This window comes from Podarcis vaucheri (assembly GCF_965113315.1).
Source record: "Podarcis vaucheri genome assembly, chromosome: 4".
Taxonomy (NCBI): domain Eukaryota; kingdom Metazoa; phylum Chordata; class Lepidosauria; order Squamata; family Lacertidae; genus Podarcis; species Podarcis vaucheri.
The window spans coordinates 79,787,795-79,859,450 of record NC_138762.1 but is presented as its reverse complement, the minus strand read 5'-3'; the positions used below and the strand labels follow the sequence as shown (position 1 = coordinate 79,859,450).

At 44.5% G+C, this 71,656-nt stretch overlaps 2 protein-coding genes across 5 annotated transcripts; one reads left to right on the top strand and one right to left on the bottom strand.

Annotated features, from left to right (window-relative positions):
- The first annotated feature begins 25,808 nt into the window (after window positions 1-25,808).
- On the top strand, window positions 25,809-58,298 carry FHL2 (four and a half LIM domains 2). Of its 3 annotated transcripts, none has more exons than XM_082218840.1 (6): window positions 25,809-25,965; window positions 43,101-43,280; window positions 50,413-50,587; window positions 55,756-55,925; window positions 56,338-56,524; window positions 56,873-58,298. In XM_082218840.1, the coding sequence occupies exons 2-6, from the start codon at window positions 43,125-43,127 to the stop codon at window positions 57,022-57,024; spliced, it is 840 nt and encodes a 279-aa protein (XP_082074966.1). In that variant the 5' UTR covers window positions 25,809-25,965; window positions 43,101-43,124; the 3' UTR covers window positions 57,025-58,298. The 3 variants fall into 3 exon arrangements, with proteins under 3 accessions (XP_082074966.1, XP_082074967.1, XP_082074968.1); XM_082218841.1 differs by lacking the exon at window positions 25,809-25,965 and adding an exon at window positions 34,957-35,133; XM_082218842.1 differs by lacking the exon at window positions 25,809-25,965 and adding an exon at window positions 41,012-41,111.
- A 4,714-nt stretch (window positions 58,299-63,012) lies between these two features.
- LOC309531884 (ashwin) lies at window positions 63,013-69,930 on the bottom strand. 2 transcript variants are annotated; one of them, XM_082221647.1, is made up of 4 exons: window positions 69,751-69,930; window positions 67,415-67,581; window positions 65,130-65,499; window positions 63,013-64,399 (listed from the first exon to the last, which is right to left on the bottom strand). In XM_082221647.1, exons 1-4 carry the CDS (start codon window positions 69,877-69,879, stop codon window positions 64,343-64,345), a joined length of 723 nt encoding a protein of 240 aa, XP_082077773.1. In that variant the 5' UTR covers window positions 69,880-69,930; the 3' UTR covers window positions 63,013-64,342. The 2 variants fall into 2 exon arrangements, with proteins under 2 accessions (XP_082077773.1, XP_082077774.1); XM_082221648.1 differs by lacking the exon at window positions 69,751-69,930 and adding an exon at window positions 69,522-69,675 and having other exon boundaries at window positions 67,415-67,583.
- Window positions 69,931-71,656: the final 1,726 nt, after the last annotated feature.

Sequence of the window (71,656 nt, the reverse complement as noted above, 5' to 3'; positions counted from 1 at the left end):
TTTCATCATTCCCAAGTGTGTGTTGCCTGATGCCTCCCTTTTTCATTATGTTTGCAGCATTTGCCCTCAGTTGCTCCCTGTTACATGTCACTCATGTCATATGTACAAATTATCCACCACTGTTCTGGAGAAGGTGCGTGGATTTGCAAGATAGGTTCTTCTTCCTGGGCGAAACAGATGTCACAGAGTGTGCAGCAAAATGAAGCAACTTTGTCATTTCTGATGCCGTCTGCGTGTTGCCATGGCAACAATCTTGTATTGCACTCCACCTCTTTCAGATTCTCTGTGAAACCTGGAAGCCCACACGAGCTTGGGTGATAACGCAGGCGACCTAGAAATCCTGCTCTTTAAACAGGACTTGTCTTTAACCTGTTTCGGAGTAGAACATATTAGCAAACAGTTAAGAAAGCTATGACTCTGCATTTTACACAACCAGAGTCCATAAATTATTGTGCACAGGACGGTATCGTTCATGCTAATTCCCCTTTAAATCGTATTCTTCTAGTGTTGTCTCATCATATGCATACTGATAACATACTACAGAAAAAGGCTTGTCTCAACAGTAGCGAAAATATCAAGAGCCGGCTCTATCATTAGGTGGCTGCCTCTGGTAGCAGATGAAGGCAGGTAGGGGAAAGGACCAAGGTGTTAGACGACTGATCTGTGTGTGTCACTTGCCCCCTAAGTGGGTCTTAGATTCCACTGTCCATCTATACGTGGAATATGGAGTGGGGCTGGGAGATGCTATCTTGTTTACCTCAGGCAACAACCTTTCTGTACTTTGTACTGTTTTATTGTTGTTAGCCGCCCTGAGCCCGGCTTCGGCTGGGGAGGGCGGGATATAAATAAAATTTTATTATTATTATTATTATTATTATTATTATTATTATTATTATTATTATGTCAGCCCTGCAAATGTAGCACCCAAGCCACTGGTGTCTTCAGGACAAGACTTTGCATGCAAAATGTATAGAAACTTATTCACATATGCTACGACAGAGGCAAGAATGTTATTTGTCCCCAAACAGAAAGAAACAGAAGTCCCGGCAAAGGAAGAATGGATACAAAAACTTATGGAATATGCAGAAATGGCGAAACTTGTGTGTGTGTGTGTGTGTGTGTGTGTGTGTGTATAAATGAATGGAAATGGTTTATTGAATAATTATTGATAAATTATAAACAGAAAAAAACATTGGCAGGATTATTGCATTTAAAGAAGATGAATAAATGAGCAAATTAAGTTCATTTGGATATGCAGAAAATAATAATAATAAAAAATTCAGGAACCGCAGAAAGAGGGGAAAGGAAGTTGAGTTTTGAAATGTCGAAATGATTGTGAAATCAGTGAAATGTATAAAATTAGTGAAATGTATAAGACTGAAAAGTATAAATAAATAAACAAAATATTTTTGAGCATAAAAACGACTTCGCATGCAAAGCCTCTGTGATATGGCGCCACCTTCAAAATAAAGCATTGATTAAAGTGGATGAATATATGGCATGCCTAAGGATGGTTTAGCAATAATGCCTTAGGAAGAACGTGAAACTTTTTCCCATAGCTATTTCCAAGCGGCTGGCCTCCTTCTAACTCTATGATTTTGAACACTGTTTGTAGGTCTATCTAGGCAAATGAAATAGGAAGGGAGTGAGGCTGGCCCAAAGGAACGTATTATGTCTCTTCAAACCAAGTCAGCTTCAGCCTGCCCTTATTATTTCCACCAGCCTCCTTCTCTGACCTCAGTTGCCCTACAGAGATACAGACGATGCCCTTTTATTGGGCACGAGTCCTTGCCCTTGTCAGGTTAGAGGAAGATCATTGCCATGTGTGTGCTCTAGGGTAAGGGTAGAAGAAAATCGGTGCCTGACACGCTAGCAGACAGTAAAATTTAAGGGTCACGGAAAGTCGCAAATCTGTCAGGGCTGATTAATTCATAGAAGGAAATCGAGTTCTACCAAAATAATATATCCCCCCCCCCTCAATTCATGGAGCTGGGAAATACAGAATGAAGCAGGTACATACTGGAATGGGGAGGGAAAGAGATGGTTTTGTTCTCATGAAAGAAAGGCAACCCACAGCAACAATGCAAGCATTCTGGCCCACCACGATGTATCGTATTTGCAATATATCACATCTCACCAGCAGGGCCGGATTTCGGTTTGATGAGGCCCTAAGCTACAGAAGGTAATGGGGCCCTTTATCTGTTCAGCTGTCCTTTGTCAACAACAAATTGCCGCTGTTTTGTGTGTTGAATATGTGCTATATGGTAATTCATGCATCTAATAGGTATCTAAAGCCATTTGTGCATGTTGCCATGCAACCAGTCCATGCAGAATGTAGGCACCCTATATATAGAAATGAGCGAACCAGTGATATTTTAGGAGAGATATCAAAGTCAATGTAGAATTTACATTCATTGTGGAAGCCATTTTAACATGAAGCCCACTGAAGCCTTGTTTGTGAAGAAATTATTGAGAAAGGAAAGAAAGAGAGGTAAAGGGAGGAGGGAACGTAAAGGAATTTAATTTCAAAGAACCATGGAAGCGACCATGAGGGTCACCTAGTCCAGTGTTTCCCAACCTTTTTTGGGCAAAGGCACACTTGTTTCATGAAAAAAATCTCGAGGCACACCACCATTACAGCCCCGTGACGTCAGCGCGCAGCGTCACGCCGGGAGGGACATGAATTGCTAGCAAATTACATAATCACCTCCTTGAGGGCTGGCTCATCTTCTCCGAAGGCAGAACCCCATTAATTAACAGCACAGACTCACACCATAGCCAAGACGAGGGGGGGAAAGCCTCAGTCATGCACAGTCATGCACATGTGGGGGCTAAATGAGGACGAAGACCAGGCAGAGAGCAGGGTTCAAATCACCCCACCTGGCCAGGACAATCCCTGGGTGCTCCCTTGGGCCACTCGCCTGACCCACCTCGCAGGGCTGTTGTTGCGAGGATAACACAGGGAGAACCACGCGCCCCCCCGGGAGCTCCTTGGAGGAGAAAGTGGGCGATGAATGCAATGCACGAAATATATGAGAGGCGACCAGGTTTTGCAGGTGAGGGGCCCCCACCAGCCTCCGCTTCCAACACCCGGCGCAACAACGCCGAAGTTTTCCCCCGGGCTCGGCTCGGGGAGCAGCGCTGCTCCCCCCCAGCTCCCCTTTGCCCTCCCGGCTCTCTCTGCTGCCCACTGGGGACCCCCCTCACCTGCCAAGTCCGGAGCGGCGGTGATCTAGTGACGGCGCCCCAATCGAAAATTTGACTTAAAAAAAAAATCTTTCAAATTTTTTAATTTTTCCTGCGGCACACCAGGCAACATCTCGCGGCACACTAGTGTGCCGCGGAACAGTGGTTGGGAAACACTGACCTAGTCCAATCCTCTGCAATGAAGGAATCTTTTTGCTCAATGTGGGGCTCAACTCAGTCGGCTCTGCTGACTGAGCTATCCTGTCTAATTGAACTGTGGCTCATAGCTGTCAACTTACAGATTTGAAAATAAGGGACCAGCAGCCTCGAAAATAAGGGATTTTGCTTAGCTTATACAGAAATCTGCCACTGATGAAGCCATGCTGCTTGGCTGCGACTGACTGTGTTTTGCAGGGGGTTGGACTAGATGACCCTAAGGGTCTACAACTCCCACCAAAGAAGAGCAACAGACAAAACTGATGAACAATGTTGAGATGGCAAAGCTTACAGGCAGAATTAGAAACCAGGAAGAGGACCTCTTTAATAAAGAATGGGGGAAGTTTATAATTTGGTTGAAAAGCTATTGTAAAGAGTTACATACATTGGTAGGATTGACAGAAAACTTGTAGTAAAAAATTGAACTACGGATGGACAAATGATTTATAAAAATAGAGTTATGAAAGGGATGCAGAGCGGGAAATCACTACATTAAAATGCTGCACTGGTTGGAGGGTATGCTAAGCACCACGTCAGGGCTGCCATCGTCCTGGCACGAGGAGTTCCATCGGCCCTTCCCCGCCCGAGGGGGGGGGAAGGAGAGAGACTCTCCCCCACGCCGTCCGTGAGCCTGGCATGAAGCGGTTGCGGCACCGCGGCGGCCGCTGAAGCGCCGCCCTTCTGCGTTCCTCCCCATCCCGTCCTCTTCCTCCTCCCTCAGGCCACCTCCTCAGCCGCCGCTGCCGCCTCCGGCTTCCCCTGGCAGTGCAGCAGAAGTCTTGCAAGAGAGGGGCTGCCTGCCTGCCCGCCGCCACCCGTCTCCTCACAACGTGCCCCTGAGGGGGGAAAGGGAGAGACGGAGACATGGCAGCTCGTGTGCGCTCTCTCTCTCGAGGCGGAGGACCCCGAGCCGCTGCTTCCCTCCCGAGCCGGGTGAGCATGAAACCCGGGAAATTTAAGGGACATCATCAATAAGGGACAGCAGTGGGACACAGCACTGGGATAAGGGCGTTTCCCGCCAAATAAGGGACGGTTGACAGCTATGCTCTGGCTTTGCAGGTGTCTAGTCTTGGATTTCCCTGAGTCGTGGAAGTGGAATACAAATGCACTTGTATTTCCTGCTAATGGATAACAATCTCCCAGCCCATCATAGCTTATTTCTCAGGACCAAATGGTACGTTAGCTGGGAAACTGAATTTCACTTTAAAAACAGCCACGAGGAAGAACTATGAACTTCCCAGTGGGGCAAATAGCAAAACTGAAAATGAATGGGGAAGAAAGGATTAACCACCCCATCTGCAATGCTGGAGCCCTGCTTTGTGGATGCTTTAAACAAATAACGGGAATGTTAGGAATGACCATCATGAATATCTCATATCTCACTTAGGTGCTGCACTGATTAATCTAGTTGTATTTTAAGCCCTTCACTGCCCCCTGCTGTTATACTCCCAGTATCTCACTCCCAAACATTTAGCAAAAAATACCGGTATATTCTCCCCGGCTTCTCTCCCTTGCAAACGTGAGAAACTGCAATTTAGAATCTAGGAGCTTGGATTCTCAAGACTGCTTCAAACATTGCAGGATTAATTACCTACCGGTACTCTCCAAATGGGGTGTCTGTGTGTGTGTGATGAACCTTATATGGCAGCTACATCTATTTCTAATTTTGTTCACTTGAGATTATAACACCTTCACACTGCGATAAGCCAAGGTTCTCCATAACACATTTTCATGGTGAACACGGGGTGAGATGAACACTGCAGGAGTCATTGCGAAAAGCACATATTAAACATGTGGCAACATCACTGTCTGTAATATGGGAAGCGTCTCTGCTCTTAGATCCAAGATAAAACCCTGAGCCCCTTTTGCTGGAGTCAGTCACTTTGAAGTAAGTTTCACAGGTGTCATTAAATATTGCTTTCAGGTAAATGTGTACCAGATCACAGCAGGGGGTTGGACTGGGTGATCCTCAGGATCACTTCCAACTCTACAATTCTATGATATAAAAGGAAAGCTCTTTATTTTTAAAAGGAAAAGAAAAGAAACAGTGATTAATGCAAAAAAATGTTCTTCTTATGCTTAACTATACATGCTTACCTTCTTTCTGTTTTCCAAGGAATCTTAAGATACCACCCAGCTGCATTTTACTATATTTAAACATGCTTTTTAAATATATTTTGCAGCAGAGAAAACCATGCAGTAGTAGACTTGGCCACAAGAGGGCAGAACTGTTTCTGCTTTCATTATGATATTTAAATCTGCCCGAAAGGTTAAAGATGTATGCTGTCAATATCAAATGATGGATATGTAAGTCTATACAGCACTCAAGCATCATAAAGCACGAGGTCTGAATTGCACATTTTGCATAGCAGCCCAATGCTACATCACGTATTTGTCAGGGAAATGTGTGTTCATGTGTGATTTGCAAACTAAAAAAGAAAAGTCGCACTGCATTATGGCTTTAGTGGTCGGTTAACACATGCTGTTAATTATGTGTTGTTTTTAGACTTAAGTCCCTGTCTATTGCTAGTTGCAGGGTGGGGAAGAAACAAGTTTAGATTTCAAAATGCTCTTCTCTTGCCAAAACACAGGTATCTATCTCTCCATCAATCTAGGACAGCGGTTTTCAGACTTTCTGCCTGCAGGGAACACTTTCCGCGTTGACTTGTCTTCTGCGCAAGCCTTACATGCTGGCAGAGGACTTGAGACATCTTTGAAAGCATGCAAGAGCAGACTTCAGGCTTGCAAGTTTTTGTAGGGTGACCACTTACACGTCCCGAAAAAATAAGATACAAGTTTGCATACAATTTGCATATGCTATGTTTTTATACATGCGAATTATCTCTTGCTGTAGAGAAGCTATTGATAAAAAACAAAAAGGAGTCAGAAACCTTTGCTGATCCATTGTAAGGAGAGGTGGTGCTGAGGTCAGTGTGGTGCAAACACAGAGGTGGAGTCAATCTGGTTCTCCTGCTGCCTCGTTCCCACCCACCCCTTTCTCACTACACTTATTTGCATGCAGTAGAGACACAGCCATGGAAAGGTCAGGTGACACACATGCAGTCATGCCATCAACGACTGAAATTGTCACACCATTTACATTTTGATTGATTTACCTGTACTTATTTATTTCCCCCTTAAGGTGATCTCATGCATTTGTCTCAAGGCTGTTCGAGATGTCCGCGGCTGAGTCAAGACTTGAACTCAATACCCTTTGCTCCCAGATCCCTCTGCGTTTCATCAGAGCTTTAGGAAAACAGAAACAGCTCAGCCATGTGTACCGGGAAGCATTTCCTGCTATTTCCAATAAAATTTACCACTGGAGAAGTGCGCATAAGATTTCAGTCTTAGCTAGCACTGGTAAAATTACTGGGATTTGCAACTATGTAAGTATGTTTGTATGTATGTTTGTATGTAAAGTATGTAAGTATGCTCCTGCCAACCTAGCAGTTCGAAAGCACGTCAAAGTGCAAGTAGATAAATAGGTACCGCTCCGGCGGGAAGGTAAACGGCATTTCCATGCACTGCTCTGGTTCGCCAGAAGCGGCTTAGTGATCCTGGCCACATGACCCGGAAGCTGTACGCTGGCTCCCTCGGCCAATAAAGCGAGATGAGCGCCGCAACCCCAGAGTCGGTCACGACTGGACCTAGCGGTCAGGGGTCCCTTTACCTTTACCTTAAGTATGATTGGGAGCTAGGTATAAAACACCAATAGGCTAAAACCACTCTAGCCTTAACAAGAGGATGTTAACTCCCCAGGTAGAAAAAAGTTGTTCATCTTTGCCCAGATCTGCACATTCTAAGTGTGCCACTGGGAGAAACATCTGAAGAACTGTGAGGCACTCACATGTTATAGTGCTGAATTTTTTCTTGAGGAGGGCTTGGCCTCCATACACTTGATGCCTCTTGTTTCCTCTTCCATCTATTTTTGATCACCTCTTATGCTATCAGCGTTTGCCCATCTCTGTTTGCACACAATAGGTCAGTAGCCTGAGCTGTCCACGTCCACCTGGCTACCCACCCTGTAATTTGACTCTCTTCTTTGTCCCCCTCATATTTCAGTCGCATCCAATCAACCGTATTGTGGTCTGCAATTATAGTTCTCTCTGTATTCTATTCACACGGTTATACTAAAGAGCTATTTTCACTTGCCTGCTCCCATTTCAGATGCTATAATCCTGGAGAGGGCTATCCAATTATACACTTAAATCACACTGAATAGTGTACCGTCTCTGAACATGATGACTATATAGTTTAGTAATAAGCTGCTTTCTGCTACAGATCTTGGATACTAGAATGGTGGCGGGAGGTTGTACCTCCCTCAAATAATCCCTCATTCTTGAAAAACGCAGGATACTGTAGCAGCGTAAGTGGCATGGCCGGCTGTGGAGCAGCCTCCATTATGTCTCCCAAGGGAGAGGGACAAAGCTCTCTGCCAACCCTGCTTGCTATGGGGCTGGATCTATACTGATCTAAAAAAAATGCTAAGGAAAAGAAACGTTATATAGCTCTCAATGCAAATTTGTATTGCCTACTGTACAGCGCCCGCTGGTGCCACTTTTTAAAAATGCATTTATAATGTAATAACTCACCAGTATAGATTAGTCCTTTGTGGAACCTGGACCACCCAGTTCCTGAAGAGAGCTTGGGAACACGGTCCCAGGTGACTCATCAAGGTAGGTCTCAGTCTCAAGCCATGCATTTTCTGGTTCTACCACTACTAACAATAATGATTCCAATAATGATGATGATGATGATGATGATGTAATTATGAGTACAGTCGTACCTTGAAAGTCGAACAGAATCTGTTCTGGAAGTCTGTCCGACTTCCAAAATGTTCGGAAACCAAAGCGTGGCTTTTGATTGGCTGCAGGAAGCTCCTGCAGTTAATCGGAAGCCCCGTCAGACATTTGGCTTCCAAAAATAGTTCGCAAACCAGAACAGTCACTTCCGGGTTCAGGAGCCAAACGTTAGAGAACTAAGCTGTTTGAAAACCAAGGTACGAGTGTACAAGTTTAGTACAGGTATCAGACACTATTCGCCTCACCATTTTGTCCTCACAACACTGCCAGGCTGAAAAGCAGTGACTGGTCCAAGATTGCCCAGCGGGCAACAACTACAGAGCCAAACACCTGCTCATTAACTTCTTTTAAAAGTTTGGGGAGGTTTCAGCCACAAAGGGTTTCATAATAGGCTGCTCTTTCCGACTTATAATTTGGAGCACAAACATTCCTGAGAATGAAATACCTCCAATAAAACAGTGAAATAGTTTTTCTCCCCACACATCTCATTTTCTGCCCTCTCTCTTATCTCTTCCCCACCTGTGTACATCTGCATAGCTAAAGACGTCTTCAAGGCAATCTCTTGATTAAGCTTCTTTCCTGCTGTCAACTCTGACACCCACCATTTTTCAAGAAAAAGGACAAGTCACATTGTGTACTCAGCATCGCCCATGACATTAGTGGTGTGACTGAGGAAAGTTATGTGGTGCAGACTTCTTGAGAAATCTCAGCACAAAGCAGCCACCTGCGGATAAAAGGGGGCTAGACTGCAGGAAGACCAACACATGCACAGACTTGAATTGCACAATATCTCCAAAGCTCTATCACACACGTGGTTGCATTCCCCAGATTGAATATGGCAAACCAGTGTATGGAAATATGAATTACATTTCCTCCCCTCCTTTCATTCCATGATAGTGTATTTGCAGCTGGAATCCAGGATTGGATTCCGTTTCGCTATATCTGAAATGTCTGAAGAATGTTTGAAGGACAGTTTTCCAAATAAGGTATGATGAGAGTTTATTCAGCCCCTTTCTTCAGAACACAAAGTCATTTTAATTGATTGCTATTTCCTTTGAAACAAAGTACTTTCTGGGAATTTTTCTTCTTTCTTTTTGAAAAGAACAACAGCACAAAAACGTTTGCCGGGAACATTTTGTTTGCCAGAAAGACAGTCTAAATCCACACTAAAGCCTTCCAATTTGTTCTCTACAGCTTTCTGTGCCGCAAGCAACCGACAGATGTTCCCGCTTTCCCCGGCGAAACAGTTTCCTTTCCTTTCCAACTCCGTCATATCCTCTAGCTCAGTCACGACCTCTGCTCTAAGGGAATAATGGGACAGTCATTCTGAAGCAACCTCTCTCCAGATGCAAGCAACTGCTGATGTCATCCCAATGGAGGGATGGGGAATCTGTGGCCCTCCAGACGTTGGACAATGACTCCCATCATTTCAGAGTCCAGACTTTTGGCCGTGCAGGCGGAGGCCAATGGGGTTTGGCCTCCCTCTTCCCTACCCTAGCAAGAGGCACAGAAACAGGAGATCTTTGACAACTTGTGGTGGAGGCTGTTCAGGGGAAATAAACATTCTCCACTGCGGAGAAGTATCTCAGGGCCAAACCAAACAATCCATTAACTATGTATAAAGTGCTGCTGCTGCTGTTTAAATACCTGTTGCCAAAGTGGAGGCCCCAATCTCATGGTGAGAGCAGTGAATGGTAACCTTTTGCTGTCAAGAACCCAGAAGTCTGCAATCTGCATTGAACAAACTCCCCCCACAAAGGAGATGGGAATGTTGACATTTTGCATGTATCTCTCTTTGGACTTTGCTGAATCTTGCGTTAAATGAACTTACCTTTGGTGAACTATGTTACCACAGAATTGTAATATTTACTTACTTACTTACTTACTTACACCTCGCTCATCTGGCTGGGTTTCCCCAGCCATTCTGGGCAGCTCCCAACAGAATATGAAAAACACGATAAAACATCAGACATTTAAAACTTCCCTAAACAAGGCTGCCTTTCCTTGACATCTGATGGGAAGGCATTCCATAGGTAGGGCGCCACTACTGAGAAGGCCCTCTGCCTGGTCCCCTGTAACATCACTTCTCTCAGTGAGGGAACCGCCAGAAGGTTCTCGGAGCTGGACCTCAGTGGCCGGGCTGAATGATGGGGGTGGAGACGCTCCTTCAGATATAGGACCACACCTGTTTAGGGCTTTGAAGGTAAGCACCAAGCCTTTGAATTGTGCTCGGAAATGTACTGGAAGCCAATGTACGTCTTTCAGGACCAGTGTTATATGGTCTCGGTGGCCACTCCCAGTCACCAGTCTAGTTGCCGCATTCAGGATTAGTTGCAGTTTCCAGGTCACCTTCAAAGATAGCCCCAAGTAGAGTTCTTTGCAGTAGTCCAGTTGGGTCCCAGTAGTTCAACCCCCTGCAATTCAATGTATACCCTGGCCATATGCAGGACGTATTGGATGCTGATGATGATAATGCTAATTAGAAATGAAGTTGTGTCCCTGGCATGCATACGTCTTCATTAACCCATTAACCCATCCCATCCCCCACCCCCCGGTTCTTACTGTCTGTGTAAAACCAGCAAGCTGAGCAGAGATATGCTCCAGACAAATCATCACACGGGGCCTGTGACATGGGGCTTGGCGCATGTTCTGAACAGTAACCAGGGATTGGTGGCTTCAGTCTCCTGCACACTCGTTTGTCCAATCCTATGACAAGGAGAGCCAGAACCAAATTATGCAAAATAAGCAAATGTAAATTTCCTTAAATCATTCGGTTTGCAGAATTCAGGTTTTTCTTTGCACAGAATTTAGGTTTAATGCAGAACGTGGGTGATGCATGCATTTTCAAAGCCTAGAACTCAGCTTGCAGGCCAGTGCTGAACGCTGTGGAATATACTTTAGGCAACGCTGGTGATGTTTTGGAATCTGAGGCAGAGCTCTGCTAGTAACGGGAACACATAAAACGGCATCACTCTCGGACCTTCTGCCGCTCTGTTTGGTAGAAAGTTATTTCAGCTACCTCACTGTATCTCATGAGCATATCATGAGAACAACTGTTATCCCTCAGGCAGATTTATATTTGGAAACTCTGAAGGGGGTCGTGCACCTTACACTGTTCTCCAATGTGCTGTTTACTACCTTGAAAACATCAGCAGCAATTCATCACCTCTGGAGATGAATCAGCCAGCCTCAGAGAGCGAGAGGAGCAGATACAGGCCAGAGAAGCAGAGGCAGTTCTCAGAATCTGTTTTCTTGTAAAGGCTGAGGAGCGAGAGAAGGGCCAGGGTGCAAACTGTGAATACACGAAGTGACACCTCAGATGGCAGCAGTAGCAGCCAGGCATCAAAGCCAAGATTAGGCGCATGTCCAAATGCAACCCTGATAAGACACACGGCTGCAAGTTGACTTAAAAAGGGCAACAGCTGAGGCACCACAGAGACTCCCTTATGGGTGAATAAAGGAGGGATAATACATTCCTCTCTTCAAAGGGTGTGCTGGGACCTTGGGTGTCCATGGGAGGGGGCAAGAGGGGCAGTTTCTTCTCCCAGTTAAACTGGACCTCCCAGGTTCCCAACTTTCATTAAAAGAGAGAGAGAGTTTTTAGCATTTTGGGAACCTCAACGTATCAGGCAAAATGTACTGTCACTATTCTTATTTTTGCATGTGAGAAACTACTGGCAGTCTGCTTTCCCTTTCAGTATTCCAATTTGGTCTCCCACACTGGAAAAATCCATGTCGGTGCCCATGGCTGGGCCCCAGCAATGGGGACATATCCACACCATGCATTCAAAACAAATCTAATGCACATTTAAAGCACATTACTCCCCACTTCCCAAGAATCCAGTGGATCTGCCCTCGGTTGCTCAGCAGGCATTGGCACAATCTCACTGGCGCCATTTTCTCTCTGTTTGTTTTAGCTTTCTGGAGAGAATAGGGACATCATGATGATGATGTGACTTCTACATTCCAGGCTGGGGGTAGTGGGTAGGACCTGAAAGGCTGAAGATTGCTCCTGCTTTTATTAAATCCAGCGCTGGCCTAAGACATTTTCCTGCATGAAGCAGAGCCCCATGTCGGTTCAGACACCAAGAAGGAGGGACAGGCCTCCTTCTTGCTGCCCAAAGCAAATCATTTTGCTTGCTACATGGCAGGACTCAACAATGCAGTTAATCGGCTAAGGCTTTTAATTAAAAATTGACCCCTAATTAATCAGTGGACTTGACAAAGAAAGCTCTGCGCACTATACGAACGAACCACTTTCCAGCCCTAGATTTGATGAGAAAGCAGTCAATGTTTGTCCACTCCACTCCAGTTTCTGTGTAAAGCTAAGAGCAAAATTTGGCCTTTTCTGTCCTACTTTGTGAAGCACAGGCTACCAAATCAGACAGCGCTCAGTCACGCCAACTTGCGTAGGTCAAAATATCAAATGATGGGCTCAGCCACAGATAAGAGATTTATCGGTTTGCTAATGTTTTGCCCAGCAAAGTGCCTGAAATAGCATTGCTCTCGTCACCCAGATAACCTCCAGTCAGAAGGCTGAACTCTTCTAATTTCATACATGGAGTACGTGACTCTTGTCAAGGTGTTGGTAGGCAAGTGGACCAGGAGCTCCGAAATGGCGGGGCAAGTGGAGGAGGGAATTCTGCTGAGGTCTCTTTCTCCACTTGTAATGACTGAGTGTGCAGCTGATCCCAGCAAGCCTTGGATGGCTTATTCTGATGCAGCAGAATGAAGATTTGCGTTACATTTTCCTAACCATATGTAACTGAGGAAGAAGAGTGAACAGATAGCCCTGTACCAGTGCTATTAGTCTGGCACAGAAGAAGAGTTTGGATTTGATATCCCGCTTTATCACAAGGAGTCTCAAAGCGGCTAACATTCTCTTTTCCCTTCCTCCCCCACAACAAACACTCTGTGAGGTGAGTGAGGCTGAGAGACTTCAGAGAAGTGTGACTGGCCCAAGGTCACCCAGCAGCTGCATGTGGAGGAACGGGGAATCGAACCTGGTTCACCAGATTACGAGTCCACCGCTCTTAACCACTACACCACACTGGCTCAGAATAGGAAAGAGCGTGACTGGGAATACGGTCTGTATGAAGACATGTTGCACACTGGTAAATTTCATCACTTTGGGCACTGAGTGAGCTCTGAGTACTTCGAAACAAAATAAGGGAATTGGAGCAATAGCTGCCTCATTTAATCTCTCTGTACTCTGCTGCTTTGAGACCTTTCCCACTCAGGCCCAGATGGCTTAGATCGCCTTCTTTTTAAACAACCATGAAAAGCTGCTCCAAACTAATGACATCTTATCGCATGAGCACTACTGTGCGCATTGTTCATGGAAAGAAATAGACCTGAAGCAACAGGCAACAATATCAGCAACGTGATGTTCCTTAAAAGACAATTTGGTAACAACTTCTTGAAGAAGGTGGACATAAGAAACAATTTGTTAAAAATATTATTCCCTGCGTTTTATCTTCATTTTGGCCGGTGGACTGAAACTACCGCTGGTTTTGATTATATCTCCACCCTCACTAAAGCCTCAAGATACAGTGTTTACAGATCTCTCCACCCACCTCTTTTTCCTCCAGTCACTACTGATGTCCCTAAATTTCCCTTCAGCGAAGTGTGTAAAATCTGCACTGTAGACTGTCCAAATATTTGTCTGGCATTTCAAAACGTTGTTTAGAAGAAGAAGATGTTGACGTATCACGTCAAAAAAATTCCAAGTAGAGCCTGGTAATTATAATATCTAAGTATCTGGGAGTATTTTGTAGCTGAGATGTCTGCTCTGGAAGTGATGCAAGAAATTGCTAGCTAGGATTAGGCATTAGGTCTTGCACAAGAAATCATTTTAGCAAGGTCATTCGAGAGAAAGGCCGATAGCATCTAATAGGAACCAGCTGCCTTTCATTTAAAATTGAGCCCCTGATAACAGCATTCCAAAAACATGTTGCACATGGGAAAGAATGTGGAGCTGGGCTTGTGTCTTCCACCATGGAAGATACACCATGCAGATTCTGGGGGCAGCAGCAGCGACAGACCTCTGGTTGTCCCTCATAAGCCCCCTTTCCCCTGCCATTTCATACTCTCGGTCTGTCCTGTACTAGTTGCTGCTTCAGGGCAACCCCCACCAAACCATTGCACAGTTTAAAAACTCTGCTACTCCATTCCACATGGTTGGATATTTTAGGCACATTTGTAAACGTTCTGATTAACATCTCAGTCCGCAAGGCCTCTCCTCCTCCCAGAGGGGAGGTGTTGTGAGCGGGAGCTGTTCCCGCGTCAGCAAGGGGGCGTATTCAGCCCCCTGCTTCATTTTCCTGGCTGCTGCGCCGCGCCCATCAGGCCAGCCAATAGGGTTGGCTTGGGGGCGGGGTCTAGCCGCATTCAAGCGCCTCATTCTGTTTTGATATATAAATTGTTTGATCCAATGCCTAAGCCAATACCACTCACATGCTGTAACCAATAAAGTTGTGGTCTTCTTTAGCCCATTAACCTAAAATACATGTGTCCTTGTGTCTTATTTACCCCTACACGGGTTGTGGGTCCTCGACTCACAACTAGGACAAAGGCTGTGCACACACTACACCTTTAAAACACATTCAAAGCACATTCTTTCCCTCAGAGAATTATGGGCACTGTAGTTTGTTAAGGGTTGCTGGGCATTGTAACTCTGCAATGAGGAAACCACAGGCACCAGAATTCTCTGAGGGGAAGAATGTACTTTGAATGTGCTTCAAAGGTATAGCGTGTACACTGGAATCTCTGTACCTGCATCTCCAATGGCTCAGAGACCAGCGTGGACATTAGAGCAATTGTGTCAGAGATATGGGTACATGCTTACATTCAGTGATATTTTTTCTAGAAAAAGAGGTTCACTCACCATGAACACTGCCCTCTTTCTCTCAGAATGGCAAAGGCACCCACCTGAGAGGTGCCAGAACTCACCTGAGAGGTGCTGGAACTGAGTTCCGCCGAGTTCCCATGGGGGGGAGCCCTGCTTACATTAAACATAATAATAATAATAACAACAATAATTTTTATTTTTACCCACCCTCCCCAGCCAAGACCGGGCTCAGGGCGGCTAACACCAAATATAAAAACAATTGATTGAAATACAGCTTAAAAAACAAGATTAAAATACAACATTAAGATTAAAATAGATAGATAGATAGAGCCTAGGGCTTGCCGATCAGAAGGTCGGCGGTTCAAATCCCTGCGATGAGGTGAGCTCCCGTTGCTCAGTCCCTGCTCCTGCCAACCTAGCAGTTCAAAAGCACGTCAAAGTGCAAGTAGGTAAATAGGTACCGCTCCGGCGGGAAGGTAAACGGCGTTTCCGTGCGCTGCTCTGGTTCGCCAGAAACGGCTTAGTCATGCTGGCCACAAGACCCGGAAGCTGTACACCGACTCCCTCGGCCAATAAAGCAATATGAGTGCTGCAACCCCAGAATCATCCGCGACTGGACCTAATGGTCAGGGGTCCCTTTACCTTTACCTTTTAGATAGATATTGGGTGGCATCCAACTAAACAGTTCCCGTAGTGCAATGAGATTTAGCTGTACAAGGAACTTCTCTACTCTCTCATTCCCCCCCCCAATGCCCCCTGTGCTATTCCTATATCTGCTCTAGGGATTTCCCCAACTCTCCAGAGCAGGGGTGTGCAGGGGGAGGAGAAGGTGGGGATGTTCCATTGCCTGGTTAAAACTCTTTGCACTGGTGGAGCAGTCTAGCTGGATACCCAAGGTGACATGCATCAGGTAATCAATAACACAAAAATGTGTGTGTATTGAGCAATCTGGAGTCTCAGAGCTGCAAGCAGAGCACAGCAAGACCAACAGGGAAGGGGGGGGGGAACGACTGCACAGTGCAGGTAGCACAGTGTGAAACTTCTCTCCCACTCAGATCACACACACACACACACATTTGTGGTAAGACTCATGCAAGAGTCATGTTCTTTCTTTGGTATGCATAGAAGATAAAATCGGGACTTGCAAACCAGTTCTGTAACGGGGGCTTTTGTAGGAGGAATAGGGAGGAGACCCCCCCCCCCAAATCTGTCCTTCGCCTTAGGCAGCAAAATGTATAGGGCTGGTCCTGCCCGATGGGGACCTTATATACCTTATATCTTATAAAGGGGACCTTATATATTAGCTTCTACATATTCCAATTCCTCCCACTGGCCCCAGTCAGAAGACTCAATTCTGTTTTGTTGCTTGCCATCCACGCTAGTGGACGGAACATGACAGAATGGGAGGCATTCGGCAGAGTGATACTTACAGTAGGCCTGTTGAAATCAATGGACTTGACTTAGTCATGTTCATTAACTTCAGCAGATCGTCAAATACCATCCAGTGTATCTGGGCTGTGTTTTGCTGTCTCTTCCCTCAGCCACTCCTCCCCTGCACTCCAGGTATCTGTTTCCATCCTGGGCCTGGTTGCAGCTATTTCTTTATCTATGTGCATGCATTAAACTAAATAAATTCCAGGAAGTGCACAAGAACAAGCATTATCAGCCTTACCCAGACAGTTTCCCGATGGGCAAAATGGAAGTTTATGGGGATTTTTTAGGGGAGGGGGTGATATCGATTAAAAAAAAAATTAATATTTATATTCCGCCTAACTAGCTGGGCTTCCCCAGCCACTCTGGGCGGCTTCCAACAAAATATTAAAATACACATATCCATTTGGGCATTTGGGTTTATTTTTTTATTTAAAGAAATCATGAAATCTTCCACAAGAATGATAGAGGTATTGTGCAAGACCTATGTTTCTTAATTTTATTTGTTTTTAAAGCCCAAATGTACGCACTGTCATTAGTCTCCCAGGTAATCCCAAACAGTTTGTTGTTTCACTAGCCCCAGCTAGCATTAAATGTATACCGACAATCCCTTTAAATGATAAATAGGTAAAAGGACCCCTGATCATTAGGTCCAGTCATGGCCGACTCTGGGGCTGCAGCGCTCACCTCGCTTTATTGGCCGAGGGAGCCGGCGTACAGCTTCTGAGTCACGTGGCCAGCATGATTAAGCCACTTCTGGAGAACCAGAGCAGCGCACGGAAACGCCGTTTACCTTCCCGCCAGAGCGGTACCTATTTATCTACTTGCACTTTGATGCGCTTTCGAACTGCTAGGTGGGCAGGAGCAGGGACTGAGCAACGGGAGCTCACCCCGTTGCGGGGATTCGAACTGCCGACCTTCTGATCAGCAAGTCCTAGGCTCTGTGGTTTAACCCACAGCGCCACCCACGTCCCAAATGATAAATAGACAAAAGCAAAAGAAGTGAAATGGTTCGCAAGCAAACAAACCATTATAGCCTGACATTTCTGCAGCATTTCACAACAGGGCAAGAATAGCGTTATAATCCCGGGATTAGACAGCTTGGAGGACACTGGTCATTCTGCCTTTCTTGTTTTACTCTGCCCTTTTGGCTCATTAGTTAATGTAATTATCTGTCCTCATACTTTCCAGATATTGCAAATGCTACTCTCAGAATTTTTAATAAATGAAGGGTTTAATTCAATTAGCCTGTTTGTTCCCATTAAAATTATATTTTTAGAGTCACACTTGCATTCTAGAAACGAGGGGCATTGCCTCCATTTTTAAGACACCCGATTAGAATGAGGTGGTACTTATTTTTTAACAACTTCAGCTTGGAATCTGCTGCACACCCCTACTGGGAACACAATATTATGAGGGCATTAAGAACCTTCCATCAGAGACCTGCAACCTCTTCACAGAACTGCAAAATGCAGGGCCCCTATACTGAGAATTATGTGACATGGGTGGCGCTGTGGTATAAACCACAGAGCCTATGGCTTGCCAATCAGAAGGTCAGCAGTTCGAATCCCCGCAGTGGGGTGAGCTCCCGTTGCTCAGTCCCAGCTCCTGCCCACCTAGCAGTTTGAAAGCACGTCAAGTGCAAGTAGATAAATAGGTACTACTCAGGCGGGAAGGTAAACGGCTAGTCATGCTGGCCACATGACCCAGAAGCTGTCTGCGGACTAACGCCAGCTCCCTCAGCCTACAGAGTGAGATGAGCGCACAACCCCAGAGTCGTTCGCGACTGGGCCTAACGGTCAGGGGTACCTTTACCTTTACCTATACTGAGAATTACAACAGGTAAACACACAGGAAGTGCAGATTGGGGGTTGTTGGGTTGAATTGGCGCTCCTGGAGCTTAGAGTTATTGCCAAAGAAGGCCAGGAACCGCTGTCCCAAGGACTCTACGAAATGGCCTATATCTCGCAAGAGAGCCATATTCTTGTGAATGCAACTCATTCTTCACATTAAAAACAACAACCACACGTCAGCGATAGCAACCGGTTGGCAACATTTCGCAGAAATTAAGCCTTGCTTAATTAAATAAAAATAAATTGCCTAAAAGCAGGTAAGCACAAAACTATCTAATGAAATAAATGTTCCCTTGGCCTCTAATTGCATGCAACCTCATCAAAGACTGCTGCATAAATTAATGAAAGCAAGTGGAGGACTGTGAGGAGATCACTTGAATGAAGTTTTCTGACATTTAAACTTTGTTTTGGTTTGCAACCGGTTACTTTTGCTGTCACAACCAACAGATGATTACATCCAAATGAAAACTTGTCGAGATTAATGAGGATTTAGATGGGTGGATTATGAGATGAATATAGATTTGGACCAAAGTTATTTGAGCGTGTTCTCTAAACAGAAGCTACAGAAGAAGGAACAAACAATGGAGACAGCCTGGGAGAGCCAGAAGCAGTTGCAAAACAGAAGCCTTTATAAATCATACTATTTGCAGAGGAGAGAGAGAGAGAGAGAGAGAAGGGGAGAGTAGGGATTAATAAAATTAGGACTAGAAAACTCATTCATTCTCCCAAAGTACAGAAGCTTATTCATAGGTACGTAGATGGTTGACAAAAGACAAGAGAATGTGCTTTGGGTGCATTCTTTCATATACTGGACTTCATCCAACAACAGTGTTGCGCAAAGGAACGACTTCCGCTCACACAATGGAACTTTCCCTTCTTCTTTTCCCTTCTTCCCGTTCCCTTCTTCTTTTCCCATGTGCAATGCTGCACTTGCATGTTCCCTTGTGGGCAGCCATCTGGGAGCCACATGCGTGGTGGGTGAGGCTAGAGGCAAAAGTGGCCAAAACTATGGATATGATTCTTACCTTTGGACGGTAGGTTCCATCCCAGCCATGCAAATGGCTGTAGTTTCTACACACCTGACCCCACACCTCTCACCCTGTGAATGTATACAAACGAGTTCTCCATTGCATTTTGAACATAGGGGAGTTTGTCAAGGGAAACCTGTACAATTTAAGGCACTGCAAACCATAGTTGTGGTTGCAAGTTTTCTTCTCCTCATAGGTGGACCAATAGACATCCACAGACATTTGTTGACATTTTGTACACCTGCCTCTTCTGTTTGCATCCATTTTCAGATGTGGTGCACTTCGGAGGCGCTTAGAAGCTCATGGGACACAGAGGGAATGGGAAGAGATGAGGTCTTCCAGCCAGAGATGCAAAAACTAGGTATAATCAGTGCAGATACAACTGCAAACCACAACTGCACAAAGATTAAGAAAGTTCTGTACAGTGCGTGAGTGGAAGCAGGGAATAGGTTCCATGCATAACATTTTTAAGCAAGTCCTGCAGATCATGTTAGGAAAACTCTGCACACACCAGTGGAATATTCAGGACTGAATTTCCTTGCTACTTATATAGGGCTCCCATCCAATCAAAACACCAGCCTTTATCTTAACCAATAAACACTGATGAAAAGTTCAATATTTGTCCTAGGCTGATTTGGATCGGGCTGCGAAAACCTCTAGTCCTAATCTCCTTGGGGATAGTACCAGCCATGTACATACGCAGGTGGTTAACAATTCCTGTGAAAACCAACTCAGGTATCATGCACCCGTGTACAGGAGGCTGCTAGGGAGCAGCCCAAGAATTAAAAGCTGAGAAATTGCAAGGTGATGAGGAACAAAGAGCAACACAAATGCACAAGACAACAAGCTCTATTCCAGGCATAGGCAAACTTCAGCCCTCCAGTTGTTTGGGACTACAATTCCCATCATCCCTAGATAACAGGACCACTGGTCAGGGATAATGGGAATTGTAGTCCCAAACATCTGGAGGGCCGGAGTTTGCCTATGCCTGCTCTGTTCTAATGCACTGACTCCCTCCATTCATTTTAGAGGGAGGAAGTTTTTCTTCCAAACAAACACTGGGTGAAAAGTTCCCAGAACAATAGGTTGCTGACATTTCTGCATGCTGCTTTCTCTTTGCCAGCTCTGTCCCCGGGTCCCTTGGAATATCATGTATTGTCCTTACCTCTTAAATCTACCAAATTAGATTAAAGGCTCAACGGCATTGCAATGCAGCATTTAATCCATTGTGCTCCTTGTGAGCGGCAGGATAGTGACGTCACATTCCCACGAATACCTCTCTGGGAAGCTCTTTTCCTAGATGAAGAATGTGGTATTCAGTCGGTGCATTCTGATATAATCTTGTTATTGCTACTTATTTCAGATTGTCACCCCCCCCTCCTCTGTGACCCAGCCTTGGGGAAAATTCACAGGCACCTGCAAGATAAGATCCCTTAACTTTCTGCTGTTGGCATGCCCAAATGCTAACTAACTGTATTGCATTAGGAAGAGAGTTCTTTCCTTCAGCAGCGGGAGGTGCTGGGACTCAAATCTGACTTCAACCCACACCTGTTTGGCATGGCAGCCACATGGCTTTTCATTCCAGATGTGTTAGGGCTGGTGTCGTTCATTGGTGATGAGATGAAATACACTCTGCACATGTACAGAGGGTCTCTGATATAGAAGAGAAGAAGAAGAGTTTGGATTTGATATCCCGCTTTATCACTACCCGAAGGAGTCTCAAAGCAGCTAACATTCTCCTTTCCCTTCCTCCTCCACAACAAACACTCTGTGAGGTGAGTGGGGCTGAGAGACTTCAGAGAAGTGTGACTGGCCCAAGGTCACCCAGCAGCTGCATGTGGAGGAGCGAAGACGCGAACCCAGTTCACCAGATTACAAGACTACCACTTTTAACCACTACACCACACTGGCTAAAGACTCCACCCAGGCCATTGTGTGGCTATGGTGTGCCCTGATTCAAACTAAACATCCTAGAGACGGGGGCATTGCCAAATGTGCCTTGAAAACCCATTTTCATGGCCACTAGGACACCACCGCTATGAGAGTTCACTCTAGCCATAGTTCAAAAGTTCTCTCCCAACTTGCCAGGTTGTCCTTTCACAAGCAACTGTGTGAGGGATGTTAGGCTGGAACTGGTGACTGAGTCAAGCACACTCCGTGAGCTTTCAAAATGGGTTGGGATTCAAATCTGGATCTCCCCAGACCTACTCCGCCATTCTAGCCAATGCAGCACACACTAATGCTTGAGTCCCATGGACTCCGGAGAGATGTAAGGCTAAGCTAAACTGTCTCCTTGAAATAAACAAGACAATTTCGCGTGAGGCTGAAGGTGGCTCTTGCTTCAGCTGAATTTGTAAGTGCAAATGTAAAACCTGCTTTGCTCAGAATGGCTATTTACAACACAAGTGCCTCTCTCCTGTTTTCTCTCCCACTTCAAGAAGTTGTTGACATAAATAGCAAGAGAAGTTTAGAGGCCACTTGAAGGTCGAACGAGACATTACCTGTACAACGTCCCATTCGCATAAAGCGAGGTATGAGTATCTTTCTCTAAACCAGTGTTTCTCAAGCTTGGCTCCACAGCTGTTGTTGGACTACAACTTCCATCATCCCTGGCTAGCATGACCAGTGGTAACAGATGATAGGAGTTGTAGTCTAACAAGAGCTGGCGACTCAAGTTTGAGAAACACTGTAAAACATACATTGAATGGGGGGGGGATGAAACCTCTGTCTGCCCTATACTTCAGACCATTGAGCCAAGCTGTTACCCCATGTTACTTTCATCCTGTTAAACTTTTCTTTTGTGGTAGTCTGATGACGAAATGCAAATCAACAAATCTGGCCTGATCTGATGCAAGCACTTTTCTCTGTCTGCCTCCCGTAGGAAAGGGTGAATCTGTCAATCCTGTTTTTCCTCAGGTTCTTGTTTCCCAGTTCTCCGTGTTTCCGCCTCCACTGGCATTTTAAAACAAGAACAACACAAGTCCCATTGAAAATTCAGCAGCATTATTGTGGGATTTTCTCCTAACACACATGTTTTTGTAAAGCAATCTCCCCTTTAATAATGCATTTTGTGTGCTGTTTCCACTAACACACACACATATATTTCTGTGCACACGTCACCCTAGTATATGCATGGTTGTGCATATGCATTATTGTATACGTTACTAGGCTGGAGAATTGCAGCGCAAAGGGGTTCTGAGGATCATCTAGTCCAGCCCTCTGCAATCCAGGAACATGCAGCTGTCCCAAATGGGAATCGAACCTGCAACCTTGGCGTTATCAGCACCACGCTCTAACCGAGTGAGCTATTGTGTTTCAGTTCTGTATTGTTTCGGAAAGGGTGAATTATGTACCTGTGCATAACAATGTGAACTGGATCAAATGTATTCCCCATCCCTGATCTCCAGTTCCTTTCCACTATTTGAACTGGGAAAAGGGGAATAGCTTGGACCACAAAACTGATGGAAGGTAAAACACAGGAGAAGGAGAAGTGATGTCTCTCTCCCCCCGCCACCCCCACCCCCACTTTACATATGGATGGGGTAGATGTGCGAAAAGACAACACATGGAAAGCATCCAGCTGCCATTGTCACGTCTAGTATGGCCCTACATCTCATATGTTAATTGATAACCAAATGTACCCATATTTCGCCCTGTTGGACACTGCCACTTAGTGGTAACCAGGAAGAACTGTAGTTCCTGTCTACTTCGCTTGCAGTTCCTGTTGGCCTTACCAATGCATCCTCATTACTCATCTGGACTAGATTTCGAGGGCTATTTGTGAATCTTTGGAGTGTCTTGGAAGCAAGCCCTCCAAAGATTTTGCTGGGACTTTCCCCCAACAAATTGTGCTTGGGATTGCAGCTTTCAAAGTGCTTAACTTTTCACCTAACTGGTTAAGGAGATCAGGGCTGTGGGCACACTTCCAGTTGGAAAGGATTGCCTTAAATGAGCCTAGCGACTCATTATCTGATGTACACCCAATATTATTAGACTCAGAAGAAAGTTGACCGCCAGATATTTGCACAAATGAAAAAGCAACCTTGGCTTATCAATATAAACATAGAAACACATTTAGGAGAAAACAGACAGCTGAATATTTTCCCCATGTTTAAGAGAGAATTGCTATCAGTTAATTGCACAATGCCGTTTAACACGCTAGGCCATCAATAAGAATTGTAATGAACTGTGCTGGGAATGTGGCAGGAGAAAGGTGATTCTTTTAGTTACTTGTGGTCTTGTAAGAGTACACAAAGTTTCTGGAATCAGATCCTTTCCATGATTAATAATATTTAGAAGTTCAGAAATAGATCCAGGGCAGCCACTGATGAATCACTGCCCCCCCACCTGAAATAAAGAGTAGATAATTACCTATAGAGCAGAGTTGGAGCCAATAGCTCATTCCAAAGTAGGAGCAGAGGAATGTGTCATGATAGCTCTTCAGGTAAAGGACAGTCAAACAGGACACATGGCCAGCCTGTTGAGGCCCTAATTATTTTTGTTGACCAGTTAGAAAGGATCAGTACCCACAGAGCCATTTTGTTCTATCTGATTGAACCCAGTATAGCTTATTTGCATGTCAAGACCCCGAGCCTCCGCCTTATGTTGAATAACTACACCTGGACACAGTATTTTAGGTTAAAGGTCACAACTTTATTGGTTACAGAATGTGAGTGATATTGGCTTGGGCACTGGAATTGAACCGACTATACCTGACTCCTGACTGCTATGCAGGTAGTCCAGTAAGGGTCAACCACCAACAGGGGGAGCCCTCTTGATGTACATCAACTAAGAGCTCCCCCAGGGTCCCTGATGGGGTCATGGCATGGCCCTAGCCCCTACCCAGGCTTCGGATAAGATCCACACACCCGGATCCCTTTAATAGAATACCCCTAAATTGGAGGGGCAGGTGGTTGTCAGGAGCTCATCCTGCTCTCGAGTAGGACCCTGGCAGAGACACATGCCCGACTGGCATGTTCTCTCCCTCCTGGTCTATTGTTTGGGAGCTTCAAAAGCTTTCTTCTGCCCAAACATCACAGCGACTGATGCCAACAGACACCGGAACACTTAGGGATCTGCAGAGTCTGTGCAGTTCCCAAGACAGACCTCAGCAACTCAGCATTTTGGCTAATCTACTTTATTTACATACAAACACACACGGAGCACTGCAACATAGCTCCCTCTCTCTCTAGTATCAGACAGCAAAGAGAAAAAGAACAAAGGACAATAGTCCCACTTTACGGAACACAGTAACACAAACATCCTGTCTCCGTCACTTCCCACTCTGTGGACTCAAAACATATACTGTCATGTGATAGACAAAAATCCCATGACTGCAATCATGGAGCAGGAATTCTAACATCAATGGCCACAACCTCCCCTCCTCTGAACCAGGCTTTACCAATGCCTAACTCCCAAACCTTACAAAAGTTGTGACGATTGCTATGAGGTAGGCGAAAACCAAATGGCTGGTGCCAATTTGCCAAGTGGGAAAATTCCTACCAGGCCCCTTCAACTAGGCGACCAACCGAGGTCCATAGCATGGCCAAGATGACGAACGCTTAAAAAGAGGGCGGGAGAGCCGCGGAAGCAGGAAACAAGGAGGAAATCTTCCCGACCGCGCAGCTGCTTAAATTCACTAAGCCACGCCCCCCCAGCGAACCGGATTGATTGGCCGGGGGCCGTGATGCGGCAGGAAGTCCCCCATGATGCGGGGCTTAGCCACAACACTGCTGTGTGTGGGAGACCACGTGGTCTGCCCACAACACTGCCCCACAAGGAATGGAGCGGCCTTGGTAGAGCACAAGCCTCTTCTTTGTCTTTTAATCTCATAGCAGCTACAGGGCCCCCCAATCCAAATGGGGTCCAAGGTATGGAGGAAGGTATTTTTTAACCCCTTGCCTGCTGAAAAATCCCTCCTAGAGATGCTATTTATAGTACATGGCGTCTTAGCAAGTAAACAGCAGCTTGGGAGATTTTTATTTTTATTTTACTGGAAACAGCAGGGAGTAAGGATTAATATCTCCCCCCTTTGAACCATTGCCCTGATCTGGATCAGCTGCAGCTAGGTTTAAAAAAGAAGAAAAGAATCCCAAGTACCGGGTGCCCAGACAACCTCACATCTAGTTTGACCCTTCGTAGATAAACTATATAGCACATTACAAACTAGATCATGCGCCTGATGAAGCAGTTCATAAAAGCTTATGCGGCAATAAATCGGACAGTCTTTAAACTGCCTCGGGACTCATTGTTTGTACAACTGTCCATATATGCAAAGATACAAGTGTGGCTGCCTCTGGCAAAGAAACTGGAGGGCTGCTCTAACTGGGACCAAGGCCATCCTTTCCGCGGCAGACCTGTGCTCCTGTTCACGGCGATTCCTTAAAAGGCAAGCCCTTCGCAGAGATGCTGTTGGCTCTTATCTCCCAGGACGGCTGCTTCTTTGGAGATATTGTATTTATAGCTCATCTGGCAAACGAACTCTTGACAGTCTAATTGCTAAATACATAGTTTGGGTAATCCAATAAAGGAATAAGCCTCAGTACCGGCCTTTTGTCTCCTCATTTGCTGACTGGAACACGCAGGCACCGTTCAGCAAGGTAAGAGCAAAAAGAGCATGTCTACGTATCTTTTCCAGCTACCCTTCAATCTTGCTGCTGCAAGGAGAATGGGGCTTAAGGGAATCTTGGTATATTTTTCTTTGGAACCCTAAGGAGTACCAGCATGCACAAGATGTTTTTGTCGCTTCTCACAGACAGAAGCCAGATAGCCTGTTGGCCTGATTCCCCTCTGGTGAACTTTGCTTGCTTTCGTGTTGCTGTGGGATGATAAGAGCTATCTCAGTTGCGGTTCATGCCTCATCATGTTTTTGCTGCATGTGTAAAGGAACTGACAAATTCGACTCAGTTCACATTTAAAGCCAAACCTGCCTAAATTCACATTGCATTAAACAATGTGAGAAATGAGAGTCCTTTGAAATTCACACTTACCTGATTTTTTCAGTGCGGTACTCCAGCCATGTCATGTGTCCCAAAACTGTGAATAGAAATGTGCATATTAGTAGCAACTTGTGCTAAAATGCTAGCAACTTTTCATTGTTATTCTTTTTATAGGAAAAAAATGCAGATTGCTGCAAAAAAAGTGAAGGACTAAATTTAGAATTAGCAAAATGAGAAGCAGAGTGAAACTGAAATCTACATATTCACCCATCTCTGTTGTTGTTGTTGTTGTTTAGTCGTTTCCGACACTTTGTGACCCCATGGACCAGAGCACGCCAGGCACTCCTGTCTTCCACTGCCTCCCACAGTTTGGTCAAACTCATGCTGGTAGCTTTGAGAACACTGTCCAACCATCTCGTCCTCTGTCGTCCCCTTCTCCTTGTGCCCTCCATCTTTCCCAATATCAGGGTCTTTTCCAGGGAGTCTTCTCTTCCCATGAGGTGGCCAAAGTATTGGAGCCTCAGCTTCATGATCTGTCCTTCCAGTGAGCACTCATGGCTAATTTCCTTCAGAATGGAGAGGTTTGATCTTCTTGCAGTCCATGGGATTCTCAAGAGTCTCCTCCAGCACCATAATTCAAAAGCATCAATTCTTCGGCAATCAGTCTTCTTTCTGGTCCAGCTCTCACTTCCATACATCCCATCTCTGTTACTTTAATTTAATTTACTTCAATGTGTTGAAAGGCATCAGCTTCATCACCAAACACAGACTAATTTGCCTGGCAAATGGGGTTACCCAGTATAATTACATACTGTCTGGGTGGGTGTGCTCATTTGATTGTTTCCATCATTTCTATCCCAATTTTCAAAAAGTTTGTTTTTCAAAGCAGCTTACAAAAGGAAGCCAAAGTTCTGTTCCATCTTCTCTGAGCCAGGATGGGTGGTTTTCGCAAAATGGAATACATCTGAAAATAAGGGATGCCTCACTTTTAGCAAACTGTATACTTTTGTAGAACATTAGAACCCTCATGTGTACCATGTAGTATTTTCAGCTACTATTCTTTGAATACTTTTGGGGGGAGTCTATCCCCTTGAACCTATTTGGACTGAGTAAACTTAGAAAGAATCAAGTTCTTCCCCTGAGTGCATAGGAGACAGAATAGTATTCTAGGGGAAATGCCCTTTCATTAGTTTCAGTTTTCCCATTGCAGTGGAATGTTTGGACATTGGAAAATGAAAAGGTAGCATACCCTTAGTATATGCAGTGGCGTAGCGTGGGTTGTCAGCACCCGGGGCAAGGCAAGTAATTTGCGCCCCCTAACCCGTGGATTTGCGCCCCCTAGCCCTAACCCCCAGATGTTGCGCCCGGTGCAGCCGGGCCCCCCTGCACCCCCCACGCTACACCACTGAGTATATGCATAGCCTTCTGAATTTTTCCCCTTCCTGTTGCTTCCTGATGGCTTTGGAGAACGAGCCTGATAATATATTTAAACAGCTTTGCATTAGAGGAAATAGAAGCTGTGCTAAAGGAGACTTTTAAAAACCCCCCAACTAAACTGTGTGTGACTTGTGACAGGAGAATACTTCATCATAATGATTGTGCAAAATAGCATTAACAGCTGCCGAAACATGCACTGTAAAGTGTTCATCACCCTGAATTGCTTTTAAAGTGATCTCAAGGGAGTGCTACGTTTTGTCTGCAAATGATGTTTGCATGGGGGAAGTTAGAGGGATTGTACTGGTATTTGCAGGCTGTGTAAATTAATACAGTAATTGTTTTTGTTTGCAGTGTGCATTATAGTTCTGGGACCAAGAACTTATGAGTGAGGAAACCTGTGTTATCCCAGTTCTAGGCATCAAGGTTAAATCAGATCGCCCTCCCACCCACAAAAAAAAATAAAAAATATGTGTGCATTATAATGGATCAAAATATAACCAGCCTAATTTCTACATATAATTTCACCTGTAGTTGTTGATGCTTTATTGCTTTATTTGATTATGTTGTGTCCTGATCTACTATTGATTTTAATAAAAAGGAAAATATGCTTCCACTAAACAACATGGGCATAGCCAGGATTTATTGGGGGGCAGGCATTATGTTGGGGGGCAGAACTGAGATATCAGCAACGCAATTGGTCAGTTGGTTAAGCATATTTATTTATTTACTTGATTTAAGGAGGGCAGCTTCCCTGCCCCTGCAGCCCCCTGGTTAAGCCTATGCTAACCAATGGGAATTAACTAAATAAATAAAATACACACCTGTGAAAAATAAGACACCTGCATCTGATCCTGGCCTCATATCTAACCCAAATTCCATTGTTGTGAATTTGGCTTGTGCACAGAAAAGTAGCTTGCCAGGCAGAATGGCTTTGCCTTAACTCTCCTCCTGAGAGTGCTTGTTTTCTACGTGCAAGGCAATTTTTATTTTATTGATTTCTTTGTAAGAATTACCTTGCTAAGCCTTACCAAAAAGCACGTTGCCAATATAAAGAGTTGTGGCTGTGTGTGTTTTAAATAACAGCCATTCATTTTTAAATAAGAGGAATGATTATTACACAGACAGTTCTGTCTGCAGACTTCCTCTAAGCTGAGGTATCGTGCAATAAATCTAGCACCCAGTTTGACCGCATCAGTAAGCCAGGCAGTGCTGATTAGCTGAGTGAAACCTAGCTGAGGTTTCATGGTTTATGGATTTTATAAATTGAGTATGAATGGAGATAGCTGCTTTTCCTCAATAATACTATGATTATAATAGTGATTTATGTACGTGCTGCTTTTTCTGCTACTAAACTTCAAGTGGCCCTAGGATCAGATAGCTGCATTTCGGGAAAATCTTATGGCAGTGTCACACGACATGTTACATTTGTTACACCAATATCACACCGGCAAATACATAACATATGAAAGTCAAATCTGCTTGGGCATTCATGCATTTGGAAAACCTGGTTTGGGAGACATGTACATAATACATAATATATTTTACATTGACATTTGCTGCAGAAAATGGTGCAGCAACCATAATTTGCAGTGCTTTCTAGAAGGCATAGACAGTGTTCATTTCCCGTGAGGTTTAAATTACTGCTTTTGCACTATTTATGTGAGTGTGTGACTCTTATGGTAGGGAATAGACAATGTATAAAGGGAATAAAGACACTTGCCATTGAATGTGCACCTTGCCTAATATAAGTTCACTGTAAGCCAGTGTGGTGTGGTGGTTAAGAGCGGTGGACTCGTAATCTGGTGAACCAGGTTCGATTCCCCGCTCCTCCACATGCAGCTGCTGGGTGACCTTGGGCTAGTCACACTTCTCTGAAGTCTCTCAGCCTCACTCACCTCACAGAGTGTTTGTTGTGGGGGAGGAAGGGAAAGGAGAGACACCTTAAGGGGAGTGAAAGGTGGGATATCAAGTTCAAACTCCTCCTCCTCCTCCTCTTCATAACTGGGAAAATCCCAAACATCTGACCCCAGCCACCCTGTGTAAAGTCTTGCATCTTGTATTTAGCCTCTCCTAAGGATGGGGCCATGGGACGCAGGTGGCGCTGTGGGTTAAACCACAGAGCCTTGGACTTGCTGATCAGAAGGTCGGCGGTTCGAATCCCCGCGACGGGGTGAGCTCCTGTTGCTTGGTCCCTGCTCCTGCCAACCTAGCAGTTCAAAAGCACGTCAAAGTGCAAGTAGATAAATAGCTACTGCTCCGGCGGGAAGGTAAACGGCATTTCCGTGCACTGCTCTGGTTCGCCAGAAGCGGCTTAGTCATGCTGGCCACATGACCCCGGAAGCTGTACGCCGGCTCCCTCGGCCAATAAAGCGAGATGAGTGCAGCAACCCCAGATTTGGCCACGACTGGACCTAATGGTCAGGGGTTCCTTTACCTTTAAGGACAGGGCCAGCGCCAACATCTGGAACCCTTGGACAGCTGCTGAGATACCCACAGAGAACAACACTGTCAATAATCTTGGTTTCCTCATACCAGGCAGCTCAATCTGCAAGTAGCCTGCTGCAGATTACACCACTGCTATTGCAGCCCATCCCTCAGCAGGTAAGCCTGCCCAGGAGACCCAGAGATGTAGGAGAGAGTAAACCAAAGGACACTTTGCTGGGGAGAGACCTCACACCCTGCCTGAGGAATTCCATGTGTCCAGGATTTCTTTATTTTTTTACTTTTTCCTTTGAACAGTGGAACTGCCCCTTCCCTGCCTACTCCTATATACCTACCTGGACTTCAAGGTCATCTTTTGTGGATCTTCTCTAGATGCCTCTGCTGGATGTGGCCCAGCAGGTGGCTATCAGAGATACTAGGTCTGGATCCAACCCATGGTGCTGCCTGCTTCATTTTGAGGTCATCATTGCTTTTTTCCAGCCTCCTGAATCAAAACATCATAATTATTCTTCCTCCTCCTTCTTGACCCGAAATGCTCTTAAACACATGCCACAGTGGAAAAAATTCTGCACAGCTGCTATTTTTAAAGAAAGTGGAAGATTTTGAGATGTTTTCCCCACACCACTCATAGTTTGATCAGTGTGGGGGTTCAGCACTTACCAGATTTTTTGCTCTATAAGACTCACTTTTTCCCTCCTAAAAAGTAACGGGAAATGAGTGTGTGTCTTATGGCGCGAATGCAGGCTGCGCAGCTATCCCAGAAGCCAGAACAGCAAGAGGGATTGCTGCTTTCACTGCGCAGCAATCCCTCTTGCTGTTCTGGCTTCTGAGATTCAGAATATTTTTTTCTTGTTTTCCTCCTCCAAAATCTAGGTGCATCTTGTGGTCTGGTGCGTCTTATAGAGCGAAAAATACGGTATTTTCTCTGTGGTTTTTGGTGTTTATTTCAAGGCTAGAATAAACATTCTTCTTCTTCTTCTTCACAGAGCCATTATCTCAGAGGAACTTTCATTTAGTTGAAATTTTGGAGACATTCGAATCAACAAGTCCCCAGCCCAAGTCCTAAAAGAATGTGTTTCTGAGTGGTTCAGTGTAGAAAGCTATCCACAAGCAGAACCTTAAGAATGGGAGTGAGAAAAGTGAATAGGTGAAAAGTGTGTTCCTTCCGCAGCATTACAGAGCCAGTCCTTTAAATCTATGGTAAAAAAACGGGACGCAGGTGGCGCTGTGGTCTAAACCACAGAGCCAAGGGCTTGCCAATCAGAAGGTCGCGGTTCAAATCCCCGTGACGGGGTGAGCTCCCGTTGCTCGGTCCCAGCTCCTGCCAACCTAGCAGTTCGAAAGCACGCCAGTGCAAGTAGATAAATAGGTAAACCTCCTGCGGGAAGGTAAACGGTGTTTCAGTGCGCTGCTCTGGTTTGCCAGAAGCGGCTTAGCCCTCCTGATGCCACACCTAGCATCCCTGAACATTAACTGGCTGGGCCTGATGTCCACGACATCTTGAAAGCTACAGGGTCCCCAGCCCTGCCTTAAGGTGTCAAGCAATGCAAAATATACAAGATCTTTCTCTCCCACTTTCAAGTGGGAATCTGGAGATTTGCTGTTTGGGTCTGCCACAGACTGGGAAACTAGATAGATTTTCATGCTGTCCTTGCACTAATCCTGTTTGGGTCTGCCTGCTGTGTGCTCCCGAAGGTCTGTGGAATTCACAGCACGGGCCTCACTTCAGTCACAGTGTAATCCACAGAGCTTCGGGAAAGTGGGAGAGAAATGAGTGGTCAAGCATCGCCAAGTTAGTTAATGGCATTGTAAAGCTATGTTGTGGGTACTTTTATTCTCTTTTTTCAAAAAAATGAAATGAATTTCATACTTTGTAACCATTGCCATTATTAGAATCCTAACAAATAAGTTAAACAGGGGCGGTTGCCTGGGCACAAAATTCTTAGGGGTGCAAAATTTCAAAAGAAAAAAAAAGGAATAATAGTAAATTTAAAAATAGCACACCCTCTCCCTCACACAGAAAATCTTCCAATGTTTGTGTGGGCAGGCTATGGAGCAGATTTGGGCAGCAGCTGGGTGCTAGGGCACTCTTTATGCGGCTTTAGAAAGATACACACTCCCAACCAATATCCCATCCTGCTCTCCACTGTGCTTGACACTCACGGGGCACCATGGCTGCCACTGGGGCAGCTCGCCAAGCTATTGCCCCTTCATTCCAGCCTATCAGTGGACAATGTCATGGATACTTGCCTTGCCCCAGCTGCCAGCAACCCACGCTACACCACTATATTCGTTTGCATGGTGGCTTGGCTCTCCCGCTGATTGAGATTTGCCAAAGGAGACACCCAGAGAAGTTAATGTAAGCCGAATGCAACCGACATTGAAACTGACCTTGCTTAGTTAATGGCATTGTAAAGTTAGCTGACTATATATATATATATATATATATATATATATATATATATATAAATATGGTATTAGCGAAAGCCGTCAGAATCTGTGCGAAAGGCACTGGTCCTCACACAAGGCAGATGTGTGAACTGTGGCAAAGCCATGCTTGAGTTTGGCTGCGGCAGATTTCTCCCCTATACCTCCTTACCAGTGCATATCCCACCTCTCTGATCAAAGGCTGTTCAAAATGTTTTTGGGATGGGGGTCCAAGCCCCCCACCCCCACATTCTACTGTGTCACATTCTATTTGGACCGTGTCAGTAGCAGATCTTGGGTTCTCGAATTTCAGTGGTACTCTGTGTGATGCCAAAATTCAGCACCCCTCTGCCTCCCTCACTCCATTTCAAAGCATAGTTGCAGCATCCTCAGGGGTCCGTCCCCCCCCCCCGAGACTCCGCCCCCAGTGTGACCGATCCAGCCGTGCTCCCCTAAATCTGCCTCTGGTCACATTATGTTTGAGAACAGGGCCCCATTATGAAACAGACTTCTTCTCATTAGTTTTGCATTGTCAAAGTCAACATCCCGCATCCTCCAACTTTTCTAGCAATCACTGTCTCTTGGGGTGGGAAACATATATAAAATGTAAGGAGAAATCCCAGCAGGTTTTCTCACCTGCAGCGCAAGCCTGATTTCCTCCTGGCTTCCAATCTGTGGGGCAGCCACATAGCCTAGCAAGTCAAATAATTGATTAGCTGTCAATCTTCCCCACACGCTCTATTTTAGCTGGGCTGCCTGCTTTATTTTTTGGCACCCTGTGATGTGCATTTATACGTTTCTCTCTCTTCTTTTTTTTAAAAAAAGTGGAAACATTTTTGAACAGTTGCAAAACTTCTCTCAGGGGTCAGCAAACTTTTTCAGCAGGGGGCCGGTCCACTGTCCCTCAGACCTTGTGGGGCGCCAGACTATATTTTGAAGGGGGGGATGAATGAATCCCTATGCCCCACAAATAACCCAGAGATGCATTTTAAATAAAAGCACACATTCTACTCAAGTAAAAATACACTGATTCCCGGACCATCTGCGGGCCAGATTTAGAAGGCAATTGGGCTGGATCCGGCCCCGGGGCCTTAGTTTGCCTACCAATGAACTGGGGGGGGGGACTATGTGCACTGTCCACTTTTTTGCCTTTTTTTGCAAAATTACAGAACTGTTCACACACACACCGCCACCTTCCACTTGGAGATTAAACAAAATTACGTATGTCTGGATGTAATATGGTTTTCTCATTCTTAGATTAGTCCCACTGCTCTAGATGTGGCACTAAATTTAAACTGCAAGTAATTTTATCATGAGGATTTTCACCTTTGAGCCTCATTCCCATTATTTATGTTAATGGCTGGTTCTTTTTTCCTGTGAAAGAGGAAATGAGCATGCTGGCCAAGGAAGGTTTTACATGATTACAAACTCAGTGAAGGCAATGCCTCCTGAATTCTGTAACAATCAACGCCTGACACACTCCCCATTTAGCTAGCACCACTCTCTGCCAACTCAAGGAATGGAGTACAAACAGAATTTGAACAGGACATTAATGTGCCCACACACCAGTGTTCAGGTGTGCTAACAGTGCTTCAACCCTGTGTGTTTAAAATCATTCAAGACAGTCAAGAGCTGTTTACTAATTGCCTAATGAAACCCAAGAATGTCCGTTTCTTGACGGTGCTGTAAAGTCTCTGTTGGCAATTCTCAGAACTCAGTGCCCAGAATTCGCTTGTTGCGAGGCTTGGTAGTCAAATCCTCATTTGGGGATCAATGGCTAGTGTGAACTGGCCCTCAGTCCCACCAGACACATTGCTTATGACCTTTGGCCACCCAGACTCTCTTGAACAATACAGCATGGCCAGTTCAAGGGGACACAAACAGGTAACATCATAACCCTGTTTAGGACATTAACCAGGCGAAGAGGCACACAAGATTAATGGGGGAAAGGTGTGCCAGGGTGCCTGCTTGTGCAAGATTCAAACGCTTATGCATTTTTCTTCATGTGGGCGGTAATTGTTTCAGTTGGCTGGCATTGCTTAGAAGCGATGCTGAATTTAAAACAGAGATTATTTTTAACAAAACCTCCCCAAAAAGGGGGGGGCAAGTATGAGAGCGGAAAACCCACTTATTTTGTTGTTTTTCATATAAAAAGAACACCTAGGGGCAGAGTCAACAAAAGAGGGCGTGGGGATTTAGGGGTGCGAAGGATCTGCTCCCTAGAATAGTGTCGAATGCCAGCTGCACTGAGCCTCAAAGAGTGAGTGTCTCTAGTGCTTTTGTCTCCTTATATGGTAAAATGATACACAGGGGTTTTTCACTAGGCTGTGAAGGCAGACGCCTGTTTCCACACAACACAGACGGCTGAGCAGAAATCAGAAGAGCCGCTTGCTCAGAACTGGAGGAATCCCCGGCTAGCTGTACATCTCTCCTCTCCTCTGCCAGCAGGTCACTGTGTTGCCCATTTATTAATGGATGTGACTCCCCATCCCAACTCCAGAGGGTACCATTAACTGCCTGCCTGTAAGTAGACGTCCCTTTTTGTCCCTCCCTGCAACAGCCAACAATAAACCTTTGGAGCATCTGCTATAAATAACAAAGGGTGTGATGGGGAGAACAGGGTGTGATGTTGAGGCAGAACAATGGTTTGCCCAAGATGCAGCAACAGCCCTAGCTGTCTGTGTTATATACGGTGACAGGGCTGGCCCTTTGTTTTTTAGCAAATATGGGCTATAGAAAGAGGTCGGGTAAGAATAATGGTGTTGTCTTCAGGGGGAATGTTCGGTGTTCGAATGTGACATGTGAGCAGGGAGGTATGGCATTGTGTCAGATCCCATCGCGACAATTTTCACTCCCCAATGACATGCTGGATAAGCCCCGGGGAAGCTCATAAATGAGAGTTCAGATATTGGTTTCTTTTACACCTCTGTGAACACTTCCTGCTTCCCAAAGCAACAAAAGACCTCATTAATTCTTTCCAGTCGCAGAATCAGAGGAAACAAAGGTAGCCTTGCTTCTTTGCTGTCTCTCTCTCTCACGCACGAACACAAAATAACTAAAAGACAGAGAGTCCTCTAAAGTGCCTTGCTATTGTTTCAAGATATTTAAATAGAAGGTACACGGCTCTTTTCTTCCTTTCATTCGTTTATTTAATGTTTAATCCCCGCCATGCTTCTTCTATGTTTGCAACTGAGAAAATGCATGGGAGTCGACAGCAGCAACTTTTGTATCTTGTCATTTTTATTCAATTATAAATATTCATGTCCCCTCTTTCTGACTTAGCAGGCTTCCAAGGTGGCTTTGTGTATATTTCTGTATTAATGGGTCACTTCCTCCCTTCCTATTTCCCACCGTAATACCTTTACCCTTGATTCAAAACATCTTGGGTTACTGCACATGCCAGATGAAACAATTTCTGGAGGTTGTTAAGACAAACTGATGATTTACTCTAGATTGAACAGTTGCCATATGAATAGTGTATTATAATTGCAATATCCTGGATCCCCACTCCTTTTCTTAGGAAGGTAAGGTAAGGAAAGAGGAAAGAGGATCCTAGCATTCCTCGATCCTCTCTAAAAGCCTTCCTGACCAACAAGGCTGGGCAGCAGCAGCAAAAAGCAAGTGCATCAACCTCTTCTCATTGTTGCCCTGTTTTCCCAAATGCATAGATAAGAAAACACCATGCTTAACATCAATTTTACTTCAACTAGGTAAAGGTAAAGGGACCCCTGACCATTAGGTCCAGTCATGACCCGACTCTGGGGTTGCGGCGCTCATCTCGCTTTATTGGCTGAGGGAGCCGGCGTACAGCTTCCGGATCATGTGGCCAGCGAACCAGAGCAGCGCACGGAAACGCCATTTACCTTCCCGCCGGAGCGGTACCTATTTATTTACTTGCACTTTGACGTGCTTTCGAACTGCTAGGTTGGCAGGAGCTAGGACCGAGCAATGGGAGCTCACCCCATCATGGGGATTCGAACCACCAACCTTTCGATCGGCAAGCCCAAGAGGCTCGGTGGTTTAACCCACAGCGCCACCCACGTCCCCTTAGTCTGGATTAATGCAATATAATTCATGTGGGGCTGCTTTTGAAGGTAGTTCAGAAACTTCAACAAGGACAAAATGAAGACACCCAGCTGTTGTTTGGGGCTAGATGGCATCTGGTTAAATGTTTTAAAATCCCTGAACACTTTGTAAAGTAGCCCCTGAAAGCCACAGAACACACTGTGGATCCCTGTACCTGCCGGTTCCCTCAGTTTCATGAAAAGTCAAGTTCCTACTCATCACAAGGATTCTCTTGTTGGCTCATTAAACAAAAATCAAGTTAATCCCCAGCAACCCACAGCATTTTCTACATGGTCCTTCTCCCCTTTGCATAACACAATTCCCTTTTTCTCCATCTGGGTTTTTCTCTTTAAGCCTCACCTGAATGAGATTCCCTCCCACCTTTTTAAAGACTTGTACTCCTTTCATCCATCCTTAGATTCTCAGTCCTGTCTCACTCCTGGCCAACAATCATATCTGTTCCTCCCAATGACTGCCTTGTGTGACGCCACAGTGCATGCTAGAACATCTCCTTTGACTCACCTTCCCACTGACATTCCTTTTCAGACCCACCCATTTTTTTACAATCAGGTCAACTGCAAGGGGGAACACCAAAGCAAGCATGAGTAATTGGCGTTGCTTGTCCTTCTCCCTCACACAAGGTTACCTCAAGGAATACCCGCACCTGAATCAACCTCTCTGTGTCTTAAGATCCACTTCAGAGGCCCTGTTTAAGCGCCTAGGCAACTAGGATGACAGGTAAATGAAACAGGGCCTTCTTGGTGCCCCCACAGTTACTGAACTCTATTCCACTTGAACTTAGGCAGGCATCATTCCTTGATTCCTTCAAAGGGGCATTAAAGACCCATGACTCTACTTCTGCTTGTAGTGCCTAGCCTGTGGCTATGCCTTGGTTTTTTGCATGGCTGCGCTGGTTCGTGCTGGTTTTAGCAGTATTTCATACTGCTGAGCATGCTGTGAAATGTATGCTTGCATCTGTTTTTAAAAGTGTATTATGCTTGCGTGCATTTTCAGTGAACTGGTTTGGGAAGAATTTTCTTTGAAGAGCAGCCTGTATCTTTTGTGTGTGTAAGTAAACAGAACCACACTGTTTTCTTGATGCACTCTAGATCAGCAAGAAGAACCATTAAGTTGGACAGGGAAGATACCGTATTTTTCCATGTATAAGACAATGCTTTTTGCTAAAAAAAAAAAATTAGGCAAAAATTGGGTGTCGTCTTATACACGGATAGTGAATGCAGAAGGGGGACGTGCAGTTAATGGCAGCAGCAAGCAGGAGATTGGCAGCAGCAATTGGGCGGGTGATTGGGGGCTGTGGCAAGGCCTGCTGGCGATTCCAGGTTCCAGGTTCAATCCTCAACATCTCTAGCCGAAAGGACAAAAGAGCAAGTGATGGGAAAGGCCTCTCTTGAACCCAGGACCTTTGAGAGTCACGGCTAGCCAGAAATGACACTGTGCGGCTAGATAGGCAAACCACCTGAACTTTGGCTGAAGCAGCTTAGTTTCATTGCTCCTAATTAGAGATGGAAATATGATGGATTGTGCAGAGCTGGAGTTCTGGGATACTGACTGTTCTGAGGAGTGAAGAGATATTAAAAGTCTATACATTTCCCCCCCACAAAAGTGTGACATGGAAAATTGTGAATAACATTTGCATGTTTGCATCTGCACCCTGCTAACTACTCTACAGATAGACGGATTGATATCTCTATCTATCTATCTATCTATCTATCTATCTATCTATCATCTATCTATCTATCTATCTATCTATCATCTATCTATCTATCTATCTATCTATCATCTATCTATCTATCTATCCATATCTATCATCTGTCTGTCTATCATCTATCTATCTATCTATCTATCTATCTATCTATCTATCTATCTATCTATCATCTATCATTTACCTATCTATCTATATCTATCTATCTATCTATCTATCTATCTATCATCTATCCATCTATCATCTATCTATATCATCTATCTATCCATATCTATCATCTGTCTATCAATCTATATCATCTATCTATCTATCTATCTATCTATCTATCTATCTATCATCTATCTATCTATCATCTATCTATCTATCATCTATCTATCTATCTATCTATCTATCTATCTATCTATCTATCTATCTATCTATCTATCTCTCTCTCTCTCTCTCTCTCTATCTATCATCTATCTATCTATCTATCTATCTATCTATCTATCTATCATCTATCTATCTATCTATCTAAAAACACACATACTATCTTTTCTTATTTTCCACTCTCTTCATTCCATTCTTGTTTGCAGGGATTTGTAGCTTTGATCGGAAAATGGATTAGAGTTCTTGGAAGGAGGACATAAAGTTCTCGCGAAGCAATGAGAGGCAATGTTTGTGCCAACAAACTGGTAGGGGACTGAAAAATGAGCTACTCCCGGTAGTTCAGTTTTGCTAGGCTGTAACAAAAAGAGGACCTTGTAAATCTTTACAGCTTTTGAAACAATAACAAAAATCCTTTCCAAACACCTCTTCCTGCGTGGATTTATGTCTGCAAAATGTTCCAGATACAAATCTTCCTTTCTTTCAAGAAGGAAAACAAAGAGGAGTGCCGGGGGGTGGGGGGGTTGTACATTGGGCACAAATCATGAATGCCTTACAATAGGCTCACACCAGTAAAGCAAAACAGAACCCCAAAATAACTGTGAAGAAAAACTACATTCCTGCATAGAATTGTATACTAGTCTGTCAGTCTCATGAACTATGAGGCCACAACTGCAACATATCTGATCTTTTTTTTTTTTTTTAAAAAAAACGACAAATCCTAAATAGAGGGACCTGGGAGATAATTACTGGGACTGTGGTTTAACTCCTTGGACTAATGGCAACATGGGGAAAATTTTCCTCAGCAATGCAGTGTCGGTAGTATGAGTTAAGCCCCCTCCCCATTTTCCAATTCTAATCCTGCTTTCTATTTAAGTTAAAAACACACTGATACAGTGGTACCTCTGGTTACAGACGCTTCAGGTTACAGACTCTGCTAACCCAGAAATAGTAAGAACTTTGCTTCAGGATGAGAACAGAAATTGTGTGGTGGCGGTGTGGCAGCAGCAGGAAGCCCCATTAGCTAAAGTGGTGCTTCAGGTTAAGAACTGTTTCAGGTTAAGAACGGACCGTCAGAACGAATTAAGTTCTTAACCAGAGGTACCAGTGTACATCTGAAATTCACACAGCTCCCTTTCTGGCCTGATACTTCCCAGAGAGTATTGCAACAAGAAAGGTGTTTGGACAATGTCTGGCACCGGTGCTATTTTACTAGAAAAAGAGGTGCCGGAACTCACCATGAACACCTCCCTTGTTCTCTTAGGGTGGCAATGGCGCCCACCTGAGAGGTGTCGGGACTGAGTTCCGGTGAGTTCCTGCTGGGAAAAAAGCCCTGTCTGGCACTGAGGTCCAAAGGCAGGCAAATGCTTAGAGGAGGTAGGTGCGGGAAGAGATGACAAACGTAATGAAGAGCAAACCTGACCAAATTCAGGGAATGCCACAGGGCTGGGAGCTTTCTGGTAGTTTGTTGGGGCAAGAGACCATCCCATACTTGGAAATTTGAGGGTTTCCCCCTCAAAATTTTCCCCTCAGAATTGGACTTCTTGCGGTAAGGGAAGCAGTGAGACGATGCGCTGGAAACTGGGATATAACGCTTGCATGATGCAATGTCATCAATCAAGCGGTATATACAGTGGTACCTCGGGTTACAGACGCTTCAGGTTACAGATGCTTCAGGTTACAGACTCTGCTAACCCAGAAATAGTACCTAGGGTTAAGAACTTTGCTTCAGGATGAGAACGGAAATTGTGTGGTGGCGGTGCGGCAGCAGCGGGAAGCCGCATTAGCTAAAGTGGTACCTCAGGTTAAGAACAGTTTCAGGTTAAGAACGGATCTCCAGAACAAATTAAGTTCTTAACCTGAGGTACCTCTGTAAATTGTATGAATATTTTTTTTATTAAAAAAAAGCTCCCCACAAGCAGATCAGTATGAATGCTACATAAATAACCAACACCATCTAACCTCCCTGCAAGCTTTGTGCAAACAAATCACGGTGAATGAGCATCTGGAAATTACCTGACATTACCTGATTCCTTGACTCAAATTACATGCAGCAAGTTGTCTTTTCAAATCAATGCCCCGGCAAGGAGGAGGGAACTGGTGATTGACCCCCATAGCTCCTGTCCTGCTTCAAGTTCTGTGGTCGCCTATTGTCGGCATCTAAACTCCATGTCATCATTTTTACTGAAGCCTTTTGCCTCTGGTTTCAACAGCTTTTTCTTTTATTAAATCTGCTTTTCGGTGCAGAAGTTCGCATAAGTGTACCATACTTGCCTCAGGGGAATTATGAAGGGTCAAACTCAAGAGTGCCCTGTTATTACAGTGTAATCATACACATGTTTACTTGGAGGTAAGTCTAATTATGTTCAGTGGGGGTACTCTTCAGTAAATGTGCTTGGTTAGGACCCAGCCTTCTTCCCTGGGGACTGTAAACAATATCTTTCTTACTTACTTAATACAGCAGAAAACAGAGAAAATTGTGTGTGTGTCTTTGTGTGTGGTGTGCTTAAGATCTGCTTTTTCTCCAAGGCAAATTAAAAGAGTACGGCTGCCATGGAATTTCTATATTTCCCTTGTGTGTTATAATGTTTCTGGGATTGTTATAGGAATACAGAGAGGGCATATTTTCATATTTTACTATAATGCTAACGAGAGCATGATATATGTTTTCGAAAAAATTTCCCACACAATAGTTAAAATAGTTGGGGTTTAGTTCAGAAATATTCCAGAATCAAAACCTATCCAACCCTGCAGAAATTATAGTACAGACCTTCCTGAACTGGCGTCTACTACAGCCTGCAGGTGGGAGGGAAGAGTTATATATTTCATTTTTTTCCCCTGTGACAAAACCTCCCTGTGTATATAAAGCAAGCATAGGTTTAGCCTAGCCGTCTCCCTTTGTTCTTTGAGTGCAAGGATTTTTTCCCCAGCACTCCCTCATGTGATCTCCAATTGGTGACACTGTCCAAGGAATGCTATGTGTTATATTTGCATGCAGGAATAAGTCTTCTTGTATGCACTTGAAATGTGTGGGCTGCTACTATCAGAGAGACACACACACACACAGAGAGAGAGAGAGAGAGAGAGAGAGAGAGAGAGAGAGAGAGACCTCACCTGCATTTCCTGTTGCACATTTAAAAACCAGTTCTCCTGACCATTCAGCACTGCAAGGAACCTCTCAAAACGAACCACATGGAGGCAGCTCCACTGACATAACGCCTCCATGAACCAAACCCCATCAATTTTAACAACATCAGCAATGCAAATACAAACCACAAACGCATACAACTCCTAGGGGCTGAGGTCCTTTCGGCACTCCCCATAAAGTTGATGGGCATTGTCATTCAAATACTGTGTGTGCGGTATGTCTTGTGATCACTTGCACAGGGTGGGGCTTACCTGGGATCCCCCAGTATTTTATTCAAGTTGGCACCCCTGCATGGCGGCATGGAAATAACTTCTTGTCACATCCACACTATTCATTTGAAGCTCATTTGAAGCATGTGATTCCCCCCAAAGAATCCTGGGAACTGTAGTTTGTTTAGGGTTCTGGGACTTGTAGCTCTGTGAGGGTTGTACTGAGAGGTTCCCTGGAAAGAGGAATTGGCTGTTAAACCACGCTGAGAATTGTAGCTCTGTGAGGGGAATAAGGAGGGTCTCCTAACAACCGTCAACACCCTGGGGTCTCCTAATAACTCTTAGCACCTGTCAATGCCTCTGACACTTCACAGCATCATGCTTTGAACCCATGGAGCAGATAGGGACTATGTCTGCCTGCATGATAGATAGTATGAGGGAGACCAAGTTCTGGGAAGAAGATGCATCAGGCATTTTCTTATTTGTTTATGCACCACTACAGTGGATTCAGCAGCTTGCCTAAAATAAAGGAAACTAACAATTTGACGTGAAAGACCAAACTGAGGGCTAGGGTAGGGGTACATACAATGTGATCGGTTTGAACCAGAGAGTTTATACCTGCTTAGCTCATGGCATGGCTTTGGGTGATCTGTCCCTCTAATATACCTCCTTTTAGGTGGAATAACCACATTTTGCCAACCCCATAACTCCTGGGCAGGATGGTGGGATACAAATATGATAAGCAAATGACACCTCACAACAAAACAGACCTTTCTCTCTCTGACATTCAAGGAGACACCATGTTTATCAGTGCTATTTTTCTAGAAAAAGAGATGCCGGAACTCACCAAGAACACCTCCCTCATTCTCTTAGGGTGGCAATGGCGTCCACCTGAGAGGTGCCGGGACTGAGTTCCGGTGAGTTCCTGCTGGAAAAAAAGCCCTGGTTTTTAATCCAAAGCTGCTTGTTTTCTTGTTGACAGGCAGGCAGAATCCTAGATGTCAAAATGACAGAGCGCTTTGACTGCCACTACTGCAAGGAGACACTGTTTGGCAAGAAGTACATTTTGAGGGAGGACAGCCCCTACTGCATCAAGTGCTACGACAGCCTGTACTCCAACACATGCGAGGAATGCAAAAAGCCAATTGGCTGTGACTGCAAGGTACTTTGGATACACATTTCAACCGGCCTCGTTCTTGGATCACAATTAATTGCATTACTGTGTGCATTTTATTTATTTGTGTTTTATGCAGCGCTTCCTATTTCAGCAGTTTGCAGATCCCAGCAAAAAGGAATGTACAAATAGAAGATAAAGTCCACATTCAAAATCAAACAATACCACTGCTACCACCACAATCACAACTACTGCTGCTAATGCTGCTGCTACTACTACTAATGCCACATTTTAAATAGAAATTTATTTGTGGCATCTGGTCTTTACTTCACATCTCTCCTACTCTAAGGACGCTTTTAGATGGATCTTGTTTATTTTGGGATTTCTGTTGCTCATGTACACAAACTTTTCATAGCATCCCTACAACGCCTTTGGCATCACAACACCAACCCATGTTTCTTTCCAGTCCAATCTACATATGGATTAGGGAAATCTGATAATTTTAAAATAGCAGTTGCCAGTGACCCATTCACAATATTAAGTCTATGTCTGGAAGCACCCTAAGATAATATTTTTTGGGAAAGTCGGTCTTTCCTTCATCAAGCATTGGGCTCCGGTAGTGCTGAGTTCTAGAATTTTTCCTCTTGTGCCACTGTCTGTGTTCAAAATCATCCCTAAAGCTATTAGCATTAGGTCAGGCATAGGCAAAGTCGGCCCTCCAGATGTTTTGGGACTACAACTCTCATCGTCCCTAGCTAACAGGACCAGTGGTCAGGGATGATGGGAATTGTAGCCCCAAAACATCTGGAGGACCAAGTTTGCCTATGCCTGCCTTAGGTGCTGGGGGAGTATAGAGACTCTGTTCCCTACTGCTCATCTAATAATAATAATAATAATAATAATTTATTATTTGTACCCCGCCCATCTGGCTGGGTTTCCCCAGCCACTCTGGGCGGCTTCCACAGAAACCAGAAAAACATTAAAATATCATACATTAAAAGCTTCCCTGAATAGGGCCGCCTTAAGATGTTTTCTGAATGTCAGGTAGTTTTCCATCACCTTGACATCCGATGGGAGGGCATTCCACAGGGCGGGCGCCACCACCGAAAAGGCCCTCTGCCTGGTTCCCTGTAGCTTCGCTTCTCGCAATGAGGGAACCGCCAGAAGGCCCTCGGCGCTGGACCTCAGTGTCCGGGCAGAACGATGGGGGTGGAGACGCTCCTTCAGGTATACTGGGCCGAAGCCGTTTAGGGCTTTAAAGGTCAACACCAACACTTTGAATTGTGCTCGGAAACGTACTGGGAGCCAATGTAGGTCTTTCAAGACCGGTGTTATGTGGTCTCGGCGGCCGCCCCCAGTCACCAGTCTAGCTGCCGCATTCTGGATTAGTTGTAGTTTCCGAGTCACCTTCAAAGGTAGCCCCACGTAGAGCGCATTGCAGTAGTCCAAGCGGGAGATAACTAGAGCATGCACCACTCTGGCCAGACAGTCAGCGGGCAGGTAGGGTCTCAGCCTGCGTACCAGGTGGAGTTGGTAGACAGCTGCCCTGGATACAGAATTGACCTGTGCCTCCATGGACAGCTGTGAGTCCAAAATGACTCCCAGGCTACGCACCTGGTCCTTCAGGGGCACAGTTACCCCATTCAGGACCAGGGAGTCCTCCACACCAGCCCGCCCCCTGTCCCCCAAAAACAGTGCTTCTGTCTTGTCAGGATTCAACTTCAATCCATTAGCCGCCATCCATCCTCCAACCGCCTCCAGGCACTCACACAGGACCTTCACCGCCTTCACTGGTTCTGATTTGAAAGAAAGGTAGAGCTGGGTATCATCTGCATATTGATGGACACCCAGTCCAAACCCCCTGATGATCTCTCCCAGCGGCTTCATATAGATGTTAAAAAGCATGGGGGAGAGGACGGAACCCTGAGGCACCCCACAAGTGAGGGCCCAAGGGTCTGAACACTCATCCCCCACCACCACTTTCTGAACACGGCCCAGGAGAAAGGAGCGAAACCACTGTATAACAGTGCCCCCAGCTCCCAACCCCTCTAGACGGTCCAGAAGGATGTTATGGTCGATTGTATCAAAGGCCGCTGAGAGATCCAGCAGAACTAGGAAACAACTCTCACCTTTGTCCCTAGCTCGCCGGAGATCATCAACCAGTGCGACCAAGGCAGTTTCAGTCCCATGATGAGGCCTGAACCCTGATTGGAAGGGATCCAAATGGTCCGCATCCTCCAGGCGTGCCTGGAGTTGTTCAGCAACCACACGCTCAATCACCTTGCCCAAGAATGGAAGATTTGAGACTGGGCGATAGTTGGCCATACTGGCCGGGTCTAAAGATGGTTTTTTAAGAAGCGGTTTAATGACCGCCTCTTTCAGCGGATCTGGGAATGTTCCCTCACAGAGGGAAGCATTCACCACCCCGCAGAGCCCATCGCCCAGCCCTTCCCGGCTAGCTTTTATAAGCCAGGATGGGCAAGGATCAAGGAGACAGGTGGTTGGTTTCACTCGTCCAAGCAGCCTGTCCACATCCTCGGGGGTAACGGATTGAAATTGATTCCATGCAACTTGACCAGACAGGGCTCTAGCACTCTCCCGCCCCAGCCCTGCTCCCACGGTGGTGTCTAGCTCCTTCCGAATATGAGTGATTTTATCTGCAAAAAACATTGCAAAATCGTTGCAGGAGATCTTGGGGTCTTTACAAGGCCCCGATGGTAAAGGTGGTTCCGTTAAGTTGCGGACCACCTGAAAGAGTCTCCTGCTACTATTTTCTGCAGATGCAATAGAGGCGGTGAAGAAAGTCTTCTTCGCCGTCGCTATCGCCACTTGGTAGGCTCGACGTTGAGCTCTAACCTGTGTCCGGTCAGATTCGGAGTGAGTTTTCTGCCACCGACGCTCTAGCCGTCTCAGCGATTGTTTCATCGCCCTCAGCTCCGAAGAAAACCATGGGGCTGTCCGGGCTCCATGCAATCGGAGAGGGCGCTTCGGAGCCAGACAGTCGATAGCCCTGGTTAACTCCGCATTCCAGCGGGCCACCAGGGAGTCAGCTGAAAGGCCATCAACATGGGATAAAGCATCCCCTACCACTCTCTGGAAACCATTTGGATCCATTAAGTGGCGGGGGCGGACCATCCGAATTGGTCCCACCTCCCTGCAGAGGGGAAGGGTCGCGGAGAAGTCCAGTTGCACCAGGAAGTGATCTGACCATGGCACTTCTTTGGTTTCATTTTTACTTAGTGTCAGATCACCCACGTCGCTAGAGGTGAATACCAGGTCTAAGGCATGTCCATGACTATGAGTTGGGCCCAACTTATTCAGGGACAGCCCCATGGAGGCCATGCTTTCCACGAAGTCCCGAGCGGCCCCTTGTAAGGTCGTGTCGGCGTGGATGTTAAAATCCCCCAGGACAACCAAACTAGGTGTCTCCAGGAGAACATCCGCCACGACCTGAAGCAGCTCGGACAGGGAATCCTTGGTGCAGCGGGGAGGTCGGTACACCAAAAGGAATCCTGTACTGCCCCTATTGCCCAACTTCCAGAACATGCACTCAGAAAACTGGGTCTTCCCAGTAGGACGCCTGGTGCAGACTAATGACTTTCTAAAAATCACTGCAACCCCCCCTCCCCGCCCACATGACCTGGGTTGCTGTGCGTAAGAGAAACCTGGTGGGCAGGCGGCAGCAAGGACAGGCCCATCTGTCTCATTCAACCAGGTCTCTGTCACACAAGCCAGGTCAAATCCTCCATCCACAATCAGGTCGTGGATGGCAGTGGTTTTATTCACCATTGACCTGGCATTACACAGCAACACCTTCTAAGAGCAGCTTTGGAGTGATGATATAGATCAGGAAAACAGTTTTGGGGGAAAGGTTGAAACCCTCCCTCTTCCAGCACTTACTGAGCCAATCAAAACTGGAACATCCATTGACTGCTTTAAGGTAAACATGAACATCTCAGATGACCTAATCACAGATCTTCCACATCTCCTTTGGTTGGCCTCAAGTCATCTTCTTTTTTCAATAACACAGTTTTGGTTTCTCTCAATTTCTCATTTTTCCAGACTTAAATTCAGTTCTCTGTACCAATAAATGATTATTATTAATAATAATAATAATCAGCACTTTATTGTAAATTTATCCTAATACACACATTTTTATGGAACTTTGGCTAGTATGCACAATTTTGCAAACAAATTTCTAAAATCCTATACATTTTTAATGCATTTTTGCACACATTTTCTAGTTGGAGAAATTTCACTTCAAAATTCAAAGAAGTGCGAATTTTGGAGGATAGTTGTGTTTTGATTTGTGTATTGGTTTAAAAGTGTGTGAGTTAGGCAGTTTCTCATGGAAATGCCAACCTAGTCTAATTTCTTCCCATCCCTGCTAAACATACATGTGCAAAGATTCTCCGAGTTGCCCAGCAGAAAGAAGGCAGCAGTTTCTTTGGTGAGTCTACTTCTAAGATCTTTTCCATCCCTTGGGGACTTTGAATGTGTTGACATTCAAGAATCCCTAAACTTGACTAAGCTCCAACAAATTTCAGAGCATGGAATTAATCAGCTGAACTTTTCAACCCAGACTGATGGATTTGGGGGGTGTAGGTGTTATCAGATCTGTGTGGTGTTTTTTTTTTTAACAAAACGAAAAACAAGACTTTCTGCAAGGACAGATAAAGTACTTGATAGCCAGAAGATTGGTGGTTGTTGTTTTTTCCCTGGTGAAGGATTAGGAATATATTGCTATAGATAAGAAAAAAATATGTACACACATATTCCCACTTGAAACTCACATGTACACACAGAAGCTGACAAGAGTGACTTAACAGGAGAGAATAACAAAGATGTGTTTGTGATTAATATCTCTTTCTGTCAATTAAACTTCAGTGATCCTCACTTAGCAACTGCCGCAATAAACTTTGCCCATCATGTGGCAACAGCATTCCATATCAACTATGGATCAGTTTTGATGTGTATACTCTTCATGGAATAAGGTGCTGTGTGTTAAACCACAGAGCCTAGGACTTGCCGATCAGAAGGTCAGCAGTTCAAATCCCCGTGACGGGGTGAGCTCCCATTGCTCGGTCCCAGCTCTTGCCAACCTAACAGTCCGAAAGCACTTCAAAGTGCAAGTAGATAAATAGGTACCGCTCCGGCGGGAAAGTAAACGGCATTTCCGTGCGCTGCTCTGGTTCACCAGAAGTGGCTTAGTCATGCTGGCCACATGATCTGGAAGCTGTACGCCGGCTCCCTTGGCCAATAAAGCGAGATGAGCGCCGCAACCCCGAGTCGGCCACGACTGGACCTAATGGTCAGGGGTCCCTTTACCTTTACCTTTACATACCACAAACTCTTCTGCAGGACACAAAACTTGCTTTACAAGTGTCTTCATCAGTAAACTATTTTGAAATCCCTTGAAAGTTCAAAGTCCTTTATTCAGTTATGCACACCTAAGTCCCAAGGAAGTCTATGCCAGCTCTACCATTAGGCAAAATGAGGCAACCGCCTCAGGCAGCAGAAGCTGAGAGGCAGTAGCCATAGCCCTCCTGCCTGTCCTTCCTAAGCTGCTCTGCCATTCTCCTCCATTGGCAGACATGCTTGTGTGTGCTATGTGCAACACGTCTTGCCCCCCTTCCAACTAGCCTTCCGCCTCGGGTTCAAAGGAGGACATTATCCCATCACCATTGCTGAAGTAAGATTCAAGGACCAGTTCAGCCAGCTTCTGCATGTGGAAGTATGGTTTTATTTGCCCACACAGCTCAGCAGGAAATTAGAAGGCTAAATCCCTAAAAGATTCCTATCAAGGGAACAGTAATCAGATGGGGCTTTCTTTTCTTGAATTTTGTATTTTAAAAAAAGATGCTACTACTTTGGTAGACAAACAGAGGGAGGCAAAAAGAAAATGAAAAGGAAGAAAAATGCAGAAGAGAGCAAATGCAAAGAAAGGAACTTGATCGTTTTTATACACCTAAGTTTTCACAAACTGCCATTGTTTCATAGCAGGAGAAATATATATATATATATAAAATGTCCAGTAGCACGTTAGAGACCAACTAAGTTTGTTCTTGGTATGAGCTTTCGTGTGCATGCACACTTCTTCAGATAACTGAAGGGACATTGCACATATTCCATTTGGCTCCAAGTTGTTGTTTTCCATAAAAATTCCTTTCCAGAGATACTATCAGGATTATGTGAGGTAATTTCCTGCAAAGGAAAGTTGTTGAATTTTCAGTGCTAAACGAACAATTAATATTACTCTTTTGCTCGAGAGTCACTGGGCGGTTCTGATAGTGACAGATTCTGTGTTTCAGGGCTTGCATTTGGTTTATTTGGGGGGGGGAGTGTGCCATTAAAATACTCTTTAATGAATATCCCCTTTGGTGGGTTGGTTGGTTGGTTATAATAAGGAATAATAAACGAACTTTTCTTAAAAACTGGGGGGGGGGGAGATCATTAAGGGTATGCAAGTATGTGTGCTGGGAGCAGTATACAAAATCCTGCAACCAGCTGAACTTAACTGCAATTGTTTGGAGTTGAAGTTCTGTAAGTGAAGCTTTTGAACCCTATATTTGGACTGGATAATATTTATTTCAAAGAAGACTCCGTTTCTATTCACCCAACTGCGATATTAATAACCTCAGTAGCCCTGACCCAGTGGCATAACGTGGGGGGTGCAGGGGGGGCCCCGGCTGCACCGGGCACAACATCTGGGGGGGGCGCTCGCACTCTCAGCTCTCTGCCCCTACCTGGCTCACTCACTCTCTCTCACTGCAGTGCTGGCTGTGCAAATCCGATCCGAGCCACTGGGTCGCCGCCCACTGTGGAGGGGGTGGGTGCCAGGCGTGCGGTGCGGAGAGAGAGCGAGGGACTATCTGGGGGAGGGACAGTGCAGCGGCCGCCCAGCGCAGCGCTGAGCGTAGGAGAGAACCACACCAGACCAGACCAGGCAGCAGCAAGAAGAAGCTGGCAGCGGCAGCAGGTTAGGGGTTAGGGGGCGCAAATTACTTGCCTTGCCCTGGGTTAGGGGGCGCAAATTACTTGCCTTGCCCCGGGTGCTGACAACCCACGCTACGCCGCTGCCCTGACCTAGTTCTTACTTTGCATTGTCTGAGTAAATTCTCCTCCATTTCTCTTAGTAAGCTCTTTACTAAGCCTCCTTTGTGCTTTGGGATTTCTACAGGATCTGTCCTACAAGGACCGGCACTGGCACGAAACTTGCTTCCACTGCTTCCAGTGCAAGAACTCGCTGGTGGACAAACCTTTCGCAGCAAAAGAAGAACATCTTCTCTGCACAGAATGCTACTCCAATGAATACTCCTCCAAGTGTAGCGAGTGCAAGAAGACCATCATGCCAGGTTAGGACTTGGTCCGCTTTCAGGACAGGGATGGGAGTGTCTTTCAGGGACCGAATTCAAGACCAATGCGAGGCTCTTCCACAATCTCATTTCTGTAAGCCAGGGTGATGGGGCAGGAGGAGATGCTCAATCGCTTGTGCTTCTAACATTTTAAAAATGCAGGAGATAGATCTTGATAATGAAATTCCTGAATCTTGGCTGGTTGTGCCTCATTATATCAGTTTGTTGCTATTGCTTAAGTCTGTGAAGTAGATAATGCCCTACATTGATTGCAGAGGAATACTGGAAGCAACCCAAAGACCCGTCACTTTTTTTAAAAAAATTAAGGTTTCGTAAATTTTAATATAAATGAAAAAGCTTACCTGGAGGCAAGAAGTATTCTCCATACTTTGAAAATTAACTACATAATTATTATTTTTAAGCAGCAGGGTTTTTCCCCTGGCTTTCTGACTTTTAACTGGGGCTATCAGAAGGCATGCAGTTTATCTGCTTTTATAAGAAAATCAGAAAAGGCACTCTCTCAACCCCTGGAAGCTGAGCATGCTTCATTCTCAGGTTTCACTGCCCCCAAACTAGCAGCCTCCCAACATCCTGAATCATGGATTCAAAGCCCAATTAAATGTGGTATGATTTTACTTGCTGAATAGAATGCAATAGCTTGGCTGATACGGGTGTTTTTGCTGGCAGAGCCTGATGGCTGTGCTGAAAATAGAAGGCAGGGGAAAACCAGTTTTTTTATGAGTCAGGAAGTCGATGTGTAATCAGCAGATGATCACTAGTAAAAAAAAAAAAAACCTTTTTGAATTGCCTCTTGTGTCGCTTATCCTCAAATTAATTTTTATGCTTGATTAGCCATGACATTAAAATTAGAGAGGTTTGGGTTACAAGAGAGGAAAGCAGAAACCACAACTATACAGCGACATTCAAAGCAGATGACCAAAATCCGCTGCAATTTTGCATTAGCTACAGGTCTCTCCCCACAACCACCACCGCCAACCCTGCTATGTATAATGGCAAAAGTCCTAGGTGGTGTGTTAAAGCGCTTGCAGAGATTACAGAGGCTTGATTCAAGGCTTAAATGAAACCACACATTTGGGAGTTGCAAGGGGGGGGAGTGTTTGGCCAAAAGCATACCCCAGAGTTCACAAAAGGTGCCCTTTATCATCTGGGAATTATCTGCAAGGACTCTAGTTTTCATGTTTTAAATGGCCGCTAGCATTCGCTTTTGAAACGGAATCTGCATGACATGATTAGGGACGAGGAAAAGGAAACACCTTTAGCAGGCGGGTGTCAGGCTTTGGGGAATCAGGTTCCCTCCCCCGGTGGCAGCAAAGAAACAGATAAAAGAAGAGTTCTCACCAATTAGTTTATTCAACAATCCAAGGGAGAGACAAAAGAATGCGTCTCTCTCTAGAAATGGTGTTGATCCAAGAAAAGTCCCACTCCCTCCAGTGTGCCAGCGTGGTGTAGTGGTTAAGAGCGGTAGACTCGTAATCTGGTGAACCGGGTTCGATTCCCAGCTCCTCCACATGCAGCTGCTGGGTGACCTTGGGCCAGTCACACTTCTCTGAAGTCTCTCAGCATCACTCACTTCACAGAGTGTTTGTTGTGGGGGAGGAAGGGAAAGGAGAATGTTAGCTGCTTTGAGACTCCTTTGGGTAGTGATAAAGCGGGATATCAAACCCAAACTCTTCTTCTTCTCTCCGTCTCTACTATTCTGCATCACTGCTACGTTGGCTAATATGAGCTTTCTGCCGCTGAGCTTTCTCTTCTGCTACCCTCAATGCCTGCCTTGTCTTAGGATGGGGAGGGGGGTCAGGAATGCTTTCAAAGGACACTGCGTCTGTCATCTGTCTCTCCCCTGGTGTTTCCTCTTCCTGCTGTTCCTCTTCCAGTATTTCCCAGCTCTGCAGCCTCTGAACTATGACCTTCTGCAAACCACTGTTCTAAATCTATGCTGTCCTCCTGTCCTTGGGAAGGTTTAGGAGAAGGGGGGCGGCCCCCACCATTCCTCCTCAGTCCAGTCCCTGGCAGCAGGGCTGGCCCTACCATTGGGCAAAGTGAGGTGGCCACATCAGGCAGCAGATATTGAGGGGTGGGGGTTGGCAGGCCCTCTCAATGGTCTGGAGAGACCCAGGCCACTTCCAGCTTTTGAGACCCCAGCCAAAAATAAAAAAGATGACACACACAAAAAAAAGCATTAAAAATGTGAGGGTTTTTAAAATATATATAATCAGCTGAGGACACATGTATCACAGACTAATCTTGTACCATCAGAACTGTTCTGCACAGAGTCCGGCAACGATAAAAGGACCGTGGTAGCCAGTGCTATTTTTATAGAAAAAGAGGTGCCAGAACTCACCATGAACGTCTCCCTTGTTCTTCTAAAATGGTGCCCACCTGAGAGGTGCCAGAACTGAGTTCTGGCAAGTTCCGTCTGGAAAAAAAAAGCCATGGTGGTAGCCCTGCTGAACTGAGGTCCTCCTCCAATCCTACCACCAGAAATCACTGAAATCAATGTTTTCAAGCCCATATATTTAAACAGGTCTACTCTGAGCATGAGTAACTCTAGATATCGCCTCGTATAATTAAACAGAACAGAAATTACGAAAATAATTGTACACACAAATCCACCGAGATGCAGCTTCATAGTGCATGTCTGCACAGTGTGCTAACAGCATGCAATGCAATGTAAGAAATATAATAGTAGAAATGAATGAAACACGACCCCTTTCTGCATAGGAAAGGCAGGTGCTACAGGCTCTGGATTTTCCAGTGTGGTATATTAAATGCGGTAGTATAATAGCTCTTGCTGGCATGTACAATGTAGGCTGACAAGTGCATCGTAGGTGGGCAGATGTTGTTGCTATCTCTGATCTAAGCAGGTTGCAGTGGTCCAAACAGAATGCGATAAAATTATACCCTCGTAGTAGGGATGGAATAAGAACTGAAAACATCTCAGCAGTACTTCAAAGATGGGAACTTGTGAAGCCACCCAGCTCTGTTAGTTATCAGATCTGCTTTGTTTAATAGGGCATCCTTTCATTCCTTCAGGGGTCGACACTTTAGCTCTCAACTCTACCTAATTCTTTTTTTTTTAATAAAAAAAATCACATAAGCACTAAACGTAGCATAATTATAGCTTTATTAATATAGCACATTAATAAACTGATAAGATGTGAAAAGCCATTTAAAATGTCATAGAGCAAGATAATAATCTGTTAACACATTTGCTACATTGCTTTTATGCCAATTAGAGCTCACTTAATAATTTTTTAAGTCTCTTTCAATGTAGCGCTTACTCTAAGAGGGACAAATTCTCTCATCTGATAAATGATGTTAATATCACTGAAAGCTGCTTGCAAATCATACAGAGGTAATAGCACTTTGCCTTTAAACTGCTGCCCAACAATAATGTGGTTGATTTAACTAGGATGCCCTTCAACATTGGCTTTTCAAAGACCCCACAAGGTGTGCTTGAAATATTTTAATGCAAAAATTCCTCTTTCGTTTGGGCTGGGCTTCTGCTCTGGTTTCTTTCCAGAGAGGGAATGAATTGGAGGTGGTTTTAGGGTGGCTCAACCAAGTGCTGTCATGGTGGGCGCCATGATACAGGGGACACACACAAAAATGCTGTGTTGGATTTTAGCATTGCATAGGACACCACTGAAGTTTGAGAGCCCCAAGTCGACCACTGAATGAATGACCATGTGCTCACATTAGGGGAATCCATATGTGAAAATGAGATGTCTCCTGTATTTGTGAGAAAAATTCAGAACATGGTCTCTTTCAGACAGCCCATTCATTGAACATGGTAGTTCCATTGCACTCAGAAACCCGGGGTGTGTGTGGCTTGAGCGAGGACATTCTCTGTAGCAATTTCTAAGCTGTGGATTTCCCACCCAAAGAGCATTCGACACCTTTATTGTGTCTTTCATCATCTGCTGAAGATTCCCCACTGACCTCTTTTTGACACCCAAGATATATTTTAGAACACATTCTGTGCTCTTGGTTGTCACCTGCTTTTACTGTTCCTTAATATTGCATTTTTATATCGTTGTAACCCATTCCACAAAGCTTGCGAACAAATATTCCAGGTTACACATGCCCAACTGGTTTGACTTACTCTAGCAAGTCTCTTTTTACAGCCAGGGTCAAAATGGGAGGTGTTTTTGATGTTGTTTCTTTGGTTGGGGGTTTTTTGTTTTTGTTTTTGGAAGGGCTGGGTTAATTCAGTCCTACCCCCAAACTCAAAACTGTCTTAAGGCAGAAAACGGACTGGAAAAGTGCTGAAGACAATAGGAAAACAGAACTAGAGGAAAAATTGGTTTTAAGCATTTGTAATGGAACCTAGAAAGTCAGAGGGGCAGAAGAGGGTTAGGTAATCATTAGCCAATAATCCGAAAAGAGAAGACACAAATATAAGATGCAATAAGTGCATGCTGTATTTGGATCAGAATGTAACCAGGAAGGAGCTACAGAGTTCAGACCTTGTTTTGGGGGGAATGGCCATCTCCAGTTGCCCTGTGCTAGAGCTGCATGATGAGGTTTTCCACTTAGGTGAGGGCAGTCTCTTCAGTACTTGGAAATTTTCTCAGCAGCTTTAAGAGATTGACTTCTCCTCAGTTCTCGAGAGAAGCACCAAAGGACCAGTCTCATTGGCGTCTTGGTATTTTGCATCAACATGGTCATGAAGGTGCCAAATTCCACTTTGCACAACCCAAAAAAGCTAGAATCTATCTCCAGTGCTGAGAGGTGGGACTGATGCCAGCCCCCAGAAAGTGGACAATGGGAAAGGATGGAAGGAAATCAAAACTAGGAGAAAGGAGTGTTTCACCCTGAGCAAAGGCCACTAGTAAATGTTGATGAAAGGCCACAAAGCCCCACAACCTGAATTGTTTTCATAATCTATTGAGAGAGTCACTCGAAAAGGGGCTCTTCACGCAGCTCACCTGCACATCTTAAACATCAGAATGGATCCGAGGAGTGTAATAGCTGCAGGAATTTATACTTTTGCTGCTCCCACAAAAACCCAATTTTCTGCTAAAAGTGTGTTCGGCTTCTCCTCATATGCTAACTGGAAAATGGAACACAGTTTCTACTTACCTTTTCCCTACACAGCAGCTTGAAAGCCAAGGTAGAAATCTCATGCTGTGGTCTCCTCCTAGGTACCCGCAAGATGGAATATAAAGGAAACAGCTGGCATGAGACCTGCTTTATCTGCCATCGGTGCCAACAGCCAATCGGAACAAAGAGTTTCATTCCCAAAGACAGTCAAAATTTCTGTGTGCCCTGCTACGAAAAGCAGTTTGCTATGCAGTGTGTCCAGTGCAAGAAGGTATTGTTTATTGCTTTGTGCAAATGACTATTAAACCGAAAGCCACACACACACACACACACACACACACACACACACACACACACAAATCTGTCTGCTTTAGTTCGAAGCAAAACTGCAATCCAGTTATGCGTATACTTTTGCTCCAACACGTTCCAGAGCATTGAACTATACCAGGCTGTGCAATGCTTTGAAGTCATGCGTATTTTGGCTTACCTAAAAGACAGAAAGACACGGGAACAAAGAAGGTTGTCAGGGGCTTCGCAGAAAAGGTGTGAGGGGTTAAGCATGAGACTAGTTCTGCTACCTATTGCTTAAAAGATTTGCAAGGTGAACGGAAATGGGGCACAAAATCAATAGGAATTCCTTTTTTCTTTTCTTTTTCATTCCCATTTTTCTTTTCATTTCACAGCCAATTACTACAGGAGGAATTACTTACCGGGAGCAGCCATGGCACAAGGAATGTTTTGTGTGCACTGGGTGCAAAAAACAGCTCTCTGGGCAACGCTTTACTTCCCGGGATGAGTTTGCCTATTGTTTGAACTGCTACTGCAGCCTCTATGCCAAGAAGTGTGCAGGATGCACCAATCCAATCAGTGGTAAGTATCGTGTTACCGTTTTCCTTTGCAAACAGAAAAAAGCACCTCAAAAACAGCATGAATCAGTTCAGAATAAAATTCATTCGTTCATTTTTTTTATTTGCTGCTTTTCCTAGAGGGCCACAGGTTCCTCATCTCTGATCTAGGGACTGACAGGAATCTAGAATTCTGCATGCAGACTCAGCTGTGACAAAGTTATGTCAATAATGTGTTTAAATGCAACTTTCCCACATGTTTAAGTCCAAGGAAGTTTATTCACAACTGGAAACGATGTGGGAATCTGACCCAAATGACCTTACAGAAGGTGTTCTTGTGTTTTCTTCTTAAATACTTGTTTTGCCTTTTCAGGACTTGGAGGAACCAAGTACATCTCCTTTGAGGAACGCCAGTGGCACAACGATTGCTTCAACTGCAAGAAGTGCTCCCTGTCGTTGGTGGGCCGCGGTTTCCTCACAGAAAGGGATGACATCCTGTGTCCTGAGTGTGGGAAGGACATTTAAAATGTGAAAAGAATAAAACCACCACCATCAGCTCTCACAAGTGCATATATTTTCTCAAATAAGCAATGACAGCTGTGGGTTTTGAGCAGAAGTGAAAAAAGTGTTTGGGTCCCCCCCCCCCTGCAATATATAGTCATCAGGAATTTTTTTTTCTTCTAGGTTGTAGAAATGCTTTAGAGAAGGGAAAGACAAAAGGGTGGGGAGGTGGTTTTGACATTGACTGCTAGGCAATACATTTATGAATCGAGTCCGGTTCAAATGCGGAGTTGTGAGTTGCTCAGATATTTAGAGGATAAAAGCTACCAGTGAAGATGGCTGATTATTATCTCCAGGTTTAGAGACAGTGTGAACTCTGACTGCCAGGTGCTGGAGAACACAACAGGAAGTGTGGTATTGAGATAGCGTTGCCATACGCCTGGAATTTTCCAGACATAGCCAGCATTCATCCCCCTTAAGCAGCGTCCAGGCAGAAATTGCTTAAATGTCCAGGAAAATCTGGACATATGGCAGCCCATGTTGGTAGTGTAGATTTAGGCAATTTTAATTTAAAAAATAGCTCAAAAACGCATTTTTTGTTGTTGTTGAGATTTTGTGGGGGGAAAGCTCAACAACTCAACAACTTTGCCAAAAAGAGCAGAGCTCAACAGCTTCTGTGTCTGGATTTTCACTTTTTGAAATATGGCAACCCTAATTTAGCTCATACCCTGCTTGTGGACTTCCCATAATAATCTGCTTGGCTACCACACAACACAGGGTGCAGACGTAGCTGGGCCTTTGGTTTGATTCAACAGGGCTGTTACATTCTTAGCAATGCAAATTTCTCTTCAAAAGATGTATGTAGTTTAAAACTGATAACATATTCGACTTGGGGATTCTGGAAAGATTACAGGAGCTACTGTTTGGTATTGATAGATCAAGTATCAATGTTCATCATGTCCAAGTAGGTGATAATTTGAAAGTAGGGTATGTTGGTTCAATCAGTGATAGAAAGTTAGATAGAAAGTTCTGGGTTATGCCTTAAAATAAGGGTTTTGAGGCTACAATTCTATGCATACTTTCACTGGAATTACTCCCATTAAACTGATTGGGACGTTCTTCGACATAAATGTACACAGGAACAGACTGCATGAGGTTTAAATTGATGTGAATCCGCAACACATTATTGCATGATACTGCAAGGCCATTTTGCAAAGTACATTTTTCGTTTTTAGTACTCGTTTTGAAATTCCATTGCACCTTGTATTTTATGAAGTAATAAACGTATTTCTAATGAAGGCTGCTGTATTTTGGTGAAGTTGACAGCTTAAAGACTTAACTTTCAATAAATGTTAGCATTTGAGGTAAGGCGTGGATAAACTCCTTTTATTTAAAAAGGATGGATCCATATGAACAACAAAACAAAACCCCAAATCTCGGTGAGGCCATTAAAAAACAGAAGCATTACATGTTCAGAAAGTAACAGCCCAATCACTGGCTGCTACTGGTACAAACAGAAAATTGCCCTTATTTTCTGAAATATTAGGCAATCATGGAAATTAAGAGCAGCTACATTCCTGTTCCAGGTATTTCCAGTAGTGTAGCTGCAGTGCTTGTACAATATTGCTCCAGTGTCTGCTGTTCATCATACTTTCGCAATCAGTAACTTCAGGCGCTGATCAAAACAGATTCTGAAATCATAAATAAGCAAGAGGCAGATGAGATCGCAGCTTCCTCAGATTTATACTGTTATGCATAACTATTAGTAGGGCTTGAGAAGGCTTTATCTTCCTAGCTTAAGGATAAGGTAGCTAGGAGTCAGCTCCCGCTACTGCAGTACATTCATTTTCACTTTGTGTCCAATTATATTAGGTAGATAGTTTGTCCGCTTTACGAAAACATGGGGTTCATTTTATCTCAGCTCTGGAAAACAGGTCCGAAGAAAATGTATACAGTGGATGCTTGGGTTGCGAACGTGATCTGTGCGGGAAGCACGTTTGCAACCCGCAGCGCTGCGTCTGCGCATGCGTGGGTCGCAATTCGACGTTTCTGTGCATGCGCAAAGTGCGATTTAGGATTTATGTGCATGCGCGAGCACCGAAACCCAGAAGTAACCCTTTCCGGTACTTCTGGGTTCGGCATGTTGCGCAACCCAAAAATGTGCAACCTGAAGCATCTGTAACCCGAGGTATGACTGTATATGGACCAGTGACAGAATATTTTCTGCTTTTCACACAGTCAGGATATTAATTCAGATTTAAGATCTCTCAAACAATATAGGGGAAACATCTCAAAAAGTGTGCAGGGCATAATTATTTATAATGTTAGTCTTTTCAGGCAAATTATAATTTTGGGGAAGAATTATGTAAATCCATTTCTGGCATATGCTGTTTCTTTTCTACAATAAAAACATAAGCTCTCCAGCGATTAATGCAGAAGATTTAAAATCCATATATACTCTTAAGAGAAGACGATAAAAACTTGATCTCTCTCCCCAAGCCAAATATTAAACTTTGACCCAGCAGTTCTGTCTGTATTTCTACCAGTCATGGAAGCTGCTCATCACATACAGTGGTGCCCCGCAAGACGAATGCCTCGCAAGACGGAAAACCCGCTAGACGAAAGGGTTTTCTGTTTTCGAGCTGCTTCGCAAGACGATTTTCCCTATGGGCTTGCTTTGCAAGACGAAAAGGTCTTGCGAGTGTTCCGATTTTTTTCCGCCCCCCCCTTTTCTAAGCCGCTAAGCCGCTAATAGCCTTTTAGCCGCTAATCCGCTAAGCCTTTAATAGCCGCTAAGCCTTTAATAGCCGCTAAACCGCTAATAACGCTAATCCGCTAAGCCGCTAATAGGGTTGCTTCGCAAGACGAAAAAACCGCTAGACGAAGAGACTCGCGGAACGGATTAATTTCGTCTTGCGAGGCACCACTGTATACCGGTAGTTGCTGCTGAGGAATTCAAGGCAGGCTCTAGAACAAAACAAATAATGAAAAGGAAACCCCAAATCAATCATGATCTTCTTTTTTTTCTATTTCCCAGATGGAAGCATACATAACATTATTTAACAACTTTCTTTTCCCCAGAGCGAATCTTTTTCTACCAGGAATACATACCGTTAATCCCGATCTCTCTTAACCTCACCCACCCAAGAGATTATTCCAATTGTTATCTTTATACGGAGCCTGACAACCGAAGTTCCTTTACTATGACCAATCTATAGCTCTTTTTAAAAATGTCAAGGCAAGAGCACCAAGCAAACGTGTGTAGGATTACACTGTTACCTTTAAGTAGTTATATAGCCATTTATACGTTAATGAGGTTGAGAATTTAGAAGCAAATCTTCAGGCGACTGACAACCTGATAATCTGATAACCTAATGTTTAGATCACTGTCATAATCCACTTACAATCGATTCCCCTATTGGCCAAAGTACTTTGTGTCAAAGACCATATTCACATTAGCCTTCGTTGGCATTTGTTGCCCTCTCTCACATGCTCCTGTGGCCAATTCCGGGAAGCAGCACGGTCGTTGCCATTCATGAAGTTGCTGGAATGTATATACTTAACCTCTTGCATAGGTTCTAAGACAGAGGTCAGCAAACTTTTTCAGCAGGGGGCCGGTCCACTGTCCCTCAGAACTTGTGGTGGGTCAGACTATATTTTTGGGGGGGAAATGAACAAATTCCTATGCCCCACAAATAACCCAGAGATGCATTTTAAATAATAGCACACATTCTACTCATCTAAAAACACCAGGCAAATAACCCAGAGATGCATTTTAAATAAAAGGACACATTCTACTCAAGTAAAAACACGCTGATTCCTGGACTGTCCGCGGGCCGGATTTAGAAGGCAACTGGGCTGGATCTGGCTCCTGCGCCTTAGTTTGTCTACCCATGTTCTAAGATAACATAGTAAAATTCTGTACCAATGGCTCAGAGAGAAGAGTTGATATCCCGCCTTTCACTTCCCTTCAGGAGTCTCAAAGCGGCTAACATTCTCCTTCCCCTTCCTCCCCCACAACAAACACTCTGTGAGGTGAGTGAGGCTGAGAGACTTCAGAGAAGTGTGAGTAGCCCAAGGTCACCCAGCAGCTGCATGTGGAGGAGCGGAGACGCGAACCCGGTTCCCCAGATTACGAGTCTACAGCTCCTACTGCAGAGGAATGTAATGTGATGCTTGCTATGCAGTGTGCCACAATATATGTCATGGCCTCTGCATGAAAGGTACCATGAGATGAAACCTTTTTATATTTGTCCAAAAATATAAAGTTCACCTTACTGACTCCAAGAGCGTTGCTCCTGCAGCTTTCTTCGATGGTATGAATTGGTAGCAGCTGCTTTTTGCATTTCATCAAACAGGGTAATGAATGGATGTTGTTGGTGGCAACCATGTGTCTTGGGTATTGACAAGGTTTATGATGTGCTGCCCACTAACTCAGTCTCTGTTTAGAACGGTATCAAGCAAATCATCTTAAAATGCTTGAAAATCTCTCATTGCTGTATCAGAAAAGGCAACACAGGGGCAAAGAAATGATCTTCTGAACAAGTACTTGGGGTTGCGAATACTGCTTTCTCCTCACCATCTTCATGACAGGGATATGAAAACCCACATTGTTTGTGCTTCATTTGGCTGGCTGCAGGACAGATATGCGCTGCGATCTGTGGGAATGATCCCACTGACTTAAAAGTGAAAAGCAATTTTTTTTATTACAGTGGTACCTCAGGTTAAGTACTTAACTCGTTCCGGAGGTCCGTTCTTAACCTGAAACTGCTCTTAACCTGAAGCACCACTTTAGCCCGATTTCTGTTCTTATCCTGAAGCAAAGTTCTTAACCTGAAGCACTATTTCTGGGTTAGCAGAGTGTGTAACCTGAAGCGTATGTAACCCAAGGTACCACTGTACTTCCATGTTCACTACCCATTTCGTCTTCGGTGCAGCCGACTTTTGAAAAAGATCTCTTCAAACAGGGTGTTGGAGCATGGGGAAGACAGCGAGGACCTGCTTATTTTGAACGCATCCTGCAAAGATTGAGGACAATGCGCCACACCAAAACCAGTTTTGCAGTACTGAGAATGTGTGGCTCTGCAGATCAAATATGTCGTTAAAGAATAATGTAGCCAAGCCAAAAATCAAGTACGGGCACACACCCACACCCCTGATCGACTCACCTGTGACCACATATATGCAAGGCACTGAGAAATAATTTAATAATTCAATCAAACCCGGACATGGCAGGAAAATGCTGGAGTCCTCGTGGCTCATGAGGAGACCCTCCCCGGAGCCTGAAGAGGATGTCGGTGAGGGGAGAGGAAGCCCCAAAGGGACCTGAGGCACCGTGGGGCTTTGTTTAGGCTGCTCATGTGCAGGGTAGGGCAGAGACAGAAGCCACTTACCTGTGTATCCTCCAGGCGGCCCAGAGCTTTGATTCTAGTTGTGGTTTATTTTGGGATCCAGTATTTTTAGTATGAATTGAAGAGAGAGCGGCAAAGACTGCACTTAAAGAGTGTTTAGAGAGGCCTCCCCACTTTACATGATTTCACTAACACGCAACACGCATGAGGGCCCAGAACGTAACCCCTGCATAAGTGAGGAGATGCTTGCATATAAAACAAATGGAGAACTCAAAGTTTTTAGATTTCTTTCCAACAACAAAATTGGGTTATATCTTTAGGACCCCAGGCTGTTAATTGCCTGATGTCCAAACAAGTGACTTATCGCAGCTCTGTCACTCGCTGGCTGAAACACTGATAGGCTGGCTCACTTCGCAGAAATTGCTTAGAATGGTTTCTTCTACACATTTCTTTTTTAAAGTGCTAGTGGGGGTTTTTAATGAAAGCTCAGAATCTGGGATCCCTGCCTGAGGGTGCCAATGAAGGCCTCTGTACACACTACGGCACCTATGGGTGATGGGCTGGTGACCCCTGGACCAGTGTACAGTTCCCTCAAACCCTTTTGAAGACTGGGATAACAGGTGTTTGTCTCCAGAGATGGTCCACACAATTTAATACATCGTCAGTTTAAATCAATTTATTTAAATCAGGTGAGGCTACTAAAAAGACAGCTCAGATACAAAACACACAAAATTAAACTGTGCTGTACTAAAGTACAAAACTTGCACACGTGTTCAGGAAGAGGGAAACTCAAAATACACCTCAAACACACCATTCTTTCCAAATCTTTGATCATGATCTAGTGGAAGTCGTGCACCAACAATGCAGTTATAACCATGTCTACTCAGAAGTAAATACCACTAAGTCCATATTCTGTGGTTGGCATGTACAGGATGGCAGCCTGAATTTGACTGGACACTACTTTGTGTATGGTACGCAATTCTAACTATTAAACCCAGCTAGGTTGAGTTTTACATCATATGAAAGAGGATCCATGTGGTTTCAAAGAAATCCACATTTATTCACAGATAGGAAATAGGCAAGACTTCTTCCTTCGCAAACCACAATTGCTTACTCTCCGTATAATTTATCCCTCTATTCAAACTGCCCCAATGAGTGGAGTGTTAGCTTTTCTCCAGAATTTTAGCAGGCATTTTGTAGACAGGCAAGTTAAATCGACCACAAAGGTTCATGTACTTTATGAAAAAATACTTATGCATGTACTGTACAAAAGCATGGCACTAGTTCATGCACTACTTTTCTCTCAAATACTCTCTGTATACAGTCTATCATGTGCTTCCATCTGCTCAAAAGACAACAGAAATTCATCTTCAATTGTAACAAAAACTTCAATTTGAAGCAAAGAAATTACACAGTTCAGTATTTTTCCTATGTCTGTAAGAGGTAACCATCTCATAACAAGGCTGGAAAAGACATCTAGACACTTGGTATCAGCACCTAAGAATTCAAAATATTTTTCTTGCCCTGCCAACAGAACTTTGTGCAAAAGCCACTATTACCATGGGAAGTCCAGTTGAACGGGGAAACATAGTCTTCCACACTGTCTAAATACACTTGTGCAGAGAACTGTATTTGCAAAAAAGAAAAGCAATACTGCTGTACAGTTGAACATGAATAGTTATAAATGCACACTGCTTTTCTCTTGCCAGGTCATGCAAAGGCTGAACTGCAGTACATGTGAGAATTCCAAAGGAGGGCTGGTAGAATAATTTTGTTCCACCAAAACCAACCATTAAAATGGGAAGTAAATGACTCAAAGTGCAATACAGAAAATATCCTTAAGGTGATGGGTGAGAATATGGTGCCTGCTTTGTACTGTAGAATTGTTAACGTTATGAAAAATCCACCGCAATCTGCAACCCTGTTCAATATGACTCATCTGTTCTGAAATGGAGGCTAAATGTTATTTACATTTCCAGCGCCTCATTGGTTCATGGCCATTTCACATGCTGGATCTTCTTTTTTGATTCCGGAGATTTCAGACCGTTCTGAGGGAGAAAGATTTAAACGATGTTAAAATTGCCTGTCCTAAATCATTTAAACAAACCTTGTATATTATACTACAGAGTTTGGCTTCTGATGCCATCTTGTGGCTAAAATAAAAATATGGTCGTAATTAAACATAGAAAAGCAAGAACCAAAAGACCACCCAATTCCATTTCTAAAATGAGCATGAAAATGTTTAGATCAGTCTTGTGTTTAAGCACTCGCCCAATGACCTTTGGGAACAAGAAATGGCATGCAGAATAGTGAGTGGATCGGCAGAGCATAGAAACCCAGCAGGATCTGGGCTTCACCTAGCATAGAAATCAAGCAGGATCTTAACTTCAAAATCTATTCCTAACAGAACTCATATTCCTGAAAAATAGGCATTGTTGAAAGCCAAAGCCAAATGAAGCTTGCCACATTCCAAAATAATGACCCTCACATTTCAGATTGAGTCAGAGAATTATGTTACTGGCTGGCCATAATTTACACAGTAATGAGGATGAAGTAATTTAGAAAGGAACTCGTTTGTGCCCATCTTACAGTTCTTTAACAACAGTAAAGTTGTGTTAAGGTATAATATATGATAATATTCGAATAATTAGTGCACAGCATCCTAGTGACCTGCAGAAACTCAGAGATAACAAAATACTGCTATAGCTTTCACATTTATGCTACGAGACACGGCAACAACTACATCTGGTTAAAAGAAACAGATGTGGAATGACTTACGGATGCATCAGATTCTTCTTTCGGAGCAGCTCTCTTTAATTTCACAACAGTAGTTCCTGTTAAAGGCACCAGTGGGGGTGACCTTTGACCAGGTGCCATATTGTTATCGACGATAATATTATTCTGCTTAGCTTCGTGAATCCTGGATCCCACTTTAATGTCCGGTGAAAAAGTGGAGACAGACACACAAGCTGAAGAATTTGAAGGAACCGTCAGTCCCTTACAAGTAGTGCTGGCGCTTCTTGCTGTAAGGAGTTTTAGACTATCAATAGCCCCATTCTCAGTTTTCCTCACTTTTATGCTTGTACTCGTTGAGCTACCATCGAACACAATGAGAGGTCGTTTCCGTAGACTTTCCGCTGGAGCAGTGCTGAACAAAGAAATGGTAACATAGAAACAATATTAATTACTGCAGCACAGATGTAAATGAAACCACAGTCATTACAGATTTACACTATCCCAAACACAACTACTTGGAAGTGGGTCCTATTTATTTCAGTGGAACTTTTATCTGGGTTTGTGTTCAGATCAGCAGGTCAGGCGCTGAAATAGACTAGGAATTCATCTAGTGTGCTATGGCACTGCTGCTGCTTTTTTCTGGTATTCATTTATTTCGCATTTAATTCACTTGAACAATCAGGAAAACATTAACACTTTTAAAAAATAAATGAACACTTTCAGAAAAATTAAGTCATACTCAGCCTATTTAAATCAGTGGACTTAAATGTTGGGTATCAGATAAATTAACAAAAAACATTTTTATTTCTGCTTCTTTAGCTTCAAACAATTTAGGACTTGTACAGTTCATCCCAAGTTTCTTTGCATTTTATAATTGTCTTCAACAAGGATGGGGAATCTGTGGCCCTCAGGATGTGATTGGACTACTGCTCACATTATCCCTGGCCATTGACCATGCTGGCTGGGACTGATGGGAATTGGGAGTCCAACGCCATCAGGAGAGCCACAGGTTTCACATCCCTGGTCTACATAAATGCTCCTTAACGGTCCCATCACAAGTATGTCCACCCAGAAAGAAGACCACCGATTTTAGTGGATTTTACTGCCAGTTAAGTGGGCATGTGATTGCAGCCTCAATAAACTGAATCCGCTAATAGGAACCAGTCTATTATGAATAGACCAACCCAAATTTATAGATGCATTATTTCCCATTTTGATTAAGAGTTGTGAATGAAGCAATAGTTGAGACACTTCGGAAGAAACACTCTATTTCTAGAAGCAAAAACAGGACACATTTAAATAGCGGTTATTTATGGATACAGGTTACTGATGATTAGAATTTTTTTTTAAAAAAAACCCAGTGAAAATAACAAAAGGCCCCAGCACACAGCTAAGCATAATTAAGTTTGATTGATTCAAACTAGAGTTCAATAGAGGAAGCCTTCAGGTTCTATTTTCCTGGCAGAAGAGTAATTAAGATATGATATACCTTATCTCCAAGTCATGGTTCAGAGTTGGGCAGCATAAAATTTTGTGCTCAAGTCCCAGAATCCAGAAAAATCGATCCCTTGCTTTAGCACTAGTGTTGCTATCATTCACTACATTTGAACACTGGGATAATGTTCTTTACTGCAAAAAAACTGTGCAAGGCTTGGGTTTTTTTGTCGTTTCCAGAGTGGAGCCACTATCAGCTGATCAAATCCCATCCTCAATGGGACCAAGACCCATTTCCCCAATCTTCTGATTGGCAGGCAGGGCAAAGTTAACTCATATCAGCTTCTGTTTGAAACAAGAAGCCACAGCTGGGGAGATGGGACAGGTTTGCAAAATATAAATAAATGTGGTATCTCACACACATTTAACGAATTTATTTGGCAGATTTATTTAATAGCTAGATACTCTGTTCTGCATGAACTCCACTGAAAAGTACTATCCAGTTCTTAATCTAATTTGCTCTCGCTCTGGATTTATCAGACTGCTGACTACGCGACTGCTTTCAATAATAATTCTCTACATCCCGCTGGCAGCCCCAATACCTATAAAAAACAAAAAACCATTGTTGTACTTACTGAGCGAGGAGGAACAGGTCAAAAGAAACACGGAACTCCCTTCTGAATGGAAAATTTGCCAAAACCCAGTGGCAGAGCACATGCGTTGCATGATAAAAGGTTAAATCCCTTGCCAGGTAGGGTTGGCAAAAGCTATTGCCAGAAATCTAGCAGAGCCACTACCAATACAGTACGGAGCTAGATGGATCAATGGTTTTACTTGGTATAAGGAAGGAAGGATTTGCATTTGAATCCACAAACTAAGCAAAACAGACTTACCTTTTGACCTCATGCTTGAACACCTGCTGACCTCTCTTCTTTTCCATCAACTTTCCCCATCTAGTTTTTGGTAACTCACGTTGAGGCAATGGTATGACATGCTGAACATAGAGATCAGTAAGGCCATCTTTACTGATCTTCACTTCATCTTCAACTGGGATGTTCTTCTGTTGCGGAGTAATAAAAAAACATATTCATTATGACTGCAAATGTTCTCTGGATAACAAGTGTACATAATACACTTAAAAATCACATCACTTGTAATAAACTTGGTAATCTTCATTATAACAGTTAGAAATGCATAGAAATTTGCTGCACCCTGCAAAGGATGCGCAGTTCACCTCACTTCAGGAAGCAAAATAGAGTTGGGGGTGGAAACAACAGCTTCCCTCAGCCTGAAGACTCCGAGTGCCCCACAAATTCAAGGTGGGGAGTCTGTGGCCCTCAAGATGTTGCTGGACTCCAGCTTCCATCAAATCCAATCAGCATGGTCAGGGATGAAGCAAGCTGGAGTTCAGCAATATCTGAAGGGCCAGTTTCCCTTGTACACACCCATACACTTTTGTAATATTATAGCTGCCAGATTGAGACTGCTGACCTAAACTACTTATCTAGAAGTAGGCTTGTTCCTTCTTTTACTGGCCCTGCTTCTGTGCCTTTAATGAGAGTCCAACATGCAGAAATTTAGCAGATGGGCCTTTTGCCCTCTCAGTCTGAATATAGCGTAGTGTTTCACCTGCTTAATGTCCTCATATTATGCTGCTGTTAAAGCCATAAAAAGGGAGCACCGCTAATAGACCTATCACTGTGTGGGCAAGTAACACCAGCCTCTTTACTCAATGCAGAGCAACCATCATGAATTGGAGCAAACATGTCAGCATAGATGTTGCTGAAAAACAAAGGATGTCTTCGAATGTCAAGTGTGAGTACAACAATGGTTGTAGACAGGAACATCTGTCAGGGAGATATTGCAAAGTACTTTTTCTGGAGGGGGGGGCTAATATTCAGCCATTGCTGGGTTGGCTGTGTGTGTGCATGTTTTGTAGTGGTATTTTCGTATGTTCTGGAGAAACTTTGTGATGGCACTGTTCCCTGAAAAGTGAGCTTAAAAAATCTTCAAAATAAAACCACAAGCTTCTGTAAAGAGGAGACTAAGAGGAGATATGATGGTTCCCTTCAAATATCGGGAGGATGGGGCAAGCCTGTTTTCTCCTGCTCAACTTACAAGAAAGAAGATTCTGACTAAACATCAGGAAGAACTTTCTGACGGTAAGTGCTGTTTGACAGTGGAATGGACTCTCACAATAGGTGGTGGACTCTCCTTCCTTCGAGGTTTCAAAGCAGCAGTTAGATGGCCATCTGTCACGTATGATCTAGTTGAGATTCCTGCATTGCAGGGGGTTGGACTAGATGACCCACGGGGTCCCTTCCAACACTATGACTCTGTATAGTCTGAAACATGCATAGGAATAATTGCAGGGCAGGAGCTGCTACAAGGGCTTCCAAGGCACTTAGCGTTGCCGGTTTTTCTCCCCCCTCCCTGGGCTCTGCTCTTGCGCTTTTATCAGCAGACATTTTTTCAGGTGTGAACAGACTATGCTCCAAGTCAGGAATAAAACTTCCTCAGAAGATTCTTCCACATCTAGCAGGTACTAAAAGGCAGGTGGGTTTCCTTTGGGTTAAACTGGCAGACCCTCAAAATGTCCTTATTTTCCAGGGACAGTCCTGGATTTAGAAAAGCTGTCCCAGTTTCTGATTTGATCCCGGAATGTCCTGCTGTTCCTTAGAACGTCCCTATTTTTATCGGAGAAACATTGGAGGGTATGGAGTTATGTGACCCCTGAGCCAAGGAGTTAAGTAACTATACAACCTTCAGAAGACATCTGAAGGCAGCCCTGTATAGGGAAGTTTTTTTAAAAAAATGTTTAATGTCTTATTGTGTTTTTATATACATTGGACGCTGCCCAGAGTGGCTGGAGGAACCCAGGCTGACAGAGTATGAATAAATTATTATTATTATTTGAATCGTTATTATTATTTGCAGTGTTGTTGCTATTATTGTTACTATTGTTGTTAGTTGAACTATTATATTTGTTATTATTAGAATTCATTATTATTTTTTGAATCATCATCAATATTACAGTATTATTATTGAACAGGACGTCTCTATTTTCATCGGAGAAAGGTTGGAGGGTATGAACTGGCAACCCGAGATCCGGCCCGGCTTTAAGAGCCCGGCGCTCCGCAGTCTCTCAGGTGAGGCGGTTTAACGGTTCCCTCCCTCCCTGCCTCGACCCGCCCCCTTTCAACGGACGCGCCCCCCCCGCCCCCCTTACCTGCTCCAGCGTCAGCAGGAGGAATTCCTGCGAGAGCAGCTCCGGGTGCAGCAAGAGGTCCGAGTCCGCCCGCGCGCCGCTGCCTCCCTCCCCCGCAGCAGAGCGCTCTCGGGACCCGAGCGCCGCCATCTTTCCGAACGCGAACCTGATTGGCCGCCTGAGCGTTCCTCCTGCTCAGCGGAAGCCTTCTTTCCGGTTACCCACAATTCCCGCGCGTGCAACGACACCGCAGAGATAAGAGCGAAGAGAGGACAATCCACGCTGAGTTTCCGGGCAGCGCTTGGGAAAGCGGTTTAAAACAAGGGCTCCACAAAACTCCCATTGCGTCCACAGCAAGCGCTGCAAACCTTACACCAGTTTGACTTCAGTTTGCAGGCGGACTCCTCCCTTGTCTCCCGAGATAAAGGGATGCCAACCCAGGAGGGGAAGGCTGCAGCGATCGGAAGTGGAGGCTGTGTGTCACTCTTTATTTTTTCCTTTTATCTTTTTTTTCCGGAGAGGAAACAGGGGTAGATGACGTAACAGCCTGGAGCTGCGCGCATAGAAATGACGCAAAGGAGGCGGAGTCCGGGCCACGAAGGCAGCATCCTTGTTTAGAGAGCTGTGTTTACGTGTGCTGAGAGAGTGCAGTTGGGAAGGCTTATGTATTCTTGATCACAATGCTGCATTGTCATTATTAAAATTTGTTCCCTGTTGAATATTCGCTTGCAGCTCACCTTGCATCTTTTAGAAGGATTTGTTTCTCTGCGTGTTTTTGTTTTATGGCAATTGGGATGTGCTAAAGGGTGGCTAATTCACACTCCTAATCTTGATGCAAACCAGAATGTATTTTATTTTTAACTGTTTGATTTTGTAAACGTCCTGTCTGCAGTTCTGCTGCGCGGCTGGCAGAAATTAGCTAGAAAAATCTTTTGCCTTTATTATTAACTTGCTTCTCAAAGCGGGGGAAAACTCCACATATTTCTTTCTTTTATCATGGAAACTTGTGCATACAGTGGTACCTCGGGTTACAGACGCTTCGGGTTACAGACTCTGCTAACCCAGAAATAGTACCTTGGGTTAAGAACTTTTTTATTTTAATTGGATTATGATTTGATACGTTAATTGGATGTTTTTTATTGGAAAATTAATTAAAACAATTTAACAAAAAAAAACCCAAACCCTTTGCTTCAGGATGAGAACAGAAATTGTGTGGTGGCAGCACAGCGGCAGCAGCAGGCCCCATTAGCTAAAGTGGTACCTCAGGTTAAGAACAGTTTCAGGTTAAGAACGGACCTCCAGAACAAATTAAGTTCCTAACCCGAGGTACCACTGTATGTATATACTTAAAATGTAAGGCCTACTGTGTGGACCTTCTTTCCAGGTAAGTCTGCACCAGATTGCAGAATTGGGCTGGAAATCTACACACCCCTTTGTTCCAGGAAGGTGGGTGGAGGTGTCTCTCTACCCAACCCTGCTGGCATAGAGAGAGGCGGGTTTTCCACCTGCCAAATGTGTGGGTAGAAGTGCTGCCAGCAGCCCTCGGCCCTCGAACAGGCTGTTGTGGAAGGGTTTGGCCAACCTGGGATGAACTGGATCCTGAGGGGATCCCCCCTGCTGTCGGTGAATAGAATTGAACCCAGTTTGGGTTTGATTGCTGTGCCAGTGCCAGGCTGGTGCAGTGAATTGCCTTCCCACCTTCTGCTCCAGTGGGAGCAACTGAGCTGTGGGTGTGGCATTGACTGCCGCTTTGTCGCACCACTGCTGCCTGGCTGGAGTTTGAATTTTCTTGTTAGTTACCTCCGCCTGTTGAAGCCATAGAAACACTACCTGAAGATGTTGCCATCAAAAATAATATATTGTGGATAAAATTGGCAGTACATGGATTAGATTTTTGACTGAATACGATGAGGCTTATTTGTCATTG

Coding starts and splice junctions, on each gene's coding strand:
- FHL2 (XM_082218840.1), top strand. CDS start 43,125: ATGACAGAGCGCTTTGACTGCCACTACTGCAAGGAGACACTGTTTGGC. Junction 43,281..50,412: donor CAATTGGCTGTGACTGCAAG/GTACTTTGGATA, acceptor GGATTTCTACAG/GATCTGTCCTACAAGGACCG. Junction 50,588..55,755: donor CAAGAAGACCATCATGCCAG/GTTAGGACTTGG, acceptor GTCTCCTCCTAG/GTACCCGCAAGATGGAATAT.
- LOC309531884 (XM_082221647.1), bottom strand. CDS start 69,879: ATGGCGGCGCTCGGGTCCCGAGAGCGCTCTGCTGCGGGGGAGGGAGGC. Junction 67,582..69,750: donor TCCTGCTGACGCTGGAGCAG/GTAAGGGGGGCG, acceptor ACTCCGCAACAG/AAGAACATCCCAGTTGAAGA. Junction 64,400..65,129: donor AAGAAGAATCTGATGCATCC/GTAAGTCATTCC, acceptor TTTCTCCCTCAG/AACGGTCTGAAATCTCCGGA.